The following is a 72,089-nucleotide window of genomic DNA, read 5'->3' on the forward strand; positions in this document are numbered from 1 at the left end:
TCATGTCTCTCAAGCAGTACAGCTGCCCTCTAGTGGTTGAGAATCGTAATTGCATTTACTTGTAAAATGAAAGAAAGTCAAATACGGAGAATGGTGTATATGAACTATGTGAGACAGCAAAAAAGAATGCCAATGCAAAGGTTAATGCTAAATTCACCGGATGGGCTTAAGCAGGCTATACGTAGCCGGTCCAATTCAGAGCTAAATCGTGGCTACACATAGACCATTTCAATTAAATGATACTAATCTCAGTTTGTTTTCATAGTTGACTTGCTAACATGATCTGATGTCATGCACTTCACAAGCTGCGTGGGCAAAAACTACATTTAACCAATTTTAACACTATTTTGGCTAGAAGTGGGATACACATAGCCGGTCTAAATCAGGGCTATAGCCAAGCCGTTGAAATGATGGCAATTGATTGCCTCGATTTTGTCGGATGGGCTAAAAGCAGACTACACATTGCCGGTCCAATTCACAGCTAAATCGTGGCTACACATAGACCATGTCAATGAAATGATACTAACACCTTGTATTTATTATTGACATTGCAAACATGATGGGATATTATCCATCTCACGCGTAGGCAAAAACTACAGTGAAACCGTTTTGGCTAGAAGTGGGCTACAAATAGCTGATTCAACTGGGAGCTAAATCGTGGCTACACATAGACCATGTCAAAGAAATGAAACTAAACACCTTGTAATCACTGTTGACTTTGCTTACATGATGGAATATCATACATGTCGCAAGCTGCGTTAGCAAAAACTAAATCTAACCAGTTTCAAGATCATTTTGGCTAGAAGTGGGTTACACATAGCCAGACTAAATCGGGGCTATATCTAGCCGAGACGTTGAAATTACGTCTGTTGCTTGCTGGGGGGTGAATCACAAGAGTCCCCAACTACACCTAACATGGGTGTTTCTATCCACTGCCTTTAGGCAAACCACTACAAACTCCAATGAATCAACACAGCACTCTTAGGATTCCACACAGCACACGTGAAAGATCGCACACAAAGCATGCGAATACACCGTAACCCTGAACTCCACACTAAAGGACTACCCACAGGGCCCCGGTTATGCACTCCAAAAAGGGGCAATGAGATGAAAAAAGATTCCTGTCCATAAAAGATTTCACTGCTGATGAGGTGAATCAGTTTTTACTGGCCTTTGTGTCAAGTGACAGCAAACAATAAAGTAGCACATCTTTAGATTAATGTTGTTTCAAAATACACCGTCTTCCTACTATGCTAGTGTCATTTGTTATAATGCCATTTTATTTTTCTATATGTCCACTTGTGATTTTGTCTTTATCACTGCACTTAAACTGTATCGGAATTTTTCACCGTTATAATGTATAAGTGTTATTGTGAATAAAGATTTATTGTTGAAAAAAAAACCCAACTATGTTAGTGTGAAGTCAGCCAGAATTACTAAAAAGTGTGACCTCCGGGTTTGGCTTTCAAAGTAAAACCTTGAAAGGTAAAATAAAAAAACAAGACTTTTGGTCACAACTTTCAAAATAAAAGCCTTATTGACAAATGTGTTGCAACGTTGTTTGATTAAAAAAGTAACAACATGTAATGAAATACTGTATGTGACCTGCTCTATCATTTTTAGTCACATTGACCCCAGAGACATTTTGAGTTTCATACAATGTTGGAAAGAGGGACATTTGAACTTTCTGGTGATATCAATATTATTGTTGTACTCCACATATTGAGTGAGATACGCCCCTTTATGTCTTGACTGTTACCAAATTATGTTTTTGAGAAAAAGAGCCTCAAAGTTTGCAGTCCATTTTGAGACATTAATTCAAATATATTAGAAAAATGAAAAATCATTCAAACATAACATAACATACTAACATGAAATTTCCAGTCTTGAGTGCCCATACACACACAGACATGTACACACACACAGCTCAAGCTGACATGCACATTTTGAACTTCAACCACAGTTAAGCCTCACTTGTGTATGGAGATGCACTTGGGCAAACTTATGTGCACGCGTAATGTATGCATGCACACGCCACGTGCACACGGATGCGAGGAAGAGTCACGCGGTGTCACTCTGTTGAACATCCAGTAAACTATAGTCTGAAATTAAGTCAGTCCAGTGAGCGGTTTCTCTCTCTCTCTCTCTCTCTCTCTCTCTCTCTCTCTCTCTCTCTCTCTCAGGTTGCGATGCCTGACATCTACGTTTCCCGCGGAAGAAACTGGACATTATCTTTGACTGGACAATAAAGTGAACGATGATGATGTTTCAACATACCTGTTACTGTGCAGATGTTCGTTCATGTTTTGATGGGAAGCTTGTAGTAAGGGGGGAGAACGGGGGGACGGGGAGAAGGGTTGCCAGGTTCTTAGCGACAAAACCCTCCCAATGATAACTAAATCCAACCCAAAATACAGCACAGTAATCAATGAAGCCAGTCCAAAAGAAGAGCCCAATACCAAAACTCCAAAATACAATCCTACCAAGCCCTATAAACAGTGTTTTAAGGCCAACAGCATTTATACCGTTGCCAAGTAAATTGAAAACCGCGAACCTGGCAACATGAGAGGAAGCCGTTGAAGTAGTTTCACTCTAGGCTGGCTGGTCACCGCACCTTTATGAGCTTCATAACTATATTTAGCGTTTGAATTTCATAATAATCTTCGCACAGAATGAAAGGTAAGACTTTATTTTATCAAAATGTGATAAAACCCCAAAAAGCCACAAATCGATGTTAACATTTGCATATTGTTGAGGTCTAGGTTAGCCTACTTTATGCAAATCAGGGGCGTCCCGCGTGATTCGCCGCCTCTGGAAACTCCCGAAACTCAAAACGTACAAAAAGTAAAACATAATAATTGATTTCTGACTTTATTGGTGGTTGTTTGTTGTTACACAATGAAAGACTGAATAAGAAAACGTATCAGATCACTTGGATCTACAGGATAAAACAACAGACCCACAAACTGAAAAACCTCACCAGAAGATACAGGAATATTACACACTAAAACTGATGACTGATGATCCCCCCAAAAAAATCCCAAATATGAAAACAAGCAAATTATTCTGTACAGTTGATACAATATTGTTGTCTAATTAGAAGCCAAATAGTTGCTGGCCGGGCTAATTAGCTATAACCTGAAGAACAGGCAAATAACAGTCTGTCACCTGATGATTTAGATGTTTCATCATTTATCATCATCATCATCATTTAACCTTTATTTCACCATGTAATCCCATCGAGAATCAAAATCGATTTTTCAAGAGAAATCTTGCCAAGAAATCAGCATCATGGCAATCATAACAGTTACAAAAAAATGACAAAAAAACAAAATAAAAAAAATAAAAAATGACATAGGGCAAACTGCATGAGAAAATATACACTTGCACTGAATTAATTGGGAAGTGCAATGTCAAAATTTGCTCTCAAGTCAGAAGTCATCACTTCTAATAATACCCACATTTTCAGAAAGTTCCTCTTCAACCGATGATTTTTAAGACTCAAATAATTAAAATTTCAACTGAGAGAATGTTCTAGAGCAAGGGAGAACAGAGAAAGATGAGACACTTTTTATATTTTGTGCTGTTATGGTTTAAAATAAATGTGTTCATCTTACCCACAGGCTCAACAACCCCCTTAATAACACACACACACACACACACACACACACACACACACACACCTCACTGACATCCCTTAACATCACAGAGAAGCCTCCCCTTGACAGACTTTGATATCAGTGGTCTTGGCATCACCAGCCTTTCCAACACAGAAATATGGGTAGAGTTTCTCAGTGAAAGTGTCTCTGTGAGTGAAGATGTGAGTCTTGTTCTCAGAGTCGTAGAAGGACAGCTCCCCCCTGTCATAGTCCAGCTGGACTCTGATCCTCTGGAGACTCTGTGTCACTGTGACGGTCTCACCAAGTGCATCAATGTATTTTCCACTGTCATGCAGTAAACACCAGATTCCATATTCTGGTGTGGCATATAACTTCCCCTTCCTGTCAACTGACTCTTTTGCCAAACCCACATTCCAGTTAGGATGATCTCCCACCTCCACCTCCCAGCTGTGTTTCCCTGAGCTGAAGCCTTCAGATCCCAGAACAGTGGCATACTTAGTGTTTCTCTCTGGGTTGTCAGGGAGCTGCTGCTCTGTGTCTCCATATCTCACACTGGTCAGGTCATCAGACAGATAGAGCGATGGGTCTGCAGTGTTTGGGTCCAGAATGACAGGACTGAACTTGACCTTCCCCTTCATCTTCTCCCAGACTCTGAAGGACAGGTTGCCCAGGTGTTTGGCCACATCTACCAGCGCTCCTGAGACCAGCTGTGGATCCGGCAGTGAGCACTGGGCTCTGGAGCTGGTCTGAGTGGGTTTATAACTGGTGAGGAACGGCACATTGTGTTTCTGCAGGTCTTCTTCAACAGCAGAGATTCTGTCTGAGAGAGAGGACATCTTCTCCTGAATGATCTTCATCTCTCTGGCGACAGTCTTCCCCCTCTGCTCCTCTTCCTCCCTCAGAGCCGCCAGTCTGGCCTCCTCTTCCTCTTTCAGGAACTGGTGGAGCTTGTGGAACTCTGCTGTGATCTGCCTCTCTGTGGCCACCAGCTGCTTCTTGGAGTGTTGAACCACTTTGTTGTATTTCTCCTCAACCTCTTTGTATTTGTTCCTCTTGTCCTGTAGAGACTTTAGGTCAGATTTCAGCTGCTCCTTCAGGTCATTGACTGCTTCTTCTAGAGGAACCACCTTGTGACCGTGGTGGAGAGAGAACTCACAGACAGGACACACAGCTTTCTTTTCTTTCTTACAGAACAAGTTAGGCACTTCTGGATGTTTACTACACACCACCTGCACTTCCTCCTCTCCTTTATCCGTCTCAGATGAGCCAGCTTTCTGTCTCCCAGCATAGGAGTCAGCTAGTTCCTTCAGTGCAAAGTTCACATTTAGATTATCCTTCGAGGATTTTCTTTTACAAATGGGACAGTTCTTGCTTTTAGCTTGTTCCCAGAATTGTTTCAGGCAGCTGGAACAGAAGCTGTGGTGGCAGTTCAGAGACACAGGATCTCTGAAAGTCTCTGAACACACATGGCAATTCAGGAAACTTTCAACAACAGCAGTTTTCTCAGCCATTTGCTTCGGTATCTGAATGATCTTTCAATAGCAAGACTCACCAGATCACATTCACTCCAACTTGCTGCTTACAATCCTCCAAATGTGTTTTTCAGTAGAGATCTCACAGCCTGTAATGGCGTCTCCGCTCTGTTCAACAATGTCAAAATCTACTTTCAGTTTCACTTAGTCATGAGTTAACTAGTAATGCTGGATAATGCTGCCATGTGATTTTGTGACCAGTGGATGGTGCTGTTTCTGTGGTTCCTTACAGAGTTGAACATTTTACTCTATGTTTTATCCATTTACCTTGTTTATGAACACTGGTTTCACTGGTAACTCTGTGTGTCTTTCTTTTAAGACAAAAACAGAGGAATAAAAGATACAAATAGATTTGATTCTTTGACAATGCTAACAATCGTTGCGCCACAGAAATACCCAGGCCTAAGACAAGACTGTCATAAATTTCTTGGAATATTTTAACAGGAGAAAGTCATCTATTTGTTTGTGTGTTTTACATCTCAAGTGTTTGAAATGCATTCAGTGCATTCTCCAACGACAGTGTAAATGAACATGTTTATTTGTGCATATAAAAATGATAAACCACAGAAGGAGGAAAAATCCAGGTTGTGTAGGTGAAATTAAAATAAATCTACTGAAAAGAAACAGATACACAATCAAGCAAACACAAAAACATGTCTAAGAATAAAATACAACACTGAATCTTTACACCTCCATGATACACAAACATGTTCAATGAAAAAAATAAATACATAAAAAACTAATGAGAATGATAAATACATATCCTAAAATGTTTTAACAAAAAATGAACAAAAAAGTCTTTCATTTTCATTTGGAGCTACTTCAAACATGTCAGATTCCGCTTCCAAAAACAGAGTTGACAAAGTGCTTCATATGGAATAAAAATGCATAAAGCCCATGACCATAATTAATAAAAAGTATAGGAATTCATGAAAAGAATAAAAGAAAAAAGACACAATCAAGAGATGTAAGAGAGAGAATGTTTTTAAAGCTGCTTTAGATAAGAGTGTCAGCTCAATGCCCTGATTGTTAAGTATAGTACTGTCCAGAGGATTCAGAGCATCTACCCAGCCTTTATACAACTTTATTATTTCAACCAGCTGACAAAGAGGGAGTTCATTCAACAAGAGATCATCAGGTGAAGCCTGGTGTCAGAGGAGGACAGATGGTCCAGTGGTTAGAGAGACAGTCTCCATTCATTATAACTCACTCTGTAGTAATGCCTTGAGTCTTTACAGCATCTTAAAACAGTGGCTAATGCCTTTAATGAGTTTTGGTGCTGTTATTTTCCCCACCAGCGGCATGATGCTCCCGTCCTGTGATGGCTCTTTGTAAGGATGGGCAGCTGCATCAGGGACAGACTCACATCGCTCCTGAGGAAAAGACGGGGAACTTAGACAACGGAGGGGAAGATGGAGGTAAAATCCTAGGTCAGCTTATTATTGGTTGTCAGCTGTGTCATGACCCTCTAACTGTTGCTATTAATGATTTCTGAACTACTGAGCAGTACTGTTCAGCTTAGCCTAGTTCACCAGATCCTGTGTATTCATAAATGATTTTGTTCATGTGTCTTAATTGCAGTGAATACGCTACTCAGCCTCCCATGTGTGTCTCTGCAACATGACAGCGAGCCATGCAGGTGTTACAGGTAAAGCTTCCCCCTATAGTGTGGTGGAAGTGTCCACTGAGGTTGCTGTTGGACAGGAGAGGAGGGGGAGACGTGGCTAGGTGTGTATCCAGCACCACCAGCCAGAGGAGGAGACTCCACATTCACACTCCCAAAAGTAGGTTGAGGTTTGCTCTGTGGCCCCTGCTTTACACATTGTCCAGTTGATGGTGGGATGATGGGCAGATCTTGTTGATATGGTGACTGAAGTCCATTCAACATACCCTGGTGTGTGTATTGGGGCTGAAAAGGGGGGATATTGCTTCATAAGGACTGTGGGAGGAGCATGGTGACATGAGTGTGGGTCTGCTAGGCTGCGGTCTTTGATTTGTTAGAGGAAGAGAAGATGGAGGTATATTTTTTCTGTGGCTTGCAACCGGAACCATGGAACTGGAACCTCACAATGACACCAGATCATTAGGTCAAAAAGAGGCTTATCTGTAGAAAATAATCTAATTTTCCATTACCCCCCCCACCCCCAATAGTCTAAAATCTTTTTAAAACGGATTCCCTTTATTGAAACACTGAGGAAAAAACTAGTAAGACCACAGCTAGGCCTGCTCAGAAGTGAAACAACGACTGTATCTCAGAGAAGCTTCTCTAACCTGTTGTCAGACAGTCTGTTCCTTCTGGAGGTGAGCAGCAAACTTCCTAAACTGAACAGCCGCTCCATAGGCACTAGATGGGGTTTGGGTGTTGTACTTCATGTAAATGTATCTGATGTTCGAGAACTGGTTGAGGGTCTCAATCCCATAACCTCCTGACCTCAAACAATCCATCACTTCTATTTCTGCCGAGTAACTGTCCACCAGCATGTCCTGCTCTGAAATCCAGCTTCTGTTTAGTTGAAGTGCGTTAGTCGTTGGCAGTAGATGCCTCCATGTCGGGTTGTTTTTCCCTGAGTTTTGCATTGCTGTGTTGTCGTATTAGATGCTTTGATAAATTGGATGTTGTGTGCTGTGGAAAGCGTTTTGCTGCCACGCAAAGTTTAAAAAGGACGATAATGTTCTTTGCATCCTTGACTGAGATAAAAATTCTTCTAAAATAATGGAGGGAAATTAGGAGAGAGAAAAGAAAAGGTTGACAGGGTTCAGGGTTAAGTAACGCAGCAACGGAGCGTTACTGGGATTAGTAACTTTAATGTAATTACTTAATTTGAAATTGTAATCCCTTACACTCGTTACTGAAAAAAGTAATCACAGTAACGTGTTACTCAGTAATATGTTACCGCCCAACACTGCATGAGACTATCCTGATGAGGTGAATCATTTTTTATTCGCCTTTAAACCAAGTAACAACAATCTTCCATGATAATAAAGTAGCACATCTTTTGCTTGTCTTCCTAGTATGCTAGTGTCATTTGTCAGTGTCAGTAGTGCCATTTTATTTTTCTATATGTTCTATATGTCTCTCTTGTGATTTCATCTTCATCACTGAAACATTTTATTGAAATCTTTCAGTCTTATAATGTATAAGTGTCATTGTGATAAAGATTTATTGTTGAAAAAAAAAAAAAACTATGTTAGAGTGAAGCCAGCCAGAATTACTAAAAAGTGTGACTTCCGGGTTTGGCTTTCAAAGTAAAACCTTGCAAGCTGGAATAAAAAAGCAAGACTTTGGTCACAACTTTCAAAATAAAAGCCTTATTGACGAAAGTGTTGCAACTTTTTTTGATTAAAAAAATACCAGTATGAAATTGAAGGATATACTGTATATAAGGTGGATTCTGAACTAAATTAAAATGCAATTGTTTTTTTCCCCAAATGTCAATTTCACAATATATATGTTCATAGTCATAAAGGCAGGGATGTATGTAGTCGGGGTAAAACCACCTGAACTCAGTTTACTCACCTTTTTATTTGTGGAATAGATGTTTTACCTCTTTAGCCTGACAATCTATGATATAAATCCCTAGTATTTTGTATATTGTATAAAAAGACTATTAAGTGAAAAAAAAAGCACAATTGATTTCTGACTTTATTGGTGATTGTTTGTTGTTACACAATGAACAACTGAATCAGAAAACATATCAGATCACTTGGTTCCACAGCGTAAAACGACAGACCCACAAACTGAAAAACCTCACCAGAAGATCCAGGAATATTACACACTAAAACGGATGACTGATGATGGAAGAAAAACAAAAAATCCCAAATATGAAAACAAGCAATTTTTTTCTGTATGTTTGATGTGTACTTTATTGTTGTTTAATTAGAAACCAAAATGTTGCTGGGTGGGCTAATAAGCTATAATCTAAAGAACAGTCTATCACCTGATGATTTAATGATGTTTTCACCAAGTAGTCCCATTGAGAATTTTTTCAAGGAAAATTTCATTCAATTTAAAAATTTCAACAAAATGACATGAGAAACAACAGTGTGTGAAACAAGTGCATGATAATATATACAATTGCACTCAATTAATTGGCAAGTCCAATGTCAAGATTCACTGTATGATCAAAGGCAGTAGACACCACTTAATAAATCTTAGCTAAACAAAGCATGACAATCCTTCAAAAATCTCTTAAAACTGATCAAGTGAAAACAGTTATTTAGTTTTGAATATTTTTACAATGAATTCCAAGAAAAGGAAGAAAAGTAAATACAAGCCATTTTGCTGAATATAATTCGGACCTTATGGACAGTTAGCAAAAATTATTTCTGTGACCCTAAATGGTAATTTCCACCAGGCTTTCTGAAGATAAAAAAGCACAAATAATAAGGAAGCAGACTCAGAATGGCCTTGTTGGTTACAGTGAACCAGTAAGACCTTGAGTGTAAAGGGCAGGCCAATGAAAACCAACCATACAAGCTACAATGATGAGTATTAAAGATTTACAGTCGTGTTAAACCTCAATGCTTTATGACAGGGGCACACAGAAACTCATTCAGTAAATCATTACACTGACAAGCCATGTCTGGTCCATCCTACATAGTAAAACATGGCATGTTACTGAAAAAATATCAGTAAAACTTAAAAGCTCAGTGCATTAAATGTAAACCCACATTTTCAGAAAGCTCATCTTTTACCGATGATTTTTAAGACTCTTAAGAATTAAAATTTCACCTAAGCAAATGTTCTAGAGCAAGGCAGAACAGAGAAAGATGAGACACTTTTTGTGCTATTATGGTTTAAAATAAATGTGCTCATCTTACCCACAGACTCAACTCACCCCACTCTCCCCCACACACAACTAACCCTCATGCCAATCTTAACTCAAAACAACCCCCCTAATAACACAGTCACACACACACACACACACACACACACACACACACACACCTCACTAACATCCCTTAACATCACAGAGAAGGCTCCCCTTGACAGACTTTGATATCAGTGGTCTTGGCATCACCAGCCTTTCCAACATCAAAATGTGGGTAGAGTTTCTCAGTGAAAGTGTCTCTGTGAGTGCAGATGTGAGTCTTGTCGTCAGAGTCATAGAAGGACAGCTCCCCCCTGTCATAGTCCAGCTGGACTCTGATCCTCTGGAGACTCTGCTTCACTGTGAAGGTCTCACCAAGTCCATTAGTATATTTTCCACTGTGATGTTTTAAACACCAGATTCCATATTTTGGTGAGGCATCTGCCTTCCCGTTCCTGTCAACTGACTCTTTTGCCAAACCCACATTCCACTCAGGATGATCTCCCACCTCCACCTCCCAGCTGTGTTTCCCTGAGCTGAAGCCTTCAGATCCCAGAACAGTGGCATACTTAGTGTTTCTCTCTGGGTTGTCAGGGAGCTGCTGCTCTGTGTCTCCATGTCTCACACTGGTCAGGTCATCAGACAGATAGAGACTGGAGTGTGCAGTGTTTGGGTCCAGAATGACAGGACTGAACTTGACCTTCCCCTTCATCTTCTCCCAGACTCTGAAGGACAGGTTGCCCAGGTGTTTGGCCACATCTACCAGCGCTCCTGAGACCAGCTGTGGATCCGGCAGTGAGCACTGGGCTCTGGCGCTGGTCTGAGTGGGTTTATAACTGGTGAGGAACGGCACATTGTGTTTCTGCAGGTCTTCTTCAACAGCAGAGATACTGTCTGAGAGAGAGGACATCTTCTCCTGAATGATCTTCATCTCTCTGGCGACAGTCTTCCCCCTCTGTTCCTCTTCCTCCCTCAGAGCCACCAGTCTGGCCTCCTCTTCCTCTTTCAGGAACTGGTGGAGCTTGTGGAACTCTGCTGTGATCTGCCTCTCTGTGGCCACCAGCTGCTTCTTGGAGTGTTGATTCACTTTGTTGTATTTCTCCTCAACCTCTTTGTATTTGTTCCTCTTGTCCTGTAAAGACTTTAGGTCAGATTTCAGCTGCTCCTTCAGGTCACTGACTGCTTCTTCTAGAGGAACCACCTTGTGACCGTGGTGGAGAGAGAACTCACAGACAGGACACACAGCTTTCTTTTCTTTCTTACAGAACAAGTTAGGCACTTCTGGATGTTTACTACACACCACCTGCACTTCCTCCTCTGCTTTATCCGTCTCAGATGAGCCAGCTTTCTGTCTACCAGTATAGGAGTCAGCTAGTTCCTTCAGTGCAAAGTTCACATCTAGATGATCCTTAGAGGATTTTCTTTTACAAATGGGACAGTTCTTGTTTTTAGCTTGTTCCCAGAATTGTTTCAGGCAGCTGGAACAGAAGCTGTGGTGGCAGCTCAGAGACACAGGATCTCTGAAAGTCTCTGAACACACATGACAACTCAAGTAACTTTCAACAACAACGGTTTTCTCAGCCATTTGCTTTGGTATCTGAATGATCTTTCAATAGCAAGACTCACCAGATCACATTCACTCCAACTTGCTGCTTACAATCCTCCAAATGTGTTTTTCAGTAGAGATCTCACAGCCTGTAATGGCGTCTCCGCTCTGTTCAACAATGTCAAAATCTACTTTCAATTTAACTTATCTCTGTCATGGGTTAATTATTAATGGTGAATAATGCTGCCATCTGATTTTGTGACCAGTGGATGGTGCTGTTTCTGTGGTTCCTTACAGACTTTAACATTTAACTCTGTGTTCTATGCATTTACCTTGTTTCTGTATATGAACAGTTTCCCTGGTCAGGCCCCTTTCTTTGAAGACAAAAACAGAAAATTAAAAGATACAAACAGGATTCCAGTCTTTTTCGCTGCACCACAGAAATACCTAGGCCTAAAACAAGACAATAGGTTTCTTATATTTGAACATAAAGTCATCATATTCATTCAGTGTTTTACAACTCAACTGTTTGAAACAGTTAATTAAATATCAATGCATTCTCCATCTACAGTGAAAATGAACATGAACATTATTTGTGCATATAAAAATGATAAACCACAGAAGGAGAAACAATCCAGGTTGTGTAGGTGAAATGAAAATAAACCCTCCAAAATGCTTAAGAAAAGATTTCTCCTCAAAAGAAACAAAGAAGCCAGCAAACAAATAAAGAAAGACTAAGAATAAAATACAACACTGAATCTTTACAGCTTCATGATACACAAAAATGTTCAATTAACAGAATATTAAAGCAGAACGATAAATACATATCCTATAATATTTTAACACAAAATGAACAAAAAAGTTCAATTTACTTCATTTTCATTTGGAGCTGCTTCAAACGTGTCAGATTCAGCTTCCAAAAACAGAGTTAACAAAGTGCTTCATATTGATTAAACATAAATAAAGCCCATGACCACAATAAATAAAAAGTATAGGAATTAATAAAAAGAATCAAAGAAAAAAGATAGATCAAGAATGCAAGGGAGTGAGAACTTATTTTAGTTGCTAGTTTGTGTTTTGTCATTTTGATAGATGCGTTTTGTGATTTTGGATGTCATTTTGGTTGATGCTTTTATTTTGAAGGTTTTAAGCATCATGTAGTGTAGGATATCAGTATTTTCTTCTGTTTTTTTTCAGAACTCACCTTTTGCCTTGACTCACCTTGCTGCTGCTCTCTGGTGGGATTTGATCCCAGGCTCTCAGCCCACATGTGACTCCAGAGTGGAGAGTCTTACCTCTACACAATCTCTGGACACCACCAGCCTGCTGGAGGCTGCAGATCTGAACTGATCTGAGGTCTGTGACTGAGTTACTGAAGGATTCTTTACATTTGATATCAGAACTGAGAACTGTGGAAGAGGTGTGAACTTTGCTAGCAAACCGTTTTCAACAACATTTGTTTTTCCAGTCGTTATTGGATCCAGCTGACATGGTGTTACTCTTTTCAATAGAGGTTATCAGGCATTGAGAGCCACATTGGGCCAGTGGTTAGAGAGACTATCTTGTAATCAGAAGCTCCCAGGTTCAAGTCATGCAGCTTCACCTCAGTGTTTTTAAGTCACTCTGAGTCAGACAGAGTGTAGAGATGTCCTGAAGCTTCAGGCTCAGTATCAGAGCATGTTTCATTCAGTATGACAGCAGCCTCCTCAGTCTTTTAAAGTCGCTTTAAATAAGAGAATGTCAGCTAAATGCCTTGATTGTTAAGTATAGTACTGTCCAGAGGATTCATAGCATCTAGCCAGCCTTTATATAACTTTATTAATTCGACCAGCTGACAAAGAGGGAGTTCATTCAACGAGAGATCATCAGGTGAAGCCTGGTGTCAGAGGAGGACAGATGGTCCAGTGGTTAGAGAGACAGTCTCCATTCATTATAACTCACTCTATAGTAATGCCTTGAGTCTTTACAGCATCTTAAAACAGTGGCTAATGCCTTTAATGGGTTTTGGTGCTGTTATTTTCCCCACCAGCGGCATGATGCTCCCGTCCTGTGATGGCTCTTTGTAAGGATGGGCAGCTGCATCAGGGACAGACTCACATCGCTCCTGAGGAAAAGACGGGGAACTTAGACAACGGAGGGGAAGATGGAGGTAAAATCCTAGGTCATCTTATTATTGGTTGTCAGCTGTGTCATGACCCTCTAACTGTTGCTATTAATGATTTCTGAACTACTGAGCAGTACTGTTCAGCCAGGCCTAGTTCTCCAGATCCTGTGTATTCATAAATGATTTTGTTCATGTGTCTTAATCGCAGTGAATACGCTACTCAGCCTCCCATGTGTGTCTCTGCAACATGACAGCGAGCCATGCAGGTGTTACAGGTAAAGCTTCCCCCTATAGTGTGGTGGAAGTGTCCACTGAGGTTGCTGTTGGACAGGAGAGGAGGGGGAGACGTGGCTAGGTGTGTATCCAGCACCACCAGCCAGAGGAGGAGACTCCACATTCACACTCCCAAAAGTAGGTTGAGGTTTGCTCTGTGGCCCCTGCTTTACACATTGTCCAGTTGATGGTGGGATGATGGGCAGATCTTGTTGATATGGTGACTGAAGTCCATTCAACATACCCTGGTGTGTGTATTGGGGCTGAAAAGGGGGGATATTGCTTCGTAAGAGCTGTGGGAGGAGCAAGGTGACATGAGCTGGGGTCTGCTAGGCTGAGGTCTTTGATTTGTTAGAGGAAGAGAAGATGGAGGTATATTTTTTCTGTGGCTTGTAACCGGAACCATGGAACTGGAACCTCACAATGACACCAGATCATTAGGTCAAAAAGAGGTTTATCTGTAGAAAATAATCTAATTTTCAGCAAAATATTTGATACGTTACCTTTGGACCTCACTGGAAGCAGCGGGCTTTGCTCAGTATCACACTTGTTCTTATCATCGTCTCCATTTCCCCTTCTTCCATGAGACTGTCCATAAAAGATTTCACTGCTGATGAGGTGAATCAGTTTTTATTCTCCTTTGAGTCAAGTGACAACAAACATCCATGATAATAAAGTAGCACATCTTTAGCTTCATGATGTTACAAAATACACCGTCTTCCTACTATGCTAGTGTCATTTGTCATAATGCCATTTTATTTTTCTATATGTCCACTTGTGATTTCGTCTTTGTCACTGCACTTAAACTGTATTGGAATTTATCAATGTTATAATGTATGAGTGTTATTGTGAAAAAAACCCCAACTATGTTAGTGTGAAGTCAGCCAGAATTACTAAAAAGTGTGACCTCCGGGTTTGGCTTTCAAAGTAAAACCTTGAAAGGTAAAATAAAAAAACAAGACTTTTGGTCACAATTTTCAAAATAAAAGCCTTATTGACAAATGTGTTGCAACGTTGTTTGATTAAAAAAGTAACAACATGTAATGAAATACTGTATGTGACCTGCTCTATCATTTTTAGTCACATTGACCCCCAGAGACATTTTGAGTTTCATACAATGTTGGAAAGAGGGACATTTGAACTTTCTGGTGATATCAATATTATTGTTGTACTCCACATATTGAGTGAGATACGCCCCTTTATGTCTTGACTGTTACCAAATTATGTTTTTGAGAAAAAGAGCCTCAAACTTTGCAGTCCATTTTGAGACATTTATTCAAATATATCAGAAAAATGAAAAATAATTCAAACATAACATAACATAGTAACATGAAATTTCCAGTCTTGAGTGCCCACACACACACACACATGTACACACACACAGCTCAAGCTGACATGCACATTTTGAACTTCAACCACAGTTGAGCCTCACTTGTGTATGGAGATGCACTTGGGCAAACTTATGTGCACGCGTAATGTCTGCATGCACACGTCACGTGCACACACGGATGCGAGGAAGAGTCACGCGGTGTCACTCTGTTGAACATCCAGTAAACTATAGTCTGAAATTAAGTCAGTCCACTGAGCGGTTTCTCTCTCTCTCTCTCTCTCTCTCTCTCTCTCTCTCTCAGGTTGCGATGCCTGACATCTACGTTTCCCGCGGAAGAAACTGGACATTATCTTTGACTGGACAATAAAGTGAACGATGATGATGTTTCAACATACCTGTTACTGTGCAGATGTTCGTTCATGTTTTGATGGGACGCTTGTAGTAAGGGGGGAGAACGGGGGGACGGGGAGAAGGGTTGCCAGGTTCTTAGCGACAAAACCCTCCCAATGATAACTAAACCCAACCCAAAAAACAGCTCAGTAATCAATGAAGCCAGTCCAAAAGAAGAGCCCAATACCAAAACTCCAAAATACAATCCTACCAAGCCCTATAAACAGTGTTTTAAGCCCAACAACATTTATACCGTTGCCAAGTAAATTGAAAACCGCGAACCTGGCAACATGAGAGGAAGCCGTTGAAGTAGTTTCACTCTAGGCTGGCTGGTCACCGCACCTTTATGAGCTTCATAACTATATTTAGCGTTTGAATTTCATAATAATCTTCGCACAGAATGAAAGGTAAGACTTTATTTTATCAAAATGTGATAAAACCCCAAAAAGCCACAAATCGATGTTAACATTTGCATATTGTTGAGGTCTAGGTTAGCCTACTTTATGCAAATCAGGGGCGTCCCGCGTGATTCGCCGCCTCTGGAAACTCCCGAAACTCAAAACTTACAAAAAGTAAAACATAATAATTGATTTCTGACTTTATTGGTGGTTGTTTGTTGTTACACAATGAAAGACTGAATCAGAAAACATATCAGATCACTTGGATCTACAGGATAAAACAACAGACCCACAAACTGAAAAACCTCACCAGAAGATCCAGGAATATTACACACTGAAACTGATGACTGATGATCCCCACTAAAAAAAAATCCCAAATATGAAAACAAGCAAATTATTCTGTACAGTTGATACAATATTGTTGTCTAATTAGAAGCCAAATAGTTGCTGGCCGGGCTAATTAGCTATAACCTGAAGAACAGGCAAATAACAGTCTGTCACCTGATGATTTAGATGTTTCATCATTTATCATCATCATCATCATTTAACCTTTATTTCACCATGTAATCCCATCGAGAATCAAAATCGATTTTTCAAGAGAAATCTTGCCAAGAAATCAGCATCATGGCAATCATAACAGTTACAAAAAAATGACAAAAAAACAAAATAAAAAAAATAAAAAATGACATAGGGCAAACTGCATGAGAAAATATACACTTGCACTGAATTAATTGGGAAGTGCAATGTCAAAATTTGCTCTCAAGTCAGAAGTCATCACTTCTAATAATACCCACATTTTCAGAAATTTCCTCTTCAACCGATGATTTTTAAGACTCAAATAATTAAAATTTCAACTGAGAGAATGTTCTAGAGCAAGGGAGAACAGAGAAAGATGAGACACTTTTTATATTTTGTGCTATTATGGTTTAAAATAAATGTTCATCTTACCCACAGGCTCAACAACCCCCTTAATAACACACACACACACACACACACACACACACACATGCACACACGCAGACACACACACACAGACACACACACACACACCACTAACATCCCTTAACATCACAGAGAAGCCTCAACTTGCCAGACTTTGATATCAGTGGTCTTGGCATCACCAGCCTTTGCAATAGAGAAATATGGGTAGAGTTTCTCAGTGAAAGTGTCTCTGTAAGTGCAGATGTGAGTCTTGTTCTCAGAGTCGTAGAAGGACAGCTCCCCCCTGTCATAGTCCAGCTGGACTCTGATCCTCTGGAGACTCTGCTTCACTGTGACGGTCTCACCAAGTCCATTAGTGTATTTTCCACTGCCATGCTGTAAACACCATAATCCATATTCTGGTGTGGCATATCTCTCCCCCTTCCTGTCAACTGACTCTTTTGCCAAACCCACATTCCAGTTAGGATGATCTCCCACCTCCACCTCCCAGCTGTGTTTCCCTGAGCTGAAGCCTTCAGATCCCAGAACAGTGGGATACTTAGTGTTTCTCTCTGGGTTTTCAGGGAGCTGCTGCTCTGTGTCTCCACGTCTCACACTGGTCAGGTCATCAGACAGAGAGAGCGATGGGTCTGCAGTGTTTGGGTCCAGAATGACAGGACTGAACTTGACCTTCCCCTTCATCTTCTCCCAGACTCTGAAGGACAGGTTGCCCAGGTGTTTGGCCACATCTACCAGCGCTCCTGAGACCAGCTGTGGATCCGGCAGTGAGCACTGGGCTCTGGCGCTGGTCTGAGTGGGTTTATAACTGGTGAGGAACGGCACATTGTGTTTCTGCAGGTCTTCTTCAACAGCAGAGATACTGTCTGAGAGAGAGGACATCTTCTCCTGAATGATCTTCATCTCTCTGGAGACAGTCTTCCCCCTCTGCTCCTCTTCCTCCCTCAGAGCCGCCAGTCTGGCCTCCTCTTCCTCTTTCAGGAACTGGTGGAGCTTGTGGAACTCTGCTGTGATCTGCCTCTCTGTGGCCACCAGCTGCTTCTTGGAGTGTTGATTCACTTCCTTGTATTTCTCCTCAACCTCTTTGTATTTGTTCCTCTTGTCCTGTAGAGACTTGAGGTCAGATTTCAGCTGCTCCTTCAGGTCACTGACTGCTTCTTCTAGAGGAACCACCTTGTGACCATGGTGGAGAGAGAACTCACAGACAGGACACACAGCTTTCTGTTCCTCCTTACAGAACCATTTAGGCACTTCTGGATGTTTACTACACACCACCTGCACTTCCTCCTCTCCTTTATCCGTCTCAGATGAGTCAGCTTTCTGTCTCCCAGCATAGGAGTCAGCTAGTTCCTTCAGTGCAAAGTTGATATCTAGAATATCCTTAGAGGATTTTCTTTTACAAATGGGACAGTTCTTGTTTTTAGCTTGTTCCCAGAATTGTTTCAGGCAGCTGGAACAGAAGCTGTGGTGGCAGCTCAGAGACACAGGATCTCTGAAAGTCTCTGAACACACATGGCAACTCAAGTAACTTTCAACAACAGCGGTTTTCTCAGCCATTTGCTTTGGTATCTGAATGATCTTTCAATAGCAAGACTCACCAGATCACATTCACTCCAACTTGCTGCTTACAATCCTCCAAATGTGTTTTTCAGTAGAGATCTCACAGCCTGTAATGGCGTCTCCGCTCTGTTCAACAATGTCAAAATCTACTTTCAATTTCACTTACCTCTGTCATGACTTAACTATTAATGGTGAATAATGCTGCCATGTGATTTTGTGACCAGTGGATGGTGCTGTTTCTGTGGTTCCTTACAGAGTTTTAACATTTTACCCTATGTTTTATCCATTTACCTTGTTTATGTATATGAACAGTTTCCCTGGTCAGGCCCCTTTCTTTGAAGAAACAAAAAATTAAAAGATACAAATAGGATTCTATTGTTTGACAAGACTGTCATACATTTCTTGGAATGTTTTAACAGGAGAAAGTCATCTATTTGTTTGTGTTTTACATCTCAAAACCCTCCAAAACGCTTAATAAAAGATCCTTCAAAAGAAACAAAGACACAAGCATGTAAACAAGTGATGAGGACAGATGACTAGGAATAAAATACAACACTGAATCTTTACACCTTCATGATACACAAAAATACTTATCCTAAAACACAAAATGAATAAAAAAAAGTGTTTCATTTTCATGTGGAGCTGCTTGAAGTGTCAGATTCAGCTTCCAGCATCAGGCCAGTTTCACCAGTCTCTCATGGCCTCCCACAGTTTCTTTGCCACAGCCAATACATACCAGTCATTTATTATAATAAGCTTTAGTCATAGTTTAGAACTTATCTAAAAACAGAGTTGATGTTGAATTAAAAGCCCATGGCCACAAGAAATATAAAGACCAGAATGTATACAAAGAATAAAAGACAGATGAAGAGATATCATTACATAATAACAAGTCTGAGTTTCTCATGCAGATCGTTGTACAAGTTAGTTATTGCATCCCTTTAATTAATTAACGGTCTTTTTTCACACTAGGCCTATGGCATCGAGTTACTCTGGAATCTGCTTGAACAGAGTGAAATGCAGTGTGAAGTGTGAAGTTAAGAGAGTGAGTGCTTGTGTGTGTGTGTGTGTGTGTGTTTATGTGAGTGTGCACTTCGAGGAACCTTTTTTTCCCTTGTTGCAATGTCAATAGCTGGAGAAGGGGTTAGAAGAGATGTGGAGAATAAACGGAGTGTGTAACGCTGTAGTGGCAGTACGCCCTGCTCTGTAGCATTTCTAGTGGTAAAGTCTGAAACTGCAGCGTCATCGTGAAAATGCTCCCAGGTGAGGAAGACGGTCCGCTTGCTTACAAGTGCGCATGCGCAAGAGCGATTAATCTTCCTAACGCCGAGTTAATGTTACACCTTTTGATAGCGAAATGTTAAGAAACAAGTTTTAATAACGATATTTAACATTTTGTTTGAGGTTTGTTGCAAAATTAAGGCGACATTCGTACACGAAGGATTCTCGCTCACTTCTGAAAGTTATTTTTCTGACTTGGGGCAAAAAGGTGGTTAGCAAAGCTAGTTCCGCCTTGCTTTCTGTGTGATGGACAGCGGCGACAAGTGAAGTGTCAAAAGTAACCAGGAGTCAACGAGATAAAGTCAAACGCACCTCTAGCCTTGTGGATACCGTTCGCTACCAGCTACCAGCTAACATAAAGGTGAGTACCCTTTGTGCACAATTTATAGGTACACCATTCTGAAGTATAACTATGAGCTAAATTAGCTACTATAAGTTAGCTAACGCTAACGTTACATGGACAGAAATAGCCACCTGTTGCTGGCTCTGCATTAACTAGCAAGGATTAGCTTTGTGACAGTACCGTTTGTAAAGCTTACTATCTTTAGCTCACATAGCTCTCGTCGGTTGTTCAAATTAGAAAAGTAGAAACGAAGAGACAGAGACGCAGAGACAACATCAAGGCCAGTGTGTATATCATGTTCAACTCGCTAAACTATTCAATATCACTCTCCCCTTTCAGTCTCTTTTAACCACTACCTGTAGCTACCTGCCTAGCTAGTTACTGTATGTAGCTAGGCCAATGCAGCGAGATCAAAAGTAGTAGATGATTTGTGCAAGGAATGAAGCGGAAACCTGGATAACCTTTTTTTCTGTTAAATTGTGGTGCTAGGTGGTCATTTGTTGTTCCTGGCACCACTGCACCACTGCTAGAATCTGTCAGTTTAGATTTTTTCCCCAGTAGGTAAGCATGAGACGTCACCATCAGTATTGTTTACCACTCGTTTAAAGAAGTTTAGCATTGCAGCTGTAGCATTACAATGTAGGGACTAGAGGGAGGCCTACGATTTAAACTACTTTTTGTCCCAGTCAGGGAAGCAAATAGCCTCTCCCCCCAGCATTCCAGTGCATTCCAGTTGCAGGCCCTTCTACTTGTTCCAACAAGTACTTATTGCTTTTAGTGCTGTCTGAAAGTTGTAATACGCCCTGTAGGACAACACGGACTCTTAGATGTGTGTGTCGACCAGAAGAGGAAAGACAAAAGGAGCTGCTGCTTTATTGTATTTGTTCTAGATATAGGCAACATTGTAATCAGGTCAGTCATTTTATTGTGCTTTGTATACAAATAGTCTTGGATCCCTGCAGCCGTTGACACAGATTACACATCTCTTAACAAGCAGAATATGTGATGATGAGGCAAATATGATCCCAATTGAACTGTTCTACTGTAGGCAACAGTTTGAAATGATTAATTGGGAACGTGGTGACAGATTGACATTTTATTAAATGGATACAAATGGTGGGAAATACACACCAACCATAGCTGGACCCTAATCCTAACTGTAAGATTGTTCACTCTAGCAGCTTCTTTGACAGATGACCAGCCATGGTCTGGAGGTAATTTTCAATTTATAAAATAGAATCAGCGGGTCTAACAGTGAAAGTGGCTGGTGAATTTTGGTAAAATAAGTCACTGTGACTGGTGGAGAAGAGATGGATAAGCACATTTTAATAGGTAGAAAATGGAGATGCTCCAGTACTTTTTGTTTAAATTGCATAATAGTTTTTTACTGCGTCCAGATGAAGTTGTATAGTGAGCAGTTAGATGCTGTCGGACTGTGTGGGATTTTTAATCAGAAGAGGCTTCTGTCAGTGTGCCATTATCGGCTGGCTGTTGACAGCGGCTCATTGAGATCCACGCTGCTCGTTCCCAAACAAACTCCAACTTGGTTCTTTGTTTAGAGATTGCCAAGCCTGCAGAATGAACTCGGCACAATGGCTGATTGTGCTCCTCTCAACCCTGCTGTACTCTGTCCCTCTATCTCATGTGTTGGGAGCTCTTAATGAGCTGTTTGGGGGGTGAATACGCAGTATTGGTTGTCTAAAATTTGTGAACTGCCAGTGCAATGCAAATATAGTACCGTTTTATCAAATGAACCATGTTCATTAAGCATGTCAGTTACAGAGTGAAGTGCTTCTGACCTTTCACACAGTGTAACATGCAGCAATGCTGGGAAAGTCTTATTATTGCTTTGCAGAGGTAAATGTAATCTGTTTTCACAAAACAGCACTTCAGTTCCATTAGAACACAGCAACATGTACATTAGAGGGATCTGTAAAACATTTTGGATAGCAAATATTATTACAAAGAAAACAATTAAAAAGTGTCAAATGAGTCGGTTACAGATTCACGTGAATAATCACTGTGACTCGCATGTAAATTCAAAGCCTGTGGTGAGCTGGTGTGGTCTGAGTCGGAGTGTATATTTTCATTGTGATGACTAGCAGCAAGCATGGCAGTAAGCTTAGCCAATTAGCTTGATACCATTTGACAGCAGTGTTTTGCAAACCTTCCTGTGGCCAGAGTGTGCTTTGATTTCTCTGAGTGACACTCTGGACACAAATGGGACTGCTACCACTGCTTTGAATTTAAAGGTTTTGTTTGACGTCATATACTATGGCTCTTGAGTGCTAATGTAGAAATAGCCTACACTTTATTTTAGAAAGCTTTGCCCAAAGAGAATGGATTATTTATTTATTTTTATTTTTTTAACAATGTCATACCAAGAAACTGTCAACAACATTCACATAGTTGTGCTTTGACACAAGATACAAACCAGGAATAATTGCAAGGATTTGAGACCATTCATATTGTGAAATTAGCGCTGTAATCAGTATTTGATAAAATTGAACACATTTTTTTATTGAAAAACAATTTCCGTTTTTGAATAATGGCTAGATTCTGATTTGCCACTGATTGCTTTCATGGCTGATCAACCATTAACTTGGAGAGGAAGAAGAATCACCTCCATGGATGGAATAAGAAATCAATCGGCAAATGCATGAAGGAGCATTTAAAGCTCAAACACCCGGTGACACTGCATCCGTAGTCCAAGTCCATATCACGTCAATATGCTCACATGCCTTCATTTTAATACAAAGGTCCCGTATTGGTTAGAAAAGAAAGTTTCTTAAACACAATAGGCCATTAATGCAGTTGGGAATACTTGGCCTAATACAGTTATTACTATTATTTTACATTTTGAAAAGCGTAATACTTTTGGTTTATTAGGGCGATGATATTTATTTGACATGTTACACTGTATGGAAAGTTTTATTGTTTATTAAATATGGTCGCACTGAATTGTTTAAAAAGTATGTCCATGATTATAGATGAATCGAATATTCAGTGTAAGTTTTGATAGATTATTCCAAAATGAAAATTACTGATAGTTGCAACCTGAAGGCCCTAGGCTAATACACCTACATAGAAAAAAAACAAAACAAAAAAAAGGCGTGCACTTGAACTCAGAGCACTGAAATACCGCTGTCGGATCCTCTTACCTAACCTGAAAATCCGGCTGCCGTTCAGCCTACGATTCTTTAAGCTGTGCTCTGGTTTTCTTATGTTTAGGGAGAGCACGTGCGGCGGATACACAAAGCCCAACGCGAAAGCACCGACGTGACCCCGGACATGGTCTAAAGCGAACTCGGAGGCCAAGGCTGTCACCTCCTCGACCCTTTTTGAGTTTTTCGGCAAAAAACGATGACGGGACTAGGCGTGTTCCCGTGCGTGTGCATAAAGCGCTCGTTCACGTGGGTGCCCTCGGGGCTCCGCCGTTGCATTGTGGGGACTCGGGTCTGCATGGTTCAGCTGCTCTAGTTTACTCACTTGTATGTATGCACACAAAGCGGTGCACATTAACTCACCTCTCTGTTTGCTTTCCTGCCGGCCCACGGCGGCGGGTTGTTGCCCTTCAGAGCTGGGAGCGGAGGCAGCCCGGACTCGATGCTGTGCCTGGACATTTGAGAACCGAATAGAGTTGCAGTGGTGCTGAACTTTGTCTAGTGAATTATTTGTGAGCTCAGCTGCGTATCAACTTCTCACCGTTTATGGACAGGTTGAAAATATTAAACAGAGGTATGTAATCAAATCCACCCTTTTTAATTGTTTAAAGTAAGTGAATTGGAAATGACAAAGAAGCATTTTTGGTCAGCTGAAATTGAACACATCTCCTGTGTATTCAAATACACAGTAAGTGCATGTTTGGCATGCGCTTACTGTAGTTCCATCAGATTTGTATGCCTGCCCTGTTAGGGTGGCTTAAGCGGATTGGTTTAAGTGGTGTACAGTCCTATAGTGCTGCCTGCAGCTGTTGAGCATGTGGTGTGTGTATGTTATAGCCCGGGACTTGCCAAACCAGTTGAACAGAGCCAAAGCTGACCAAGCAATAGGTCTGTACTGCTCTTGCACAGCAACCTAAAACTAGCTGATCCAAAGGTGAAGGCAGTTAGAGGTAATTTTCACTATTATGGATATTAGGTTATGGCCTAATTTTAAGGGTCTGACAACTTGGTGGTATTCTTGTCAATGCTCTTGACTGTTTCCTGTCTCTTGTGTCAATGAAAAGGATCTGCGCTCCGACCCAAGAGAACTGCTGCAACTTAAAACGTTATTGATGACTTAGCCATGGCTTAATTAACCTGTTGGCTGCTTTTCAGAAGGCCGCTAGGAACGGTTTTTCAGATGGCCAGCATTGTACACAGCACTTAGAAGGGAAGTTGACTTTGTTTAATCCTGTTTTGTGTACTTGTCTGTCTGTATGTTTTACAGGAGGGCTGTAATCACTTTGCTTTAGAGGTGTCCAGCCGGAACCAGGAATTACACCGTAAGGACAGCAGTGCCGGGGGAGAAGATTTACTGAAGCTCAATGGTCTTCAGTAAATGTAAGTAGGCATAAAGAGACAGCATTTTCTGGATCAATTAAGTAATTACTATTGCCATAATAAGAATACTGTCCTTTTATCATGACTAGGTTTGAAAGCCTCATTCACAGAGAACATGCCTTGTTCTATCACATTTTGTGGATACCATGCTATGGTGGTCTGATACTTGACTGCCAGGTTGCACTCTACCTTTTATTCTGCAGTGTACACATTGTACAGGCTATTCAGTCACCCAGGCAGGGTTTAGCCAGTTTATTTTTGTAAAGGGACTTTTGACATTCCAAAGTGCAGCCTGATACTGGTGTTAGGACCCTCCCCTTTTAGTGTCACGATCTGACCGCACCTACTGAACATGACCAATTACAAGCAAAGCTATCTTTTGAATTTTTAAGCTCACTTGTAGCGGCCACACAGGATTGTCTATGCTTATCAGTGTCAGCACTCCACGATCACTCCCACTGCCCATCCCTAGAACATCCCTAACGTTAATTAACAGAGCTACTGTATCTTAACCAGCACAAGTACGTGAGCACTTGATAGCTGTATTGCTGCTGGAGACCTATGAGCATACCCAAACCATAGGACTTTTGCTCCAACCAGTAACTAACCGCCATATTCGCTTTAAGTTACGATGAAATGAAAAATGACTTTTTCACCATTTGTGATTTTTTGGGGGCATTTATTGTTAAATAACTGTATATTATGGTATGGAAAATAAGCAAACATTTTATTTTCTTGTATTTTTATATCAAAATCCCATTACTTTACTTCCTGGAAAACAGTATATTTTTAGTGGTTACGTCATCATATACCAGTGGGTGCAAATCAAAAATTCCACCCAGCAACTGCAAAGGGATGAGAGAGGCAAAAGATCCAGCTTTCTCTGGATGCTGCTGATCAGGACAGTTTGTATTTCAGGCATACGTTTTGATTTGTCACTTCCTGTAACTGAGAAGTGTCGACAGTAGTATTACACTTAGGCAAAAAGGGTGAATCTACAGGGTCTCAACTAGGGGGGAGGGACACTAGTCTGTTTCAGTCTGTATCTTACCTAGTGTAGCTTTAATCTAGAATGTGGGTTGCTCTTCAACTGCTGTCCTGTTGTCCAGAATAAAGGAGAGCAATACATTTTGTAGCAATGCCATTGACTACTCTAAGAGGCATTAAACATGCAGATAGTTCTCACTGGTATTACCTGTGTCTGTTATATATAGGCCTTGTGAAATCTTCCTCTGCATTGCCTAATTGGTTGATAGCCTCTTAATTGTGACAATTGTTTTCTTGACTCCTTGAAATAAATTCTGAATTGGAGTAGCTTTTTTTCCCTACGTGGGACCCAGAGTTGATTTGCAGTTGGTTTGCAGGCTAATTAATGCACCATTATGTTGTAGCTGAAACAAGCAAGTCTTTCTCCTGCTCCAATCTGCTCCCTATTAGTTACTGAGTAGATCCAATCTATTGAGTGGCCCAGAAAGTCATTGAGTAACTAAATAACAATGTGAAACTCGAGTCCTAAGTGATATTTCCCATCGGTAGAACTTTTTTGTTTTCTAAGCTCCTGTGCTTTGATAGGATGTAATGAGCTCTCAACTTCCAACATCAGCTGCTCTGGGAATCCATAGTCATTACCCCTACCACCCCAACTCTCATGATCGATGATTGTAAATAGTGTTCCTCATGGAAACTGTGGTAATGGGAAAAGAAAATACCAACAGGATCTCACTGAATTGTATTCATAGTATTCTGTTACATCATCACACGGCTGTCTTAGTAGGAAAATAACAGGTGATTGTAATAAATGAACAGGTGATCATGATCAAACGACAGCCACACAGCCAATGAACTGTCTATATTGTAAGGCACCATAGTGATAGGAAATGCATGTGATATAATGTGAATACTATGAATAGGCTAGGAATTACATGGTTTTCAAAATGAAAGTGAGCGCCATTAATGAAATAATAAATTCTGTTTGTAGTTTCTCATATTGATGGACTCTTGTAATTAGACAAACCCACACATTATAATAAAATAATTGCCTTGCATTTTTTGTTTTCATTGAAACCAATTATTTGTTTGTATATTTCATCATCCCATTTGTTCATTTGATTCAGGAGCTGCTGACTGCTGTGCTTTGGACACTGCGATGGAAAATCCTGGTAATAAAAATGCCCCATTTGTTTTTAGATTAATACTTAAGATTTAACATCTGTAATAATTTTGTCATACTTCTTAGATTTCACTTTTCACTGTGAACACATTAAGCCAATTTGGTATACTTTTAACCTACTAGCGTTGTAATCATGCCATTACAGTCATTTCTCAGGCAGAATTGCCTCACTTAAAACTGCGCTCAACACCAAAGAGGGAAACAGAATAAAACAAAAACAAGTTTACATTTTGGTATGCCTTTATCTGATTGCCAGTATACCTGACACTGCCTGAATTGCCCTGATGCAGTTAAAACCTCTTGGTTGTCTCTTCCAGCCAGTTAACCCAGGTCTGAAACTCTTGTTTACCATCTGATATACAGGTCCCATTTCAGAGTGTTTATGGTTGCTGTAGTGAGACTGACTTTACATCAGTCATAGTATCAGGAAGACAGAAAGTGGTGAGTCAACATAGCGCTAAGTTATGGAGCTGGCCATTGAGGGGTTGGCCTTGTGACGCATTGTGGTGTTGACACAGCAGCTATCTGATTGGCCTTCACCCAGAGGACACACCTGTAGGTTAGCAGAGCTGCTGGTTTCTCCCACTGCCATGCGCGGCCCTGTGTCTCATTTCACCACAAACCTCGGATCACTGAAGACAGTGGACGTATCAGTTATACGCTCACGTGGCCCAGTGGATCTTTCTTCTTGAGCTATTTGGAAGTGGATTAGTGAATTTGTCGTTTGGTGACATTCGTGGAAAAATATCTGTAATGGCTGTACAATCTGAATATACGTGTGAGTATGCCTGCTTTCTCTCTGTTGTCGGATGTTAATGCTGAAGCTTTTGAAGATATTTTAAATGCAGTCCATTTCTTTGACTGGTAAAATATCCGTTGCTGATGCTCAGACTGAAATAACTGTGTCAGATTTTGATTGAGGCAGTGGTGAAAGCGAGTCGAATTCATAGCCTTGGTCTAGTGACATGCCAGGATAGGACAGGCCACTGCTCCATGAACACAATCTAGGGAACAGGGCCATGGCTAGAACAGATTAGGGAAGCCTGATCTTCTCATCCCTGCCTGGCCCTGTGGTCAAGCTCAGTAAAAATAAACTGGACTTCCTCCTTGGCTTTATTCTTTAAAGTGATGTGTTTCTGACACCAAGGCATGGTTGTTGAGTCACTGGAAGGCTTAAGGGTCTACTTGCGTTTTGGTCTGACTGGGCCATCCAAACATGTTGGATTTTATTAGGGGTCCAAGCACGTAGTGCTGGAACCCTATTGTATTTGCTGGAATTCTTTCTTTCTTTCTTTTTTCTTTCTTTCTTTCTTTCACTTTTTTTGCAACTCCCCCTAGGTCATTCATCCAATTCACATGAAACTTGGTGTGGAGAATCTTGGGACCGTCCACTTTCAAAATTGTATAAAGGTTACTGATAGGTGACTTACTATTATTTTATTTGTTAATGGAGAGCACTACAATGTTCTATAAAGCAATTAGCACTGTCAGTCTGTCAGTCATAGGTTGCAGTATGACACTACTTCTCCCTTTAGTTAGTTTCTCCTCAGTAAACCTATAACAGGCGTTTGGCTCAGTAGGTAAAGCATCAGCCTTTCATGTGGAAGGTTGTGGGTTCAGACTGTGTTAGACTGCACGTTTGATCTTAACAACATGTCAGTTTTTGTGAGTCTTTCTACCTTTCTGTTATGTTTTGTCTATCTGTCTGTCTTATCAAATTGTGCTTGGACCCCTCAATCGCCACTTGCAGCTTTATTTATATTTGTACTTGTATGTCTTGGGACTGTCATGAGCACACACTGAGATGGTATTTATGAGTCATCAAGAAGGCTATTTTTATTCAGATGGGCGTTCATGTTGTTGATGTGGCAGCGTCATAATGATTCATAATGAAGCAGATATCATTGATAATTGTTATCCCTGTCAATTCATCAATGCTTCCCAGGATAGCAGTCCTAATTCTCTTCCCTATACCGAAAGGTTGACCTCAAGCCTTGCATTCCACACATTCCTGCTTGTCATTTTAGGGTTGTGCTCCCATGCCATAGCCCTAATTGGACTCTAGAGGGAGCAACAGTGTTGTGTAGTAGCTTACAGCCTTCCTCATCAAATATAAACAGTTTTTAGTCTTTTTATGATGTCTTGAATGTCCGGAAAACACACAACTGTTTTTTTCTCTGCTCACTGAGCTCTGTATGTTTGGACCTTCGCTATCTAAAGTTTATTTCCTGCCAGATAACATGCATGCTGACTCCTCCTGCTATTCTATCTACTATAGATAACACAGAGGGGACAAATAAGAGAGGTGTCTGAGTAGTTTTGGCAATGTGTGGCCCTTTTGGCTTTTCTACTGTTGATTTGTTTTCTACCTTAAATAAATCAGTTAAACCTGGCCAAAAAGATGCATACATTACGCTTTCCTGTTCTCTGAAGAAACAAATGTAGCAGAAGATAAGGCCTAACTAGTCTTGTCCAAAAAGGTTCACTCTATAATCAGGCGGTAAAGCCTTTCTGGAAATTGTCAAATCTATACTAAGATTACAGTAAGCGGTAAGGCTCGCTACTTGGGCCGTGTGTCCTGATGGGTTTGTGTATCATCTTCCATTTTTTGCCGGATGGGTTGAATCCTTCTCACTCCGCCCTGCCTTGTTCATATTGATCTATTACACTGGACTATCTAATCCTTTTGAACAGGCTTGGATCTCTCTCTATAAACCGGCCTCTGTCTGATTGGCAGTAGAAAATATGGCCCACATCCTTTTCCGTTCTCTTTATCTCTTCCACACCAGGAGGAGCCCCCCCTTAACTCCCACGCACTGATTACATATAACACAACCACACAGCACTCTGATGGAAATGTTCAGACACAGGCTGCCTGGCTGCCCCGTCTCTGCGCTGCACGGGGATTTATGTGAGATTAAACATTCAGCGAAATGTTCTGTTCTTCGTCAGTTCGCTTGCTGACTGTTAATTCCAAGATGAAATAAAGACAGAAAGCGCATACAGTAGGCTTCTCGAGGAACACTGGCTTTATGTATGCTCAGGTGTTATGGGGAAGGCACTGTGTTCTGAAATATTGTCTGCTTGTGTCTTGCGTTGTTACTGAAAGTTTTTAGAATTCTTTGCTGAGCTTTGCTGAGTTTTTTTTTTCAACATGATTAAATGTATTCTTACTTTGTATTCTAAAAAGCAGTGCAAATGAAACTTCAAAAAAGTAGATGCTTCCGAATATGTCAGAGATAGGCTCAAGGAATGCTAGCGTAACTACTGGTTGTTGCTTCATACCTGTACGAATGAGTTTAGCAACAAGCTCCATGCTAATATCATCAGTCTAATCAGTTTACTCATGCATGTACATAGTTTATATGGACGATCCCTGGAGAGTTATTGGACACCTCCGCGATGTCACTTCCTCTTCTCTGGCAGTGAGCTCCACCTCGGCCCGGCTCACCTTCCACATCTCCAGTTACCTCGCCCTGCAGGGCCCTCCCCTCGCCCTTCGGGGAGTAGCGTTGTGTCAGCCTGTGGAATGGTGCTCGAGGGGGGCCCCTCTGCGTTGCAAATCCCTCAAGGCTTGACGACCGGGCCGGCCAACCCTCAAAGCTTGCCCGCTGTGAACTTTGCCCCTGAAAAATCTGCTCCCAGGAATGACAGGCATCTAAGACTGCCGGACTGCCTTATTGGCGTACCTTATTTATGAAGTCAGAGCTCCACGAAGGGAGGGACCTAACGACTGAGTGAGTGAGTGTGTTTGTGTTTTAGAGAGAGAGAGAGAGAAAGAGGGAGAGACCAAATCACACAGGCTGAAGGGAGGGGGAGGGCGAGACTATAGAGACAAGAGAGAGACTAAACGACGCAAGTGAGCAGGCAAGACAGTCTTGGGTTACAGGAGCTCTAAGTCTGGTTGGAGAGGAGCGAGGTGGCTTTAGTTTTCCCTCCCCGCCGTGGGCCTCAGGAGAGGCAGGGCCCGGCAGGCCAGCGGGGACAGGAGCTGTAGCATGGGACACAGTGCCAGCACTGAGACAGTGGCCCAGCAACCAGCCCAACACTACACTGGTGAGTCCAAAGCCAGAGGCTTAGCACCAGATGGCTGCAGTGAACTAGTTTTGAGAGAACACCTTGTTTTTGACGGGAAAACAACCTGTCAGGCATGCTCGCGTTAAGTATAGTGGTGGCAAGCGGACGTGGATATATGAGCAGGCGCTTCTAAAAAGGAGAGAGACTAGTGGAAGGAGGCAGGCACAGGCAGGTGTAGAAGAATGCATGCAGGTGGAATGTAGTGATTGTGAAATATACACACACCACACTAGCTCTTCCCCCTGTCTGCACTTGATTCTCCTCCATCTTATGGAAGCTTTTATGGAGAACCGGCTTTGGGGGTACAAGGCACCAACTGACACCGTTTCTCTCTCTCTCTCTCTGTGGATCTGTTTCTTGACTTGCACAACTTGACTTCTGAAGTCGTACTGTAGGCCTCAGCTGTACAGTTCACCCTGAAGCCCCTGTCTGTCTCTCTGCTTAGACTAATAGACAGAACAAACTTTGAAAACCTGTTTTTCGCTGTCAAAAGGAGGAACCTCTCACACGTTGTATTTACACAGCTAGAAATCCACTTTTGTGGTTAGGAAGCAACGCAGTCTGGCTATTGCAATCCAACTCAGCCCAGTCCCCTGTTGGTTTATTGGCCCCACAAAAATCCTAAGTCACATGACACTGTCACTGTTTGCTGCATAATGTCATGGACTTTGAGTTGTTGGCATTGTTTTGTTATGGACTTGGACTGCTGTCCTGCTGCTGGTTTAACAGACATAATAGCTAGTGAATAGGGCTGGGCGATATATCAATATTATATCGATATCGTGATATGAGACTAGATATCGTCTTAGATTTTGGATATCGTAATATCATGATATGGCATAAGTGTTGTCTTTTCCTGGTTTTAAAGGCTGCTGTGATGTAATTTTCTGAACTTACCAGACTGTTCTAAAACAGGGAAGGAAACCCTGTCTTTGCATTTTATTTTGATCACAGTCTTGTTTTAATAAAAGTGTTTGTGACATCTCACATGTGGCTTTGACTTACAACTGAACATTTAGCCCACTTCGTAGAAAATACCGAGATATATATCGTGTATCGCCATTCAGCCTAAAAATACCGAGATATGATTTTTGGTCTATATCGCCCAGCCCTACTAGTGAAGTTAAATTTGATGGACCAATATTTGCGTTATATTTCTCTGGAGATTTTCAGTTACAGTGTGAGCACTATTGCCTGCCCTAAATATGTGATATGAGTTCCTCTACATTACATGCTTGCTCTGTATGCAAAATGTATTTTTGCCTCTGGTGTGCCACTCCATGTAGTTGGGTGGCAGCCTGTCATGTGATTGGCATGAGCCATATGGACAGCACGACCATGGAACTGCTGAGTATTGCATAATGCCATTAGTTACACCAGCTTTCAGGCTTTTACTAGTCCTTTTGATTTTAAAGGGCTGAAAATTTACAGTGAAATGAAAGCAGCGGCCACCTTGATAATACTGTCTTCGGTTTTGTTGAAGCAAGCTGTCCTGCGAAGCGTTCAAACGGGGAGCTGTGGCCCGCGTGTCTCCACCATCTCTCACTTCATCTTTCAGGGGTCGGTGCCTTTTATTCTCTGGCTGCTCTGTGAAACTAGCCATCTCAGATTGTCATGCTCTATTGTAACACAAGGTCACCATGCCACGCCGTGCCGCTGTATTCGTTTTCCCCCAGTCCACTGCCGCCCCACTCCTCCCTGTTTAACACCCTTTGGTGTCTGGGACGAGTGTCAGGAATAGCCGTGAGGGCCAGTGCACTTCACACAGAGTTCACTGCCCCCCCCCCCCTGCATGGCCGCATTTCAGTATGGGATCTCACACTCAGGCCCAACAGCCTTGTTTACCACGTAGAGATGAATAGAGGAATGTGTGTAGAGCAAGGGCCACTGAAAAAGTTTGTTCCGAATATTGTGCTATGATGAACTTGTATTCTGTATACAAGACAGAACTCTTGGATTGTTCCCCCATGGAGTGTGAGATTTGCTTTCTGAGTCATACCACTGGCTACATTTATCCCTGACCTTGAAAGGATTGTCCCCGAGACATGCATCTTACAGTGATTGTAGCAGGTTGCAATATGTGTCCGCTTTAACCCTCAACTGTAGCCTGTTTGTCGAACGAACTTGTAGGACACAATAACGGTCAGATCGTGTTAAAAGAATTGGCACACTACAACAACTTGATCCTTCCAAGTCTTTTGTATATTTCGTAATGCTAAACCTGGCTTAATAAAACTGTGGATCTGAAGTGATTTTAGGGAGTCGACTATCTGGTGTTTTGCAGAGGCAGGTTAGTCCCTCTTCTGTTAGATAGTGTTCAGTAGAAATGAGGCGCTTGGTGCTTGCCAAAGGGGAAATCAGCAATCCTCGTCTCGCACCGTTCACCATGTCTTGCATCTCCCGGCCTGTTCTGCTTCCACTCCCTCTTTTGGTTTTCACCTTACTTTTATTAAATCACTGATTTGCTCGCCACCCTTTGGCACCGTGAAGTACATGCTTGTAACTTGTACACGTTCTTTGGATCCTTTTGTGCACTTGTACCGGTAAGTGTGACAAAAGGACAAAGGGGGTTCCTTGCTTAAAGTTGCCCATGTTAGAATTAATCTCTAATGGAACTATCACAATCATAGCTATTGGCTAACGTTAACCATAACTTCGATTTCTCGCTGTGATTAATGACAATAATGAAGGGGAGGAAATGTGGGAGGATGAAGATGGCATTTCAAACAGTAATGCGGTCATATGGTGTCTCGACTGATGTCTGCTCCAATGCTGATACATTAAACTACAAAGGTGCCTCCCTGGTTTCAATACCTGTCAACACTCCCATTACGCTCAAGATTTATTTATTGATTATTCTTGGAACTAGGCCTAGTTCAAAGTCACATTACAGATCACAAATGCTCCATGATCACACAGCATGTTCCTTCCTCGTCTCTTTGTGCTCCAACAAAAAAGTGATATGGGCTACCAAAATCTTTAGAAAATATTGCCAGGTAAATAACCATCATTTTCCTTTAAAGCTTTAATAAGCAGAGTAACTACAGAGATGCAGTCCACAGGAGAGAGTTGGATATATTGAGCTGAGATTTACTGAGCCATCAGACCACTTGAAGATAAGACAGTTATGTATCTTATTTTGATCTGGTTACAATTCTAATAATTGTATTTATTTCATTAATTTTCTGAAGTTGCTTTCAACTGACTGCTGATTTGAATATAGAATTGAAATATCTCCGCTTTCAAAATGTCCCTCCATGACTTTTCCTTGGCCCATTTTGTGTACAAACCAGAGTTTTTAGATTTTCAAGATTGTGTAAAAAATAATATATATATGGGGTTTAAAAGATAATCAGCAGAGAAATTGGCATTCCATAATATTCAGGCATAAGTAGGGCCATCTCAACCACAAAACGCCACAATTTGTGCTGGAAGTAGCCCAGTAGGCTACTATAAAGTGTAGTGAGTTTTATGACAATGCTTACAGTTGGACTGAGAACAGGAGGATACTCGTGCCTATCCTGAGGGTAGATACACCCCGAGGCTGTATTTTTATGTGTGCGTGTTGATAAGGTCTCATGTATAATTTGAGTGTGTGAGGTTTAGTTTGTCTCTTCAGCATATAGGCTGAGGAGTGCATTGCTCTGTCACACTGCTTTAGAGGCTGCTGCTGAAATAGATTATTGGGGAATGGGAGAGCATATATGTTATATGGAAGATGCTAATACAATGAACATGGATAATATTAAACATCCTTAGCCGCTACTTGGCTCTGTCATTCTCTGTGACTATCACATCTGCGTGGTGTTTTGTATCAAGCTATGGTCGAATCGAATGCGCTCTTAAGACCTAATTTACAGCAGGCTTTAAAGGAAAGGGTCATCATTTTTATACGTCTGTGCTATTAAGCAATCAGGCACCCACTGAGAATATTTGAGAACGGTTTCAAAACAGTGTTTGTGTTCCTGAGAAATTGGCGCCAGGAGAGTGAGCATTTCTCAACAGCATGTACAAGTTCTTTCAAACGCTTCTTATTACTTATTACCACAACGGTTGTAAGCAGGGAGGCTTCATTTGGAAAGAAACCACAGCCAGCTAGAACTGTTTTGGTGTATTTTGAACTTTTAGATGACAGTTGTTCATATTTGTCATAATCGCCATTCCTTATTACATGCCAGGCATTCCTTTTTATAAGTTAGAGTAATAAACACAAGAAATGGAACAGTTTGAAAGAACTTATATACAATGCTGAGAGTAGGGATGTCCCAGTCAATGTTTTTTGTCTCCAGTCTGAGTCATGAAGAACAAATAGCCTACAGCATGGTTACATTTCTTTTATCTTTAATAGTCTTTGTCATTGTTCAAAAACAAAAGTATCAATATATATACCTTTCCATTACACTAACATTGAAAGCAGCCCTGTTGCTACCACCACTCAAAGTACTTGCATTTCAAGCATTACATGTAGCTGTTGGGCTGCTTTCTGTCTGCAATTTAAAATAATTCCACACTACAGACATGATAGTGTGACTTGCCTCCTCCAATACCATACGCCCGACTGGCGTTAAGTGTTGGTCGTGGATAACACCTGTTTATGGCACATACATTTTTTACGACAGTTGGCGTAAATGGAGCAGAGGGGGAGAAAATGAATAAATGGTTCGGGGTTTGATCGGGTGTCATGTAGCCGTTACAGATCAATCAAAATACACCGTGATCTGGTCTGATGCTGATCTTTGATATTGGCTCGGGGGATCCCTAGTTGAAAGAGATGGATTCATTCCCTACTGATTTGCACTCGCGTTGCTAGCAAACACTAACAGAAACCTGGCACCAAAAATTCTTCTTCTCAAGTTACCTGTTGTTTGTGGTTGTTTTGGGGGAAATCATATCACATCTATTATTCTAACATTTGAATTAGATATTATGCAAGTGCATGGTATGTGTCTTAGCATGCTGAGCCACCAGAGCAGCCCAGGGAGTCATATTTCAGTCTTTGTTGCATACATTAACATTCCTTAAGCTGGGCTTGGAGCCCTGTCAAAACACAGTCTTAATTGATCTGTATTAGTGTGGGCACATTAATGCCAGGACTCTGTCAGCTCTATCTCACATCAAACGCTTGGCTCATCAGACACTGTCTTTGTCTCTGTAATGAGACTGGGTGAGATCTACATAACGCATGCTAATTGCTGATCATGCCATCTCTCTTGTACACATTTCTCTTTTAAATTCTAATTGGATGTCCAGACTCCCCATCAAGCATGGAACATTCACACTGTGTTGCGTAACGCTCAGTGTAAGAGCTCTAATGAGATAATGAACTCTCCTGTTCCCATGTACCTTTACTTGTGAAACAGAGTGGTTAAGTCCGCTTTCCTCATCCCTGCACTTAAACCACAGGGCCCATGCATGGATCGGTGCTTGCTGCCATGCAGTACAGTATTGTGTAACTGCTGCCTTGCGACTCATCACCTAAGAATTATAATGGGAGTTTCACACCCCGTTTATGCTCTCTTCCGGTTTTGAACAGAGTGAGTCTCTTGTCTCTTGTGAGTCATGGTTTCTGTCACAGGAGCCTACTCCTTTCCATAATTTGTTTTGTTTTTCTTTTGCCTGGGGTTTCTTTCAGCTTGTTCTTTTTCATTCTCCTTGGGACTTGATTTTAGCAGCGTTGTTGTGTTTTGATATTGATAATGAATCTGACAAAATACAGAGTTGATCTTAGCCAGTGAAACATCAATGTCATGATGAAAATCACAATAATTCACACCCCCTGTGAATAAGCAACAATGATCGGGAAACCCAAACCTGTCCATTTAGTTTTTATGAAGGTTAAGGTCCAGAAGAAGCTCTGCCCACGTTTCAGGCTCTCATGTCTGACAGCTGGAACAGCTCTGCAGGCAATAAGAGTGGAATTTGGACCAGCCCTCACCCTCGCTCACAGGCTCTGCGCTCTAGTATGACAGAGAAATGTGGCACCAACATGAAGCCTAAGCCCTACCCTACAAATGGTAGCTGTTGGGTGAAAACCTTATAACTCAGTTAACTTGAAATTAATAATTACATGGTCCTCTGTGTGTTGAGAAACTTCTATGCCCAGTGGTCTCTGCACAGCACTCATGTTAACTTTCTATCTTTGTGTTGAGCAGTGTTATGAATCCAAGATTAAAAAGTATCAAGTTACTGTTTACAAATCTTGTTGCTGAAAACTGAGTTTGGAGCAAATTGTCGAATTTTAAGTTTCACTTTTGTTTTCACAAGGGGAAGCTCTGCCAGATTGAGTACAATTAGGCACAGCATTACGGATCGATTTGGATCAATTTCTATGCATTGACCAACTGTATATTTTGTGGCGGCTGTGCTGATATAGTGGTGGTGCGCCACAGATGAGCCTGTGTATGGGAAACACTGCATACTTGATCAGCACTTAACCACATATTTGAAGGAGGCCTATCTCTGGGATGGGGTATTGTTTTTAGCCTACATAATGTATTGTCAAAATTAAGGTTAGGCCTATATATAGTATTGGTTTACAGATATACTGAGTTGATATTGTCCTTTTTATATTTGAACCAGATGTGGTGGGATGGATATGATTCAGTTTCTTTGATTACATATTTATTGTAAAACTTAATACTATACTGCTTGTCTATGGGAAGACCTTAACCTGAGCTGATTCTAATCAGATTCTACATAAGTGTACATGCATATTATGTATTGTCTCTCCTGTGGTGTAAATGCTGTTTCAGAGGCTTCCCACCACCGAGACTAAAATTCTTGGGGAAGCACTAAATACTTGTAATTTTTTGGCCTGAAGAAAGGCCAAATTTAAAGATATTAAATATCAGCAAAAATATTGTAGTGGCCTTCAGCAACCCTTATGAGTCTTTTGCCTCCGTCTGTGTGTTGCAGATGATGAGGTCGACCTGCAGCGCAGCTCGACGGGGAGCGAGGAGGGAAACTCCGGGGAGGGAACGCCTCCAGCCAAGCGCAAAGGCAAGTTCTCCAGCCTGGGTAAGATCTTCAAGCCCTGGAAATGGAGAAAGAAGAAGCCAAGTGAGAAGTTCGCTGAAACATCTATAGGTACGCTGGGATATAATGTGTCACGTTATGATTTACACTTGAATATTTGTATTGTTTTTTTTTCTAATGCTGGGACCAGATGTATATGTGTTTTGTTTGTTTTTTCAGCGTTGGAAAGAAAGATTTCTGTCAGGAAAACTCGTCAAGAGCTGATTGAAAGAGGGGTGCTGAAGGAAATCCCAGAGAACGGTGGGTAGATTTTAGTAGCATCAAAAGAATTTGTTATAATCATCACTTATGTTTTAGTTAGTAAGATAAAATATGCTACAATTAGGCTCCATCTCTGACGACCTCTAACTCACGGCTTGTTTCTTCACGCGACAGAAAGCAATGATGTGAACCACTCCAAAGCTCCGCCGGTGAAGAATGGGCACCCGGTGGCCATGGACGTGGACAGGGTGTCGGAGTCGGGGGTGCGGGTGTCGCGGGGGGAGTCGGACATCAGGGTGAATCCCACCTGGCTGTCCCAGGGAGATGAGCGCCGGGGCAGGATACCGTCCGACGCCTCCCGGAGCAACCGGGCGCCCCTGGACGTGGACTCTCACGCCCGGCTCCCCGTGGACGTGGACAGGCGGAGCCGCCTACCGTCGGATATGGACCGGAGAGGAGGTTCTCTACCCAGAGGCCCCGCCCAAGACGATAGACACCGCAGGGATGAGAGGAGAGACGGCAAAGACGACAGGGAGGACAGAGGGAGGAGGGACGACCGGGAGGACAGAGGGAGGAGGGACGACAGGGAGGACATGGACAGAAGGGACCGGCGAGAAGACAGGGAGAGGGAAGGAGGGGTTGACCGGAGGGATGACCGAGACGTCAAGGAAAGGCGAGAACGGAGAGACGACCGAGAGAGGAGAGATGAAAGGACGGAGAGAGACGATAGGGAAAGGAGGGACCGCGACGATAGAGAAAGGAGGGATCGCGACGATAGAGAAAGGAGGGATCGCGACGATAGAGAAAGGAGGGATCGCGACGATAGAGAAAGGAAGGATCGCGAAGATAGAGAAAGGAAGGATCGCGACGAAAGAGAAAGGAGGGATCGCGACGATAGAGAAAGGAAGGATCGTGACGACAGAGAAAGGAGGGATCGTGACGATAGAGAAAGGAGGGACGACAGGGAGAGGAGAGACGCTCGAGGAGAGAAGGACGACAGAAGAGAGGACAGAGAGAAGGAGGACCGAGAGAGGAGGGAAGACAGGGATCGGAGGCAAGACAGGGAGAGGAGAGAGAACCGAGGCGAGAGAGAGGACAGGAAAGACGACCGCGACCGAGACGGGCGAGGAGAGAGGGAGGACAAGAGAGAAGACAGAGACAGGCGAGAGGAGCGGGACAGGCGGGAGGACCGGGAGAGGCGGGACGAGTGGGCCAGGCGAAACGAACGGGAGCGACGGGACGACCGCGAACGGAGGGAGGAGAGGGAGAAGCGAGAAAAGCCGGAGGACCCGCGACCCGCCAGGCCCGTCTCAGAGATGGACTTGCGGCCGAGTCTACAGAAGAGCTCCTCGGAGGACAACAAGAAGGTCCGGCCGGCTTCGGAGGCCGACCGAAGGAGCACCCTGCCCCGGTACACCCCATCTGAGGAGTTCAGAGGACGGGCAGGTAACAAAAATTGGTGCTTGTTTCTCTGATCGTACAGTTCCCACTTCCAACTGGTCATTGAACATTTAAGAGGTGTATTCCAGACAGGAAAAGTCAGGGAATTTGATCATTTCTTTGGGGAAGTCAGGGAATATCAGGGAATTTTACAATTGGGTCACTTTTCAATGAATATACCAGAATGTGTTGTCCAACTTGTTTCACACAGTGCATTAGATCTGTGGTGTCCAATCAAGTGTCATTGAGGGCAGAGAGTGTACAGGTTTTTCTTCAACAGAAGAGTACACCAAGTGACTTCACCTTCCTTTCTCTGGTTGAAGTCGTGTTAATCGGTGAAATCACATAATGTAGTCTTTAGTTGGAAGGAAAACCTGCAGACTCGTGTCTCTCCATGCCACATGATTGGACACCACTCAACAGCATGCCCAACTGTAGTGGAAAGACTTTAGAACTTTTCTGAGCTGAAAAGCAGCGTTAACAAACCAGGCAGAAATTCTTTGGTCACAGAAACGCTACGACTTAGTTATGGAGTGGAAGTCGTGGAAAAAGTTGAGGTTAAGCATTGATAAGTTGAAAATTATTAACAAAATATGATTTTAAAGGACAATTCCAGTGTGATTGGACTTTTTCCTCATTTCCTGCATTCCCTTTTCCAGTGCTTTTATCAGGTTATAAGATATTTGCCGTTTCTCCCTCATCTAAGTAAATATTTTGAAATAAACGCTGTCTATCGAACGCTTTCTAAATATAGCCTACTCCCAGTAAATAGGGCACAAATTTTAAGCTGTAATTGTGTAAAATCAAGCTTTATTTTCTGTTTAATTTTACGGACTATAGCTGCGGAAGCGTCTCGCTTGGGTTTGTCTGTTGGCTTGAATAGGTTGTGAGTGACAGAAGAACGTTGAGAGGTAAACGCAGAAATCACAGAAGCAGAAAACAGAAGTAAGACACACACATTAACATGAAATGGTGAACGGAACTTCTTTCAAAGTGTCAAAGTTTCTAGCCTGATATTGGCGTTCTGATGCAACTTTGCAAAGCGCAATTGGCGGCCTCTCATTTACAATGATGGATTTACCTTTACCAACCAAATTTGAGTTTTCAGGAGTTGCTTTTTATGCTGTTTAGAACTGAATGGGAGTGAATAACAGCGAGAGGAATGGCAAAACTGCTTTAAAAATATATAATATAAAAACTGTGGCGCGTGTACTGTATGTAAAAACTGTCACAATTAACATTAAAGGGATGGGAATGGAAAATGAGCAAAAACTCAAATTGCGCTGTCATTTAGCCTAGTTGCTACTCCTAAACGGAGCAACTTACATTGAGTGAGCAGGTATGTGTTGCTGTTCACTCAAGGACACATTGACAGGACAGGTTATGGGCCTGTCTAACCATGATGCTGTACTGCTGCCCAATATACCCCAAAACTTCTTGAAATGCTCAAGAAATGAAGATATCGCATCTCTCCCCATACAAACCACATCCTTTGTGAAAGCCAGAGGTGAAAGATTTGCCATGATGAAATATCAGCACACGTACAAACTAAAGTCTGATGGTGTGTTAGATGCATTTTGGATGAACCCAATCTGGAAGCACCGACAAATAAATCAACTGAATGGTAAACAGCAGGCTTTTATGTACACAAAGCCTGTATGCTAATTGAATCTTTCTCCATGTCTGCTGTGTGTGGACTTTAAATCGTCTGATCCACCTTACCTCTCTTCCCCTATGAATTTGCGCAACCTTGATCAGAATTTCCTCTTTGGTTAAGCTCTTAAAAAGCTGCTTATTTTACAAGGTTGAGTAACGGCTAAGCTTTGCCTTCAGATGAACGGTTTTTGTGTCTATGTTTGTACTTTTTTTGCTCCAAAGGGAACAGTAGAAACCTTGTTGTGACCTCTCCTTGTGTGTGTTTGTGTGTGTGTGTGTCCCCCCCCCCCCCCCCCCGCTACAGAGTCCGCCGGCGTCCGCTTCACCCCTGACCTCGCCGCGGCACGGGACTCTCTGAGGGAACCCCCCCCGGCCAAACAGGCCCTGCTCCCCCCTAAACGGCTCTCCGTTCCTCTCGCCGAGTCTGGCAGGACGTCCACCCCCCCCTCCTCCTCCTCCTCCTCCTCGTCCTCCTCGTCCTCCTCCTCTTCATCCTCCGCTATAGCAGTGGCCAAACCGCCGAGGACGGTCTCCCTGATAAGCGACGAGCCGCCGCGCCCCTCCCCCGCCGCTCCGCCTCCCCCGGCCGACTCGGACACGCCGCCCCCTATCCCTCCCCACGCCAAGCAGCCCCCCGTCCCGCCGCCCAAACCCAGCAACCGCAACAGCAATCCCGCGCTGCTCGGTGAGTTTTGTTGCACTTTTTCAACAACTTCTCTTCTCTGTCTGTGAACAAGCAGCACTTCAAAGTAAATTTTGCTTTGTAGGACATAAGGATGTGTAAATAGGGCTCAGGTTTTACCACATGGAAGATTTACTCATTACTCCAGGGTGTCCAAAAAGGCCAAACCTATAGGGAAACCGCACACTGACTATCAAAACTGGTTGTCAGAAGTTGGATTCCAACCCTCACCTCCATTTGCAAACCCTGGCACCTTGGCCCAGTGTATTGCTGTGAGTGGAAGTTGTGGAAGTAGCGGGGGAAGCGATGTCATCATCCTTCTTAGCTTGTGTCAGCAAAATCTATGGATGTTTTTCGGTTTGCCACAGCAGTTTAGCTACTTTCTCCTTTCCTCTCAGTTGAATTACACCAGCCAACACCTTCCACTGGTTCTTTATTGCCAAAACAGACTAATTAGCGAGGCTTGCTAGCATCAAAAGTAAAGACCAGAGGCTCTTGCAGTCAAACAGAAAGGTTGCTGTGAGGCGTCAAATTAAGCTCAGGATTTATGTGGCATGTTGGGTGTGCAGGGCTTGTATCCACACCTATTTTCAGGAACGCTGATATTGCTTTTTTGAAAAGTTCTTTGCCCGTACTGTTTCCAGACAGATTAAAAAAAAAAAAAAAAAAAATCGGTATGTGCGTGACAGAGGAGCCGGCGGTGTGGTTATCAGCGTGCGAACGAGAGAAGTGAGAAAGATGGAAGGAGGTAGAGCGAGATAGGGTACGCTCGAACATGTCAACAAACCCCCCCCAAAAAAATGCACCGAAACGCACCATGAGTCGAACAGCTTCAGCTAATTAAATGCCCATTATTCCCTTTCATCTTTGAGTCGGAGAGGGCGACAGTTGCATTTCATCTTGATGTCGTTTGATGGAATTAACACAGATCCAGACAGGCAAGCGGCTCCTTGTTTTCCTTCTGCAGAAATCATTTGAGTTCACCCTTCTGCAAGCTGTTATTTTAGTTAGTTGTGTAACGCACCACTCACTGTAGGGTACATAGGGTACATTGGAGGCATTTGGTGTAGGGAAAAACACCATGGTATACCTCTAATACAGTATTGCCGTAACCACTGGCGCTGCTACTTGCCATCGTTTAATATATTTCATGAAGCATACACACAGTCGCTTTTAATAAGTCATTCTAAGTATTGACTTTAATTCCAGGAGTCCTCTCCCTGACCTGGCTGTGAGCTCAATCACCTTCCCGTCTCAGCCCTTCGTTATGTGTTCCCCCCCCTATATAGTCTTCGTCTGCAGTTTCAGTGTGCGCTGCCATCGCTCTCTGGAGAGAGGGCACGCTCTGGCTTGTCTTTTGCGGCGTTTACGCAATGCCAGCACTCCTCTCCGGAGACGATAGCCCCTGATTGGCTGCCGTAGCGTTTCTTGTCCTTTGTCCCAGCATGCCCCAGCTGCCCTTGTTTACAGCCCATCCCAGTACTAGTCTCATTGAAGCACACACACACACACACACACACACACACAGTTTCTATGGCAGTCACACATTCCAGCGCCATTTGTTAGGCGCGGTTCCCCATGCATATGTTACACCGATTCAATTCACACTTGTATAGATACAGTCTGCAGCCCCTTGTGGGTGTACTGTCGCCTGGCTTATTGGCTCTCCGAGACTGCATCGGTGATGAGCCGAGTCAGTGGAGAGGGCCACGGGATGTTAAGGGTTGTGTTTTTCCAGTGTATTGGTCTCCTGGGACTGCGCAGACACACACACACACACACATGCACACACACACTTCTAGTGCAGGCAAGCCCTGTAGCATACAGCTGCTTCTGTTTTCCCCTCTCATTTCTCTCAGCGCATAGTGTCAGAGAGCTCAGTTTTTATTACTTTTTTTAAGTCTTTTTTTTCAATTTCAAGTTTTAAGACTAGGCTGTTTCAGTTTAAAGCGTATTTAACAGAAGTCTTACGTAGTACACGCAACAAAGCAAAGAGTTTAAGTGGAATGAAGACCGGATAACACATGAGTCAAACAGACCAGGTGGCAACATTGACAGTAAATGAGTAGCAAAAGGATACATTTTAGAGATGAGTTTTAAGCCTGGACTTGAAAAGTGGAGTTTCCCTATGGTTAGGGAAACTAGACTGGGAATGTCAGAATTGCATCATAGCTGAACCATATGTCAAATGCTGGAACTGCAATACAATAGTAGTCCATTGTTAGCTATTTAAGCCAGAAGAAGAGCCAACAGCAAAATGTATCTCTTTCTCAGCGAGGGTTATTGCTCCAGAAATGTTGTTTTTCACCAAAAGATTGGTGTAAACCGTGCTCTGCACAGAGCTCTCCAGGTCATATCCGAGACAGAAAAAACATGTAGCGAGCAATTGTGAAACTAACCCACCCAATACCCTCTGGTATTCCCCCCCCCCCCCCCCCCCCCCCCCCCCCCCCCGCCTGGTACGTTACAGCCATACGGATAAACCCAGCACCATCCCTGACATCTCCACTCATTTTTGCCAGCCTCCACATTGAACAGGGGCTCTAAGGTCAGGCAGCCTGGTTACTGGACCGGCTGGCGACACCAGGGCGAGCTAGGCCTCTACCTCTCCCTGCCCGTCTACCTCCGCCACAGGGCCGGCCAGACCTCAGGTACCAGGCGGGGGGGGGGCCGCCGTGTCTCGATCCGCCCCGCATCCCGGTGGTACAGATCTACCACCTTCAATAACACGCGAAATAACCTCGCCTCCATTTTTTTACCCCCCCCCCCCCCCCCCCCCGCTACTGCATTGCATGACATAAGACTCTAACGCAGCCAACGGCAGAAGTTTCAGCTGAGCCAACTAACTCGAAACGCTACCCAAGAAAACGCCGCATGGAAATTAACACCCAGTTTGCCCGCAGTCCGCTGACCTCAATGGATGCTACACCAAAGACTGCTGAGACATCCAAGTGAAATTGTTTCTAAACTAAACTGCTACTTTGAAATGATAAATTCCCCGATGTCGCACAGCTCCGAGCGAGCAGAGACCGATGTCGCGTCGTGTCATGCCACTTGCAGTTGCTAATAGAAAAAAAAACAAACCATCAGTTGCCTAATTATCCTTGTCTGTCACACTCTACTGACTCAGCAACCAGCACTGAGGCATAGGGACATTTGTCATTCTCCCTGACGAAAACGCTTATTCTCATTATATCTGCTTGTCAGCTTGATTTTGTTCATTTTCTAACCCTAACTTCCATCCCTGCATAGATTGAATGCTCATCTCACCAAGTTAAAAAAAAAAAGTCATAACGCTGTGTACGGATGTGTTGATTGCAGGTTAAGCTTGGATGTTGGATGTCACTGGATGTCACTTGATTAATTACTGCATGTAGTGAGTGTGGGTGTATATGACAAGTGTTGGATTACTTTGTGGTTGACTTCCAGCGGAGCTCTCTCAGCCCGGCAGCGGCATAATCGTAGTGCCAGCCCCCGCCAAGCGCTCCCCGCCAACCCCGCCCAAGAGGATGACCCCCGTCGCCAAGCGCCATTCCGCCGAGTCGCCTCCGCCGCCCGCCGCCGGCCTCGCCCCGGACTCTCCCGCCCCCGCCCCCGACCCGGCCCCGCCCCCCGCCGCCCGCGCGGGAGACGGCGCCGAGGCCCGCCGGCCCGTCGGCGAGCCCCTGCCCTCGCCTCCGTCCCACATACCCCCGTCCCCTCCCAGGGCGCAGCCGCTCCCCCCGGACCCCCCGAGCCCCACCACCGAGCCCCCCGGCCAGCCTCCGACCATCCCGCTGCACATCCTCATCCAGAGGGCCCTCGCCAGCCCGGGCCCGGCTCAGCCCAACCCGGAGGGCTCCCAGCGGGCACACTCGCTGCTGTTCGAGTCTCCGCCGGACTTCCTCGTCGAGGCAGGGGGAGGGTCGCGATACTCTCTCCCCACCACCATCGAACCTCTCAGGCTGTAAGTGTCCCGTATCCATCGCCTGCATACATTACAAAACACTGTTGCTTTGAAACCTCACTGTGAATCTTCCTTTTAGGGTGCGATCCCACCTACGGTTTGTTTTCTTTGGTCTGAACCGTAGTGGAAAAGTTAACTTTGTTGCATTTTTGTATTCGGCTCGGTTAGGTTCACACTGCCCAGACGAACCAGGGCTTGCAAACAAAAGTCACATGGACTCCCTAGTGGCTCACTGATTGGACAGAGATTTGGGGTAGTAGGGAGAAGTCACAATAAATTCCATGTCCTGTAATTTTAGCTAAGCAGGATGGACTCTAATCTCTCTTAATATGAGTGTGTCCTGGGTCGTTTACTATTGTTGGTTCAGACTATGTTCTCACTGCCAACAAACCGCACCACAGTTGTCTTAGAAGACGACAGAGACCCGCATTTTCAGGTGTTTTGGTGTAATTTGGTGCCACCCGAGTTTGAATGGTATTGTTCTTAACTGCCCAAACGAACCTAAGTAAGGGAAAAAACCGTAATGTAAAAATGAACACACAATTGACTTTTTCCCCCTCAAATGAAGTTTTTAAATCAATCAGCTCAGTCTGTGGACACACTACACGACTGAACAGACATCACACACTCAGTGATTGACTTTGGGAAGCAAACACTTGACCTTATGGATTTGGGAAACACACACTAGCATTGAGCATTTTTCTTCCCACACTCGCTGAGATTTTTTTTCTACCTCTCACGCTCAGTTCCGATTGGCTATTGCCCTTCTCTGTTCAGATTTTGGGCGCACTCACACCACAGGAGGACATCGAGACTTGTCCAGATTTGATTCGAGAAAATTCACGATGGCCAAATTGTGGCTACAATCAGCAGAAAAGTAGTGCGTCCCCAGACTCGGACATAGCAGCAAATGGCTTCGTTTTTGAGTGAGCCATCCGAGAGCGGTTTTCTAACGGCCGTATCTCTCCGCAGGCCAGAAGACGATGACTTTGACATGGAGGAGGAGCTGCGGAAGCTCCACCCCCCGAGGCTCCCCCGACAGCCCGGGCTGGAGCCCCGCAGCCGGAGGGCCCTGATCGGAGACCCCCGAGTCAGCGTCATCCCCGAGGGCGGGGGACCAGGGGACAGCGAAGAGGAGACCGACTCCGATGGCCCCATCCTGTACAGAGACGACGAGGAGGACGAGGAGGAGGAAGGCCCCCCAAGTAAGTCGCTCTCATGTTATACTGCTGCATTCCAAAAAAAAAAAAAAATGCTCTTCACCTCAGCTTTCGGCAGGTAAATACTACTTGAGATCTCAGAGTTTGGTGATTTCTGATACATTTATTTCATTATTTTCATTCATTTTCATTCATTATTACATCTTGGATCAGAGGTCGACTGAAGAAAACTTTCCCCTGCTTGTTAAAACTTGACAGCATGCCCCCCCCCCCCCCCCCCCCCCCCCGCGCTGCAGGAGGTCCTGGATGTGCCAATATCCCACTTTTCATACGTTATGTCCAGAGGCTAGACGCTACAGTACTTAACACGTGTGTGTGTGTGTGTGTGTGTGTGTGTGACAGGTGGGCTGGCCAGCCGTGTGAAGAGGAAGGACACGCTGGCCCTGAGGCTGGAGAGACAGGAGCGCGAGGAGAGGGAGGCCCACGAGAACCAAGACGCCATGAGCTGGCAGAGCAGGGAGCAGTGGCTGGCGGTGAGGACGAAGATCGGCACGGCGCTGACACGGTAAACAACACCCGGACCTCCTTTCCTTTGTGTTACAGCACAGTGCTTCACTATGTATTCGGGTTAGACTCATATATGTGTTAGCTGATATATAGGACCAATATATGCCTTTAATTAAAAATCAGATATCAGCAAGTCTTTGACATCCACGTCTGATCTGATGCAGTTGGATTTATTACCTATTTATTGTATAACACTGGTTGTCTATAGCAGTGGTTCTCAACCTGGGGGTCGGGACGCCCCAGTGGGTCGCAAGATAATTTTGGCGGGGTCGCGGGGTGATTTATAGAACAGGAAAAAAACATATTTCTACTATACAAATGTTTTAACATGTCTGTTTTTTCTGTTTTTTCCTTCATTTTTGCTTTTTTTCTTGTAAAATACTGAATTGTTTTTAGCCTCCGTGCCTCCTCTGAATGAATCAAATGAAACAACCTGAAAAGGGAAAATCATTCATCGGTTTAAACTCTATATGCTTGTGACCGGGATTGCGAGTAGACATCGCTTGGTTTTAAGGGGTCATGAGCCAAAAAGGGTGAGAACCACTGGTCTATAGGATTACTTTAACCTGAATTAATCCCAATCTGATATTGTGACCAGATTCCACACAAGTATCCGTAGATATATTATAGTTGTTATTATGGGTTTTTCATATCCCATGTTCTAAATTCTGGGGGGCGGGGAAACCGACGCTTCTAAAACCCAAACATGTATGTTCCGTGTCTTCAGGCGGCTGAGCCAGAGGCCGACGGCAGAGGAGCTGGAGCAGAGGAACATCCTTCAAGGTATCACTCTTCCTCCCTTCCCTTCCCTTCCCTCCCTCCATCCCTCACTCATTTTTTTTTCCCAGCCTCTCCATTCAGGTGTGTTTCATTTTTGCGCTTCGATCCCTCCGCGCAGCAAGGTCAGAACCCCCCCCCCCCGCTTTTCATCTTTTTCATCCCTGCTAAAATCAATAGCTTGCATCATTCATTTTACTTCTCAATCCATTGGCTATTTTTTTTTTCTTCTCTTGCCCCAGGCACACTAAGAGGTACAAAACACACAGGAGACCCCAAACAGTTTTGGGCTCTGTTTGCGGTTGGGCCACTATAGTCCATTACTATGGATATTGTATCTGATTAGAATAATATTTCAACTCCAGGTGTACCAAGGAAACGCCCCCTTGTGGTCTGTTGGGAGAAGAACGTAAACACACCGATCTCAATATGAGCAGAATTCTACAGTAGGCTGAAATATAGTGAAAATCACCCTGGTGTGGTTGAACTTTAGTCCAGCATCAGAACCAAGTATCAACATAATACTCCTTAGAATCCATCAACACCTGTTTTTTTTTTTTAATCCAGATGCATACCCGCCCTCCTGTGTCTCGCTGTGTCCTCGAAGGACTTCGGCGAGGACGACGGTTGCAGGCCTGCGCTAAAACAATGCGGCGCCTTGTGCATGGGGGGGGGGGGGGGGGAGAGGCGGTGATTAAAAAAAAGAAAAAAAAAAGAAAAAAGACTCCTGTTACCCCAGCATGCCCGGCAAGAAGCTCGAGTGAAGTCTGCCTGACTGGCCGCAGTGTTTTTTGTTTTTTTTTCTCTCTCTCACGGAATGTCTTCTTCCTCCCCTAGCCAAGAACGAAACGGATCGACGGCTGGAGAGGTGCGAGATCAAACGGAGGCTCACCAGAAAGGTCAGCATGCGACACACACACACACACACACACACACAAAGCATTAAACTGTATAAAACCCAATAGCAACATGTCGAGCACAAACGCAAAAATCCAACTGGACAGTATTGCCATTGATTAGAAATCATATGTGGTCCAATTAGTGTCGTCCACATCTGATATGATGGATGATACAGTTTGACTGATGACATATTTATTGTAGAATTAATCAATAGTACACTGGTTGTCTATGGGAAGACCTTAACCTGAATTGGTTCTAATGAGACACAAGTATTAGTGAGTATGTAGTAGTAGTATTAATAATAATAGTAGTAGCAGTAGCAGTAGTTGCAGTATTATCCTGGTTTTCAGAGAGTTTTGGTGTCCCATAGTTTCATATTAACAGTGCATAGCATCTCTTCTCATTAATTGAGATTAATGTTTTTGTACATGGTCCCTGACAAACTAAACAAATAAAAAAATAAAAAAATATGCTGTTTCAGAGGCTTTTCCACTAGACAAGACAAGAATAACATTCTGGGTGAAATACTGAATTTTTGGGGATGTTTTAGACCCTCTTTCAGCAATTTTATATAATTACCTGGCGTCTATAAAATACATCTATTACTTTTTTTTTCAGTAAAAATCTTTTAGCTATTCACTTCCCAGTGTTTGTTTCCCACCTACAAGAAAATAGGTTTTGCTTTAGCAGCTTCTTTTGCTAATGAGCTACTGCTTTGATTGGCTGGCATTCTGGAAGGCCCGCCCTCCTCTTAGCGCTGATTGGTCGATTTCAGACAGTCCAGTGCCTACATAGAAACTTGAGCAAAATCTGACTGGCTTGTACAAGGGGGCGTGTTTTATAGTTGGTGACTGTGGGGAAATGGCAAAGTAACATGATTCTGTTTTTTTACTGTGTTTACTTCACACCTCCAAGTACCAAAATCACCATAAATACTAAGAATTGCCACATCCTAGGATACCCCCCTTTTTAAAGATACTAAATATTGGCACGAATTATTGGCAGCTATCAGCATCTTCAATCCAAAATGATTGGTACCAAGCTTCAAAAGCCTTAATTAGGACATGACCCCTCAGACCTCAGACCTGACTTAATATGCTCGCGTTCCTCCTCCTCTCAGCTGTCCCAGAGGCCCACAGTGGCCGAGCTCCTGGACAGGAAGATCCTGCGCTTCCACGAGAACGTGGAGTGCACCCACGCCCACGACTACGACCGCCGCGCAGACAAACCCTGGACCAAGCTCACTCCTGCTGACAAGGTGAGAGCGACCCCCCCCCCACCCCCCAAACACACACACACACACACACACACACCCGTAAACGCAGACATCTGCCTTTTTCCGCTAACAGGGCTCCCGAGGCTCACACCTCCTTACCAAGAGAGAGCCTAAAGCCTCGCGCTTTTTTAACAGCAGCTTTCGTTATGGTCAACTCTGCGAGGATTTGCATTCCAAGCAGATTCAGTGTCAAGGAAGAATCCCAGGAATGCAATACGAATGCTGCCTAATGGCCGTGTAGAGTCTAACCCGGTGAATTACCTGGTCCAGTGAAGCTCGGAGAATATTTAGGAACAGAACGTATGTTCTCGCATGTAGGAAAGAAATACCCTCAAGAAAGAAATACTGTCGTTTTCTGAGTTTAATACGGCCTTATTTCTCCACGCTTTCCAAGAAATAATATCAGCGTCTAGGGTTGCAAGTTACGCAACTGTAAGTGAGCATATTACTTGCACTGTAAGGTAAAAAACGGGGCTCGCCGGGTCCATCTGGAGCATTAACAATCCGAAAATAACCTATATCTTCGCACTGAGCTTTGATCACACAATCCCTTTCTTCCTTTTCCGCGATGCCGTAAAAAAAAGGGATAAAGCCGCTCCTGCTGAACCGCTGCTTCCTTTTCATGTCTGTTCTCAGGCCGCCATCCGCAAGGAGCTCAACGAGTTCAAGAGTTCAGAGATGGAGGTGCACGAAGACAGCAGGATCTACACCCGGTCAGTCCCCTCTACGGCGGCCCATCAATAATTCACCTCCTCTTTCATGAATGTTGTAGCAGTGGTTTTGTTGTTTTTTTTTTCCTTTTTCAAAAGAAATCAACATTTTCTGCCCCCCCCCCCCCCCCTGAAGATCTTAACCCTAACGCCCGTGACCTTTTTCCCTCTCTTTCACGCAGCTTCCACCGGCCTTAGCTGTCCACGCCGAGCAGAAAAAAAAGCACTTAAGACCAGAGCGGGCGGCGGGGGACGGGACCGAGAGCGCAGTAAAGAGGAACGCCACCCACCCTCCTTCCTTCCTTCCTCCCTCCTCCCTCCATCTCTGCAATATGACAGTTCCTCCCCTGGCTACGGATCGGGAGAGACGCCGGACCCCCCCCATCCCGGTCTACTAACCAGCCGGGTTCTCAGAAGTACTCCGGGTTTTTTTTTTTTTCAGCGATACCGGAAAGGTGGGGGAGGGGGAAGAAAGAGAGGTTTCTAACGTTTGTAGTTTCACCTCGTCCGTATCGGAGGTGCCCGGTGCCAACGGCGAGGGATTCCGCCCCCCCCACCCCCCCCACGCTCCCGCTGTGACATAAAAAAAAAAGGGGGGGAGAGAGATCACATATACGGTCTCTCTGCGTGTCGTCTCCCTCAGGGTAAAAACCACTCCCGACGAGGCCTTCACTTGCCTTTTTACTCTCAGTAGAACCCTTTTTTTTTTTTTTTTCTTTTTCTTTCTTCACTCGTTTCCTCTCCACGCCAGGAAGACTACAGAAATGGACCGCGGGAGTTCGTATCCGCACTAGTCCGATGATTTCGACCCTTTGGTTTTGTATCACTTTCTGTTTTTTTTTTTTTTTATATATGTGAGCGTACGGTACCGCAAACGCGTCACCCACCTAAGGGTGCCAGCCGGCGCCCAGCCTTACTTTCTACACAATCTCGTACTTTCATGTAATTTATGGTTTAGCCTCAATATCCGAGAGGGACAGAGAAAAATGTGAAACGGTCTGACCTGATCTAAAACTTTCGAATCGACCGCGGAGCTCCGTGCATAGAACGACAGAGCGTTGATTTGCATTATCCCAATGTGCATTTTACTGTATTTTTTGTCGATTATTTAAAAGATTTTGTCGCAGCACATATCAGTAGATGAATCTGTAATAAAGGCACCTTACGTTCCTTGATTGGGAGTAGAGACAATTCTATATGAAAGTTCTGAAACTGACAGAAAAGGTCGCTCTGCAATTCTGTGTTTCTGATCGAAATATCGCGGCAGGAAAATGCACATATTTTTATTTCGCGGACTACTTTAAGGTACTTTGTATATGCAGGCCAGCGTTTGGCCCGCAACTGTATAGATGAATTATGTAGATTTGATTGACTTTATATAGTGCATCTTCTAATGCTGACAAAAATGTTTTAATTGTAATTAAAGTATTTCACGATGCTATTTTCTAAGTAGTTCTACCAGATAATGGTACAGAAAAGTTTTCTCTATTTTGAAGATGTATAGTTGTTTTTTTTTTTTACAATACAGAGATCTTTAAAACTGACTTTTTTGCAGCCCACTGTATAAATGAACGATTCACTCAAATTAAAAGAGCTGACGATTTCCATGTGAAAGTATGATGTGATTATTCTTGCCTCTAATCGTTTTTAACCATGTCTGTATTTAACAGCAATTCTGCCCAGACTCATTTACTTGCCTTTCAGCCAGTCCGCCAGACGGCCTCTAGCCGTTCAGAATCATTTCTCTCCCCACTCTTCTCTATAATTTTTTATTCTCCCCATCTGTCTATGGAGGGATTTTCGTAATTGGCATTGATTTGGCATGAATGATATATGGCCTTTTTTAAAATGACCAGAGGAGGGCAGTGTTATATTAACTGTGCAAATCGATTCACAACACTGTCATCGCCGCCATCCCAACGTCTAAATCCCACTGTACAGCCTGACCCGACAAAACCCTTGAAAGAATCCTAATGTTTTTTCTCTCTCTCTCAGAATGAGTGGGAAAATATGCTTTGTTGTCTCTAATAGAAGAATCATTTGCTTCAGACGGGTGCAGCTGAATTTCCTCAAAGCCGGGCAGAAACTGGTGCTGTTTGCCCCTTTCACAGCCTGTGAAATGCTAATTAGGAGGAAACATAATAGATATGGATTCAGTCAACACCCCCTCTCCTCCATTTAGTCTTTTGAAACTAATTGGCTGTGGCGCATTAAAATGATTATCAAAATGAATCGGTTATAGGCTAGACCTTTCATCTGATAAATTATCATCTTGCTCATTGGACTGTTTTGTTTTCCACAGATTTTGAGCAATGAGCCATTATAGATCCCATTTAACTATTATGTGCTTACATACATGCATGCATGCATGAATATTTAGTAGCCTATGCAATGCTGTTAATGGATGAATTCATTTGTTTTTACCTTAATCCTGGAAGGTCAGTTAGAAACAAATTCATTCTCAAAAAATTAAATGATTACTTATATTTCAGAAAATATAGAAAGCATTTTCAATAATGTTGGCAACGGTCAATTTGCTAATAACTTTCATGTCAAAAGGGGCAGAAGAAAATACTGTTCAAGCCATAATAAGTCACCAAATCATAGTGTGAGCTTCTTCTTCCAGTGTCTTCAGACCATGTTCATCAGTACAGAAGTGGGTGCTTTTCAAGGACAGCATATGAAAAGATGATGGTCAAGGCCATATCCACCAGACAACTGGAGAATCGTCCCAAAGTCTTGCACTACCAACTCCATAATGTTGGTAATGCACACTTCACTCCAAAACAAAGTACAGACTTGTACCCGCTGTCACTGTACCTTCTTTTCTCACAGTGTACACAGAGAAAAGTGAAAGCAACATTATATCTGCAGCTAATGGCCTGGAACGACAGATCATGTCCTGGATATTCCTGCTCAGCATTATTAATGTCTTCTATGCAGTGAATTTTCTTGGCATGTTTCTCCACTGTAAGTGGGGATTGACATGGTGACATGGTACAGTGTAGATTACAGTTTTAAATTCCTCCTGCAAAGCAGAGAAGCCTTTCATTGACCCAAATGCCAAAACCATAACCAAGGAGATGGCCATGCTCACAGTCCCTCCCGCTGTGCAAACCCAAAATCCAAAGCACCAGTTCCAGTCTGAACCCATGAGTATCCACCACACACACAAAAATAAATGTATTAGAAGTTTCTCTGCACTTTGGAAAGTTGGGGGTTTTATCATCCCAATTCGGCTTAATTCAATTCCCTTTGATTCTCAATACCAATTCCTATGATAGTTTTTGTAAGAAATTTTTTTTCTAGAACACAGCTGGTTGTGAATTTTGTATTTAGATAAGGGCTAACAATCTAGGTTTAATTCCACAACCAGTAGGTTATTGCCTACCTAAAAAGGTTTTGATACAATGCCTCCCTCCATATGCTTGTGGCAAAGATTCAATGCAAGTCTGTGACAGTGACAGCCCTTAAGAACCATGATCTTACCAGGTCCCTTACAAGACCAACCCTACGAAACAATTGTGTCTACAAGGCTTAGATAGACCACTCTGCACATGTACGTGCACACATGAAACAATGCGAACTTCCATGACAAAATGATTACATTCTATGGACATCCATCTAGGTGCACCAGTGGGAAATACCAGCATACTTCAGTCCAGCATGTGTATGCATTGTATGGGGGGCCTTTGATAACGATGCAAGGGCACAACTAACTGGATAAGCTGTCTTGCGTGCACTCCTGGACACCAATTCCAGAAAAAACAACACTGGAGTAACTTTAGGCACACTGCAATTTTTAAACTCCACAACAATAGATGGCGCAAATAAAAAATATTCGCCGTGTCAGTCTTCTCAGAGGACATCCTCCTTTCATCTCACGAGAGTTTGCCCGTGTCCCGTTTCGATTTCCACTGAAGTCTGCAAGGGATATTTGTGGATCTCTTTGGGCAATAGTCTCCCCAGCTGAGAGACCAAACTTATGTGGTAAGTGCTTTGGTTTTGTTTAACTACTACAATTACTAATAACTACTATATTAAGGCTTCAAACGTTGGAAATATACATAGTAAAATATATGTTACATTTCTAGCTATCAATTAACGTTAACTTAGAGCGTTAACGGTAAGGTACACCTAACTTAATTAACGTTAACTTAAATTGTAGGTGGTTCTGTGACTCTATGGCACAAGCTAAACAAAAACAGATATTTTATGAGTTCTCACATCGACTAAGGGTCATAAATGATGAAAGTGAAATACAGATTTTGATTATATCCTCGCGTTGGACCGGACAGCAGCCTAACATTAGTCTTTCTCTATTGGTATCACAGACATTTAGCCCACTGTGCTGGGTAGCTAACATGCTATTAAAGCAATATTACACGAGAGGGTATGCTTTACTGTCATTATTGGCACGTTTACTACTCCAGCAAGTAGGGCGTTTTCACACCTATAGGTCGTTTGCTCTGGTCCGAATCAGTTGATGAGTTTGTAAACTTGTAGCGTTTTCTCCTTGGTTCGGTTTCTTTTCACACGGAGAAAAATCCAAGCGAACCAAAATGTATCACTACAAACCACGTGAGAACGTTCACTCCGCTTATTGGTCAGATGTGTCTGGGGCGGGAGCAAGAAAGTAAATACAGGAAGAAGGTCCTGTGTTCTGGACTAGTGCACATTGCTATGCAACATGGAGCAACGGCAGAGTTGGCATTTGCCCATAACTGTTGTAATTATCTGGGCAATATACCAGGCAACACTGTACCAGCAGAAATCCGAATGCTCTCCGAGGAAACGTCTTGAAAATGCTATACTGGCTACACCTGGCTACAGGAGCCGTTTAGCTCAAACTTGCGGAGTAAATTGAGTACACCTGGTAGTTGGGTCGGATCACGTTCCCACCATAAACGAACCGCTCCAGAGTTCGTTTGGGACCGGACCGAGACCACCTCCTCTAAAGGGTCTCGGTGCGGTTGTTTTGCACCAAGGGGGGAAACGAACCAGAGTCCGATTTAACCGGACTAAAAGCGCAGGTGTGAAAACGCCCTTAGTAACGACTTAGCAACAGACGATTTCTAGTCCCTGTTGAGTCAGCCAGCCAACTTGAGCTAATGCTTTCTAGAGATCGTGGGATTTCCCAAACTGAATAAATCGCACACATATAAACACAAAACTGCCTTGCTAGCTCAATGTTGTTGTAACTAAGATATCTGCTGAAAAAAATATTTTTTCCATGGACAGATTTAGCTACTACGTCCGCGAACTTCACATGTATTTCTAAGCTAGTAGCGCCGTGTCACCGACTCACCGGCACAGCTGATGGAGGATGCCAGAGCGTCTAGTAACATCAAGGCTGAACAGAGTTATATTTAAATATATTGTATGATAATATATGGCGGAGTAATATTTAGTGATGATGCTAGGTGTGCTGTCATGCTGATTTGATCACGTTCTAAATGTCTAGTTGACCAATCAGATCGCTTGGTCGGAACTACCTGTTGTATAATAACAGTTTATAACCAAGTGTGATGTCATCCTCATTATCGTGATTTCCCAGTTCTGCTTCTTTGACTAGACTTCTCTGTTTTTATTCAGCTGCTCAGTGTTTATTTTCTCATTATTTTCTATTTTTAGGTCCACTGCCATGTTACAGTAAAGGCCTCCTCGTTGAAAATGGCAGCAGCACCTGGAGTCCGGGCTCTCCTGAACCTTCATCGATCGGTGGCATCGCAATGCAGCTTTGCCCTCCTTCCTGTGCGGCTAACACCCACCTGCCTTCCCAGGAGGCTCTGCACCGTCACTCCAAAAAGCGCTGAGCCAAAGCCGGTGAAGCGCCTAGAGAACGAATCCCTGCTGGAGAACCTCAGTCTCATGGGGGTGGACGTGAAGAAGGCACGGCAGCGCCACCCCGGGGTCCTTCGTAAGGTCGTCACGAACGAGCGCGGCCTCGCTCAGTTCCTGCAGAGCAAAGGCGCCAGCCGCACCGTGGTCGCCGGCGTCATATCTCGCTTTCCCCGCGCCGTCACCCGCACCGCCGACCACCTGGAGCAGCGCTGGCAGCTGTGGAGGAGCATCTTCAAGACGGACGCGGAAATCGTGCGCATCCTGGATCGCTCGCCTGAGTGTTTCTTCCGCTCCAGCAACAACGAGAACCTGGAAAAGAACCTCGTGTTTCTGACCTCGCTGGGGCTCAACGCCGACGTCCTCCACCGGCTGCTGACCACGGCGCCGCGCACCGTCTCCAACAGCTTGGAGCGCAACAGGCAGATGGTGGGGTTTCTGGAAGACATCTGCGCGGAGCTTGGCGGAAAGGATCCGGAGCAGTTTGCCAAAGCCATCGTATCCAGAAACCACTTCATCCTCATCCAGAGCACTAAGAGCGTCAAGAACAACATTGACGACCTGAAAGCCGCTCTGAAGCTGAGTGATTGTGAACTGCTAGCTTTTCTGCAAGGCGCCGGGGCAGAAATCCTGGACCTGTCCAATAGTTATCTGGAAAAGAATTTCAAAAGATTCCAGCGGAAGATGGTTTCACTTGGTTGTCAGGGATCTGACATCCAAAAACTGGTACTCTCCTATCCAGTGGTGCTGTACGTTAGGCGGGACAGGCTGAGCACCAAACTGGATCGTCTCCTAAAGGGGGGAATAACAATGAAGCAGATACTGGAGAAGCCCAAAGTGCTGGATTACAGCACACAGAATATTAGAGGTAGGCATTGGCCGGTTTCAAGGTATAGCTCGGTTTGAAAAATATATTTCGGTTATCGAAAAAACACGGACGGCCACGGCTTAGAGGAGGAAGGTCACCCAACATGCAAAACATGCTGCACCCATCGCTCTTTGCCAAATTCAAGGTAACGTTATCTTGAAATTAACTTAAGCGTGCATGGGACAGAAACCATTTCCACCGGCAGGTCTTTCATGGTCATGGGACTAGGGAGTTACCGTGCCCAGCTAGCTAGCTGACATTAGTGAAATAAATACTCTAGGCTAGCTACCGAGGCAGATAACACGGCTAATTAGCTAGCTAACATCAGCTAGTCCCCCCCCCCCCCCCCCCCTAACGTTACTTCACTGAGTGAACGTCTTGCGCAGGGCAAACTATTGAATTTTGTCGGAATGAATTCAAAGCAAAATGCCACAGAGCCAGCAGGTCGTTTAACAAAACGTATTGCCCTGAAGACATGAACACAATGACCATGAAAGACTCCTCCAACCTGCCGGTGGAAAATGAGGCACAAACTGTGGCTATGCGGAGACTGAGAGAGAGAGCGTGTGTGTGTGTGTGTGTGTGTTATACTGAGAGAGAGAGAGAGAGAGATTACGTGTGTATATGTGTGCGCATCAACATTGAAACAATATTATGTGTCCACCCCATTTTACAAAAGATAAGCATTTATTTGATATTATTAGCTATAAACTCCATTACCACCTGTCTTTTGGCAATAAATAAATGGATGAGCAAAAATGTTTTAAAGTTAAACGAGGACAAAACTGAAATCCTACTAGTCGGCCCTAAAACAAAAAGGGAAATGCTGTTTAATAATCTGGGAACACTGACTCCCTGGAATAAATCTGAGGTTACAAGTCTTGGTGTTATCCTAGATTCAGATCTAAGCTTCAAGTCCCACATTAACAAGGTGACGAAAACATCATTTTTCCACCTTAGAAACATAGCTAAAGTACAACCATTTATAAATCAAAAAGATGCTGAAAAACTGATTCATGCCTTTATTTCAAGCCGACTCGATTACTGTAACGCACTTTTTACTGGTCTCCCGAAAAATACCACTGAGAGACTTCAGCTTATTCAAAACTCTGCAGCTCGGCTATGAACCAGAACCAAGAGCAGAGAGCACATCAGTCCAGTTTTAGCCGCTCTGCACTGGCTTCCTGTAACATTTAGAATTGATTTTAAGCTCCTCCTCCTTATATACAAAGCCCTTAATGGGCTAGTACCAAGCTACGTTGCTAACTCCCTACTTGCCTTCAAGAACACTGCGATCATCTGCTGCTGGTTTATTGGAGGTTCCCAACAACAGCCCAAAGAATTTTTTTTTTTTTTATATTTTTAAAAGAAAGCTAAAAACGTATCTCTTCCCTTTAGCCTTTAAGTAGCTACGACTTTCCTGATACAGGCCTTAAACTTTTTTTTTTTTTTACACTTTGCTTTGCACTTATGCACTGCTGCACTTCTTTTGAAATGTTGTATTTTACTTGATTTTAATTATTCTATGTACTCTATTTCTTAACTTTATTTTTATTATTATTCAGTGGGTTTTATTTTCCATCTTATGCTCATTCTATGTCTATTTTCATGCATGTAATTTCTTTGTTGTAAAGCACTTTGAGCTGCATTTCTTGTATGAAAGGTGCTATACAAATAAAGTTTATTATTATTATTATTATGTGTTTTTGCATAAAATCAATAGATGAAATAAATTGTTTAAATCATCATCCTGGACACCAGTCGAAAGCGGTTTGATGCAAAGATGGAAAAACTTGCTGTCTCACCAGATGAGTGAATGTATCATGTTGGACTGTGTAGGATGTTACTTCACTTTTAACTCAATTTCAGAATAATTGAGTTGTTCAACAGAGATTTTGTAGCTAAATACAAATAAAAAAATATGATTTCTTAAATTTGTTCTATAAGATTTCAATATATTTTTTGATTTAATGATGGAAATGTTTCCTTTTTTTTTCTAATAAGATTTACAGTTGCTTAAGAAAGTAGCTTATACCCTCAATATACACATTCATTGCACTGAGAAATTATTTCAAAATGCATGGTTTGGGGTTTCTTTTTTCTGGTCAAAGATCTATACAAAATACCCCACATACTGGAAAGGAAGTTCTTGACATCCGTATTAAGATGTAATGTAATCAATAAAAAATGGTCACACTTTGCATGATCTCCAGTATTTAATAAATTCATAACACCCAAACAAAAGCATAACATTTACATGGTACATTCATAAACAGAGATTATGTCATTAAGTCAGCTGTCATTAGGTTTTCATGCAATATGAGATTTTATGATATGGCAGTGCGATGGTGTCATTTTATTTTTTAGCAAAAACTCAATCAGAAATTGAGTCAATATAAGCAGGCTTGGAAGTTTATTATAATAATATTAGATACAGGGACTTTGCCATACCGTACAATATTGTATAGGGAATTCCAGTATATTGGATAAATTACTTTATTTCTGTTCCCAATTACTTACACAGACAGCACTCCTGTACCTGGTTATCCTAACCTGGTGGAATTTTTGGTGAAATGTCCTGATTTGAATCTTATTTTTCCCGTGTTATAAAGTATAAAGAGTAGGGACACAACAATTAAAACAAAGCGGAACCAATGTGTGGTGAACATTATACCACGGACCCTTCCACACAGTTACACAAGCAGCAACTTTCATTTAATGAAAGAGTAGTTGTATTTTTTGGGATGTTTCATTTTTTTTTTTTTTTAACAAATATATTTATTGCCATTTTAGTTTCAACAACAGAGATCATGACAAAAAAAAACAAGCAGATAATACAGCACACATTACCCCCCTTCCCACATCCAACCCCAGCCTAAAAAAAACAAAAACACAGAAAACATTTAAATTATACATGACATAAAAGACAAAGTCATTACATTCTAACAATGTACAAGAGCTGAAGATACGCTTAGCTAGTTAATACAGGTCCCAAAGGATTATTTTCCATATAATGTAGGAAATGTCCCCATATTTCTTGAAAGACATCAGGTTTTCCTTTGATAGCATAAGTCAATTTCTCTAAAGCAAGACCATTAGACAGGTCTCTGAACCACTGACTGATATCTGGTTGGTCTGGGTTTTTCCAAAATAGTGCAACTGTGTGTTTAGCTTGGAGAAGACAACATGTAATAATTTTCTTCTTGGTCTTATTAATATTCAGTCCTTCAGGGAACAGACCTAGGATGCACAGGGGATGTGTCATTTTGGAAGAACACTGACCTTACATGGTAGAATCATACACTACTCTTTTTTTCTTTTTCTTTTGGAGTCAGGATCACAGTACAAAGCCATCAAGTCCCATTTGATTCATTGATTTCTCAGTAGCTACTGTCATCTGCTGTCATTTCTATCTACTACAGACCCTGGACTTGTATTTTTCTAGACAAGACGACTTGTGGGGTTTGACACGGTGTCTCTGATCCTGATGACGCCAGGTAAAGATGAATCCCATAATTGCCTTTGTATAAGACCGAGCACGTGTGTCCTTATCAACAGGCTGTCAGGAGGGTTTCATCTCTAAATTGGTTTGCTAGTTATCACACTGTCAAACCACTTGTGTTGCCTTCAGCTCCTGTTAAGCACAACGGAACATGCATAGAACTAATTAGAGCTGCTGACATCTTGGCCGGCATCCTAAATACCTCCACAGACAAAGAGAGGAAAGCTTTACTCGTGCTCTCTCTCTTTCTCTCTCTGTCTTTAACCACACTCCCTTATCTTATCAGTGACACGCTGGTAAACAAACCTACGGAAGAGGATTAGGGCCACATGTGAGGAATTTATTGGAGTTTAAAGAATTCTGAGTTTAAAAAGTCAGAATTCTGAGATTCGGAGGAAAAAGTCTGAATTCTGAGAAAAAAGTCAGAGTTTAAACTCAGAATTCAGATTTTTTCACGTCTCCCTTCTCTTCCGTACAAACCAGCACTATAAACAAAAATCGATTATATTTTCAGAAAAGCATACATTTATGCTTTTTTCCCCCCTTACAAGTTCAAGTTGCTATGAAGTTCATCTCATAAAGTCAGAGTAACACTCTAATATTAAAGTGGCGCATACTGATTATAGGTGGGTTTCCCCTCCACTACCCCCCCCCCCCCCCGCTTATTATACCTAAAGCCTTTTTTTACTTCTATTCGCATCAGTAACCGTAAAAAAAAAACAAACCCAGATCGACTTCTTCACCGTACGCAGTTCTCATCTCATTCACGGAAAAGCGGCCCGATGTGCCATATGTACATATAGATGAGGCGCGTATGAATAATACATTTAGACGGGTGACTATATATTGTCGAGAGTTATTAGGTTCGGGGAAAAAATACCGAGCTGGACCACTTCAGGATAGGAGTGGTGAATATTTATGAGCATATTTCATACAGTTAGTCTTCATCGAGACTAATCGATGCATTGGGTTTTGGCGGCAGCTAGGTGACATAACCCAAAAAACCTCCATTAGGCCCGATTCATATTCTCCGCACCGCGTCCTTATTATCGTTGTGCTATCATCCAGCCATAATTATGCCACACTTTTGAGATTGGGCGCATACATCTTGCCTAGGGAGTGATTAATTAGCTTCCCTTTGACTGTTAAGACCCAGCTCCGGGGGGGGGGTTAGCGTATAAACGTTGAATCCCGGGCCATCGCAGCATGACCCGACACCCTCCCCAACGTCCGGCTGCTCTGCTCGGCTTTGCTGACAATGCGAAAAAAAAACGAGCACATTGTTGCTCGAGATGAGATGGGTTGTAAAAGGAGGAGGGAGGAACATCATTGAATCATTAGAGAACACTGGAGAAGTCGGGACGCGCCCCGGGGGGGGGGGGGGGGGGGGGGGGGACCGGGTCACTGACGCGAGACTGTAATTACATTTTGTGAGTAACAAGGCCCTCTGACGCCGCAGCGGGGGGGCAGCGGGGGGGGGACGCCTCGCCTCGCCTCTGGTGTGGATGCTGGAGTCCGCTCTGGAGAATGCGTCCTGCCAGATGATGGGCCTTTGAGGTAGAGGGAGATGGGGAAAGACGGGAGGGAAAGAGGGGAGTGGAGGGGAGGGGAGGGGGGGGGGATATGTAGCTCGGCGAAATATATTGAATGCATTGAACACCCCACAGTGAATATCAAAAAACAGCAATTAGAAATGCTGTTCTGTTCGGCAGGAGGCTTGCTGCTTTCCAGGTTTGCTTACTGTAACTGTGAATTGCATTGGATCCTTCACACCGCCAGTTGAACCGTTTTTAATTGTACTTAAAGGGGCAATCAGAAAGATTTTTACTGCCCCATAGCACAAAATGACTGTAATACACAGACCACTGAGCAATTTTACGTTGATTAGACGTTTAAAACACGTCTAAATGGCCATAGCCGTCTAGGCTAAATTAAGTTTAAATGGGGTTGAAAAGTGAAAGTTTATTAGATGTCTATACATAGACAATATTATCCTGGACAATATGAGAGCTACACATAGACGCAATGTTGAAATTACTTCTTGTGCTCAGATAATTATCTTGTAGGCTAGTCTACAGGACTTCTCTGGTGCATATTTTTGGTATTTACAGATGTTTATTCATTGTAATAATGTATTTACTGCTTGGTCTAAAATAGGTCTATACATAGCCGTAATGATCTGATCCTGGGCTATATGAGAGCTAAAGCATAAACGCGACGTTGAAATCACGTCTTTTGCTCAGTGGGATGGTTCCTACGCAGGTCTGGAAAAGTATTAAACATGAATTTGATCATTTCCAGGTCTTGAATAGTTTGGGAATTTGAAAAAAATGTCTGGAAAAGTATGGAAAATGTTGCGGTTCAGGTCCGATACACACATAATTCTAGCTTTTATGTTGTTGTAGAGCCAGTTTGAGTCCACAGTTTTTGTTGATGTGAAGAATAATGTTCAGATAGAGGGACGCTCTTAAAATCTTCAAAACAAATCAAGGTCTGGAAAAATTATGGAATTTTTTAATTGAAAATGTGTAGGAACCCTGAATATATCTGCTGGGAGTTGATCAATACCATTGATTCAGTGATTACTTGGCCAACTGCTGAGATGTCTGGCTTTCAAAACTCCCTTTCCGCCCCATTCTGGAGTTTCAAGACACTCTCAACCCCCCATACCTACTGGCATGTTCAACTGCTCAAGTCTGTAGAAGGAATCACCCTCGTTTAGTTTGGTGCGTAAAACCAAAACACGTGGTTCGCGCTCAAAAACAAACCTTTTCCAAACCTTTTATGTTCTTATGATGATCGTTTTTTACATTTTTTATGAATGCAGAAGATACATCATGCACAAATGTTTCAGCTGGTGCCCTTTTCAGTGTGCAGGCTCAATATTTGTGACGTTCCGCCAGCTTTTAACCTTCTCTGATCCCCCATTTATTTTCCTCTTTTGCCTATACCTTTGTATTTTGGCGTATATTGTTGTCATTTTTCACTATATCATCAAAGTCTACACCTCCCCAGAATCTGCACAACCTTAGGGAACTAGGCAAATCACTCAATAAACAGTTCTATAAACTGTCATAGGGGGAATTAGACCATAATTGAAAGAAACACAAAAAATGCAAATTGGATTTTTTACTCATATATTGTAAAACCAATGCAAAGAGAACGAAAGAGAATAATATGTAAAAAAAATATATATATTTCAAATTACCTTTGTTTGTTTGTTTGTTTGTTTGTTTTTAGCTATGCTTGTTTTTATAAGCAGTGTCCCTTATCACAGTTACTTTGTGGAGAGTGTTGCTCAGATATGATATATGATATGCATCCTGGCAGTTTCTGGGCTCCTCTCTATTAGGGGGGATGAGACACTGTTCTGTTCTTTATTGTGGCTCCACTTTGTGATTTAGGCTGATAAGACGGGTGCATCTTTCCATGCGAATCTTGCCTTGTGCAGCTTTAGGTTTGACTCAAGAGTATATCCTCCTTTATACAGGGGATGGTAGTCTAAAGATGAGGGAATTGGGCTCATGACTGAAAGGTTACCAGTTGAACGCTCTGTACCGAATTGAACTGAATAAGAAGCGTTCTCCCCTCCACTGCAACCACTGCTGCAGGAAAGCCTTATATATGTAGAGTATAGGGATGGGACAATATATCGACATTTCAATATATCGCGATACAAAAATGGGACGATACGTATCGCGGGGGTGGAAAAATGAATCTTGATATTAGCTCCATTTTATTCTGCTGTAGTAATCACAAATGAGACGCTTGAACATCACAGTTTCACAAGCTCTCCATCCAGATTATATTATTGTCACTTTGTAATGACATTTTTAAATAGCAATGGCACTAGCAAGCCAGTGCCATCGCTAGAAAGATTTGTGGCTCCGAAATAAACATACAGTATTTCCTCTAATAGTGGCCGGTAGTCAATTAAAAGCCGGGTCTCCGATAATGGCCGGGGCCGTGGTCGACACGAACAAATAAAGGCCGGCCCCAAATACAGGCCAGGGGAACAAAACAAAGGAAAAAACAGCGGTGGATACCGGTAAACTCCTGGTGCCTGTTATATAATGTTACTGTAGTTTGTAGTAACGTACAAGTGCCACAAGATGGCAGTATGCCACAAGACGGCTCAGCCGGTGGAAGTCTCTGGAGCGTGCCGTCATCGATTACCGTAATTATCGGTAATGCATTGCAGTAACAAAAAAACGGCTACCTAACGAACCCCAACAGAAGCAGATCAGAAAACAAGGAGGCTTCGTACTAAAATATGAGCAAATATACTTATCAAACAGAGGGAATTAGAAATAAAGGCCTGTCTCTAATATAAGCCTGCTTCCAAAAAAGGCCTGGTACCCTCTGCAGCTGAGGTAAATAAAGGCCCGGGCCAATATTAGAGGAAATACGGTAATTCTGCACAGCCAGACTTTGTTGTCATTGAACTTTTATTTCACATCATATCGTGGTTGTATCGAATCATGAACCCCATATCATGAGTTAAGCATATCGTCCCATCCCGAGTAGAGTACACAACCTTCCCTCCCACAGCAGCTACTCACCAAAGCCATTGGTGTGAATTAGCGATATTGGTAGTCAACTCATGCGGTTAAGGGTTTAAAAGCGTATTGTGCACTGAGCGTCATTACTCACTCCCACAGTTTGCTAAGTACCCTTCCGGTTGGAAACAGAGTCGATGGCATTACGGGGCTGGATTCTGAACCTCAGAGAAGGAAAATGATGTGAGTGCTAGTGCCGGTCTCAAATGAAGTGTTTCATTTCAGACAGAGTGGGAGCTTGCACAACACATCCATAGTAATAATGGTCATTTGTGAGGGAGCTGTTCAAGAACCTCGATGCCCCATGAACAGGATTTCTCCTAATTTAATGTCTTCCTTCTTTCAACACGCAGCCATCACAAATCAATTTTCTAGTCATTTTGAACATTATGAACAGTCTTTTGTAGGTCTTGAAGATACTAGTAAGAATTAACACAGTCACGGTATGCTTTTGTGTCTAACTAAATATGTATAATTCAGTGTGTAACTACAGTGCTTTGCTATTTTTAATTAAAAAATATAGCAATTACACATATCAGAACAGAAACAAGTTCCTTAAACGTTTGTGTGTGAGCATGACAAACATTTTTATATCTACCACTTACCTGTATGCATATATATCTATCTATATTCAGTTCCATGAATAGTCATTTAAACTTCATTTCTGTACATAGGGGAGAGCGGGGTAAGATGAATCTGTGTACTTTGGTTTGCAAAATGACATGCAAGAACATTTTACAACTGTTCTATGAGAAAAACTATTAAAAAAATAAGACAAAAAATTTGTTTTAGTGAAGTTTATATGAACGTTCAATCAGGAGGACTACCTAAAACCACCCACCTCTCTCTAGTTTCATTCATGCTTTCTCTTTACCCAATCAGAGTTGAGTGTGAGAGTGAACACTTTCCCTCTTTTTCCAGAGAACCAATCAGAGTTAGCCGTCACTTTCCCTCTCTTTTTCAGAGAGCCAATCGTCTAAGTGCCTGGGAATATACAATATACACGTCACCTATGCTATTTTGCTACTCACTGAACTATGCTGTATACTGCTGTCAGTCCAGTCGCTGTGCTTACCTTCACCCCTCCTCCACCCCACCACCACCACCACCACCAACATCAAGGAATTCCCCAGGGGGGCGGGGCTTCCTGGTTCCCATGTCCATCCATGGATATACTCCTGACTTCATGGATGGGAATTTCACCATGGATCTTACACCAAAGTTTCCAGCATGTTTCGCTTCTGAATAAAGTTTTCAGCATTCAACCTAGTCTCTCCTGATTGAAATAAAGATGTTTTTAAGTGACAATATTGTCTTCAATCTCATTTGACATACTAATACTTTATTTGTATTTTATCCAGACTCCAAAATAAATAATTCAGTGGCTCAGTATGCTCCCAAGCGGCTGAATTTACCCCCAACCTGGGGCAAATTGAGCCAAGGGACTATGTTTTTTTTTTAATGAAATTACATTTTCATTCTTCTTTCGTTAAGCTGTGTTCTTACCAGTTAATTTGAATATCCGCATCCTTAATTATGGGTGGAAGAGTTTGTTTTAGTTCTGTCTCATTTTTCCTTGCCAAGATAACATTTTGAGTAAAAAACGTCTCATCTTACCCCGCTCTCCCCTATACTGACAAACTCAGATCTTCTGGATTGTTTGGTATCACATTTATGCATAGGGTCGTTACAGTAAGTTCTGTTAATCACACTAAAATAAGTTGATCTAGGATCTGTGAGTGGTGCTTTGACCCACATTTGACCCAGTTAACTGAATGGTGGCAAAATAGTCACACTACTTATCTGTACCAGAAACTATGTTTTGGTCATGGATAATGAGATTTTTCCACTTTGATGTCAGATTTCTCTCTCACTCTTTGACTTATTTATTCTGTTTGCAATTCTGATCACATTTAGACAACACCTTACACATAAAACCCAAAGAACTGTGGGACTCATACATATCACTGAAAATATCTTCTTCATTTAATTATCTTGTTTCTTTCCAGCAACTGAAAAAACATATTACCCGAGGCTCAAAAACAGACTCCTCAATGCTGGAATTTTTTATTATACTGCTATATAGATGCAGCCAAACATCAACTACACATTTTAGCATGCATGGTGTTGTGCATCTCCATTGTGGGGGTTCCATTTGCCCCAGCTTTCATGTGGTGCATGAAAACTTCCCTCCATCCTGCATCAGGCTGAAATCAGTCCCCAATGCACTGAGAGCCCTGGTTGAAAAATGACTGTATTATAAATGGAATGGGAGCTGCACAGAGAGAGAGAGAAAAGCAATGGGGGTCGGGTGGAGGGAATATAGCGCAGGAAAGCCAGAGATGAAGTATTGAAATGTGGGCTGAAGCACTGAAAGCTCGAGTGTTTATATAGACTCTCTCTCTCGGAAAGGGCTGCGCTAGTTCCAAACAAAATGGATCTGCAATGACATCCTATCAGCTCAGAAATTAGGTGAGGAACACTTTGTTGCCCTGCAGCACAAATTGAATACATTCATAGAGAAGTGCAAGAGAGAATTCATTTCATCTGTTTTATTCCAGCCAAGCTTTTTCACAATACCAAATTGCAGCCTCCAATTTCATGCTAATATTTTTTTTTATTACCTGTCTTTTCAGAAATCTCTGCCCATGAACCTCCTGTGTCTGCTAACTGCCTGCTTTTTGCCTTTGTTGATGGGCCCCGTGTCCGCCTTCTGAAACACCAGGGGAGCTCCAGTAAGGAGTTGAGCTCTGCTCCAACAGGCATGATGGTAACTGTGGTGTAATTAGTGGAATGCCACTACATGCTTGGCAATCAAGACTAATTAGCAAAGCTGTGCTGAGTCCCCAATCCGCAAGGGCCCTAAATGAAACTAAAGTACGCAAAAATGCAGAAAAACTCACCAAGGGGTAAATAAATGCATACATGTTATTAATTCACTATCTTTCTTGTGACCGAGGGTTGGGTTTCTTTGGGGGAGAGGGAGCTGAAATAATGCTGCATTGTTTACCTAGGAATAGGCTCATCCCAGTATCTGACATGCCTCTAATGTACTGGAGGCTCCTTCAGGGCAATCAAGACCCGACACAAAGCAGATCACCCTGCTGGGGCTTATTTTGCGATAATGACCAGCTCACTGTATATTATCCCTTACATCATGTTATCCCGTCCCGTCCCGTCCCGTCCCGTCACGTCACGTAACATAACATTCTATACCATACCATACCATAACATACCATAACATAACATTCCATACCATAACATTCTATACCATACCATAACATAACATTACATACCATAACATTCTATACCATACCATAACATACCATAACATACCGTAACATACCATACCATATCATAACATTCTATACCATACCATAACATATCATAACATACCGTAACATACCATACCATATCATAACATTCTATACCATACCATAACATACCATAACATACCATACCATATCATAACATTCTATACCATACCATAACATATCATAACATTCCATACCATAACATTCTATACCATATCATAACATTCCATAACATAACATTCCATACCATAACATTCCATACCATACTATAACATTCTATACCATACCATACCATACCATTCCATACCATAACATATCATAACATTCCATACCATAACATTCCATACATACCATTCTATACCATAACATTACATACCATACCATAACATTACATACCATACCATACCATATCATAACATTCCATACCATACTATACCATACCATAACATATCATAACATAACATTCCAAACCGTACCATACCATAACATATAACATAACATAACATACCATAACACATCATCATAGCACAATATAACAAACTGTAATATACTGTCATATACTATGACATGACATGACTTACAAACATGAAAATAATACAACATACTATAACATACCATAACATAACAAACTCTAACATATCATAACATGACATAACAGCATAACACACTGTAACAGCATAATACACTGTAACATATAACATAACATAATATACTGTAACATACTGTATAACATAACAGCATAATACACCGTAACTGTATAACATACAGTAACAACATAATACACTGTAACATAACAACGTACCGTGACGTAACGAAACATAATAAATGTGCTCTAACATACTGTAATATACTACTGTAACATAACATAATGTAACGTAACAACATAATATACTATAACATAGTGTTATATACTGTAATATAACCCTAACCCTAAGATAACATAGTGTATTTAGCTAGCGTAACATAACATACGGTAATGTACTGGAGCAACAATAACAATATAGCATAAGATAACATACTGTAATATACTCATAACATGACATAACATAAGATATTTATAGTAAGGTTATTAGACAGCTTCATTTGACAAAACAACATACATTCACACTCACACAGCTTAATTTTGCTCAAACTGGAGGAATTAGGGAGGAAAGAGGGAATGAGCCCAAAAGATTTTACAGTAAATGTGTTCTGTGTGATAGCTGATCCAGGCAGAATCAGCAGCAAACAAGTATTTAGTGAACATAATGTTTAATGAAACGTCGCCTCCGAGTCAGAATCCCCTTTATTTGCCATGCAGACATTGCATTAACACTTCGTATCAGACCTGCTGACCTGCATTATTCACATCCATCAGCCTCTAACAAATAACCTATTTGTCTTAAGCTGTTGCGTATGCTATCTTGAGAGTATGCTTTGCTCCGTTTGTCTTCCCCATTAGTTCTCAGCCCAAAATGGGAACAGTGAGTGCTTGGTGTAAAATTGTAGCCGGCAAGAAATTCACCATTTATGAGCACTCAGGCATTGAGAGAAAGAGGCTTGCAGATTTGCCAATTACCTCGTTGAAAATTGACTTCAAAGAAAAATTCTCATGCCTTGCTAAACAGTGATTAATGTAATTTTACATGACTCCTAAATACGAAACTCTTCAAATACAGAATAAAATGTCATATTTATGTTGGGTAACTCAGTGTGGAGAAGCTTAGAAGTTGTTCTCTGCTTTTCAGTTGAAATTCTTCATCTTTACTCTAGGGGCAATTAGATAAATTCACAGTCAAGCAGAGTCTCTTACTGTGTTTGCTCAAATAAGCGAAACTGAACAACAAGTTCGAGGTGCTTTCACTATATTTGAGTATTTTATCGTCTGAAGGAAATCTGCACATCTTTTTTCACAATATATAGCAAATATCTGAAGTTTTAACTCTACTAAGTAAAGTAGAAAAGTGCGTCCTTCACTAAAGTCAAATTGAACATACTTTAAGAGCTAATTACTCCAGTGAAATCAAAAGCTCTCCATCCCAAAACCCTACTTACATAAACATATTAAATTTGCAATTAAATATTCCAAAAGTATTAAAAGTACCAAGGCTGGTGGTTTGTTTATGTTACTTTTATTATTCTCTACCCCCGAATTTGTATTTGAAGAGCCAAGAGATACAGATTTACTTGGGGAAAGCAATTTGGAATACAGTCCTTGTATCAGTTTTTCAGTAGATGAATGTGAGAGTTAAACAAATATTGTTTCATCTAATGAAATAAACATAAAAAAAAACAAAAAATGTGGGCAAAAGAATAAAAGATTCACAGACTTCCCAGCATAAACAAAATTCAAAGGCCTGAACGTTATTAGTCAGTCCTTATCATTGAGCAAAAAAGCAGCTTTTTAAAAAGAACTAGGCATTATTTGAAATACCCACGGCCTGAGTCTTTCTTCTGGTGTTTGAAACAAGTGAAATCCTCCTGAAAAAAAGTGAAATATGTTGCAGCAAACTCTTTCCGACACATTGCACATTGAATTATTTTGAAGTAAGCTTTTCATTTCTCACATCCCGGGCTTGAATCGCCAGACTTTTTGGCGATCCCCACCCCTCCAACCCCCAACCAAAGATGTTTTTGATCTGTTCTCTGCCATCTACCCTTTCTCACCGAGTTGTAGAAATCTTTCAAATGTGGAGAGAGAGAAAACAGACTCTGGGGAGAGGAAAGAAAGAGAAAAAAAAAAAAAAACGGTCCTGAA

The 72,089-nt window shown here is 42.4% G+C and overlaps 5 protein-coding genes across 5 annotated transcripts; 2 read left to right on the top strand and 3 right to left on the bottom strand.

Annotated features, from left to right (window-relative positions):
• Positions 1-2,882: 2,882 nt before the first annotated feature.
• Positions 2,883-5,131, bottom strand: LOC139657246 (nuclear factor 7, ovary-like). The gene has a single exon (XM_071535011.1). It carries the CDS (start codon positions 5,129-5,131, stop codon positions 3,704-3,706), a length of 1,428 nt encoding a protein of 475 aa, XP_071391112.1. The 3' UTR covers positions 2,883-3,703.
• Positions 5,132-10,120: 4,989 nt separating this feature from the next.
• On the bottom strand, positions 10,121-11,548 carry LOC139657251 (nuclear factor 7, ovary-like). Its single transcript, XM_071535017.1, has one exon. It carries the CDS (start codon positions 11,546-11,548, stop codon positions 10,121-10,123), a length of 1,428 nt encoding a protein of 475 aa, XP_071391118.1.
• Positions 11,549-16,158: 4,610 nt separating this feature from the next.
• On the bottom strand, positions 16,159-18,618 carry LOC139657241 (nuclear factor 7, ovary-like). The gene has a single exon (XM_071535007.1). It carries the CDS (start codon positions 18,498-18,500, stop codon positions 17,073-17,075), a length of 1,428 nt encoding a protein of 475 aa, XP_071391108.1. The 5' UTR covers positions 18,501-18,618; the 3' UTR covers positions 16,159-17,072.
• Positions 18,619-30,636: 12,018 nt separating this feature from the next.
• On the top strand, positions 30,637-52,862 carry phactr4a (phosphatase and actin regulator 4a). Its single transcript, XM_071535005.1, has 13 exons — positions 30,637-30,897; positions 37,834-38,004; positions 38,113-38,193; positions 38,329-39,600; positions 41,555-41,935; positions 45,362-45,878; positions 46,851-47,083; positions 47,441-47,603; positions 48,333-48,388; positions 49,220-49,281; positions 50,403-50,540; positions 51,195-51,271; positions 51,451-52,862. The coding sequence occupies exons 1-13, from the start codon at positions 30,840-30,842 to the stop codon at positions 51,464-51,466; spliced, it is 3,225 nt and encodes a 1,074-aa protein (XP_071391106.1). The 5' UTR covers positions 30,637-30,839; the 3' UTR covers positions 51,467-52,862.
• A 2,321-nt stretch (positions 52,863-55,183) lies between these two features.
• On the top strand, positions 55,184-59,982 carry LOC139657242 (transcription termination factor 1, mitochondrial-like). The gene is made up of 5 exons (XM_071535008.1): positions 55,184-55,258; positions 56,903-57,991; positions 58,535-58,545; positions 59,384-59,413; positions 59,724-59,982. Exons 2-5 carry the CDS (start codon positions 56,942-56,944, stop codon positions 59,791-59,793), a joined length of 1,161 nt encoding a protein of 386 aa, XP_071391109.1. The 5' UTR covers positions 55,184-55,258; positions 56,903-56,941; the 3' UTR covers positions 59,794-59,982.
• The last annotated feature ends 12,107 nt before the right edge of the window (positions 59,983-72,089 follow it).

This window comes from Centroberyx affinis, unplaced genomic scaffold (assembly GCF_046629955.1).
Source record: "Centroberyx affinis isolate AG114_WGS23_722 - 3 ecotype Tasmania unplaced genomic scaffold, CSIRO-AGI_Caff_v1 ptg002645l_1, whole genome shotgun sequence".
NCBI lineage: Eukaryota > Metazoa > Chordata > Actinopteri > Beryciformes > Berycidae > Centroberyx > Centroberyx affinis.

Coding starts and splice junctions, on each gene's coding strand:
- LOC139657246 (XM_071535011.1), bottom strand. CDS start 5,131: ATGGCTGAGAAAACTGCTGTTGTTGAAAGTTTCCTGAATTGCCATGTG.
- LOC139657251 (XM_071535017.1), bottom strand. CDS start 11,548: ATGGCTGAGAAAACCGTTGTTGTTGAAAGTTACTTGAGTTGTCATGTG.
- LOC139657241 (XM_071535007.1), bottom strand. CDS start 18,500: ATGGCTGAGAAAACCGCTGTTGTTGAAAGTTACTTGAGTTGCCATGTG.
- phactr4a (XM_071535005.1), top strand. CDS start 30,840: ATGGGACACAGTGCCAGCACTGAGACAGTGGCCCAGCAACCAGCCCAA. Junction 38,005..38,112: donor GTTCGCTGAAACATCTATAG/GTACGCTGGGAT, acceptor TTGTTTTTTCAG/CGTTGGAAAGAAAGATTTCT. Junction 47,604..48,332: donor ATCGGCACGGCGCTGACACG/GTAAACAACACC, acceptor CCGTGTCTTCAG/GCGGCTGAGCCAGAGGCCGA.
- LOC139657242 (XM_071535008.1), top strand. CDS start 56,942: ATGGCAGCAGCACCTGGAGTCCGGGCTCTCCTGAACCTTCATCGATCG. Junction 59,414..59,723: donor TTTCCTGATACAGGCCTTAA/ACTTTTTTTTTT, acceptor TGTTTAAATCAT/CATCCTGGACACCAGTCGAA.